This window comes from Choloepus didactylus, chromosome 1 (genome assembly GCF_015220235.1).
Source record: "Choloepus didactylus isolate mChoDid1 chromosome 1, mChoDid1.pri, whole genome shotgun sequence".
Classification (NCBI taxonomy): domain Eukaryota; kingdom Metazoa; phylum Chordata; class Mammalia; order Pilosa; family Megalonychidae; genus Choloepus; species Choloepus didactylus.
In genome coordinates this window covers 58,524,510-58,580,429 of record NC_051307.1, presented here as the reverse complement: position 1 = coordinate 58,580,429, position 55,920 = coordinate 58,524,510, and the positions used below count along the sequence as shown (strand labels likewise).

At 34.8% G+C, this 55,920-nt stretch overlaps 1 protein-coding gene and 2 pseudogenes across 1 annotated transcript; all 3 read right to left on the bottom strand.

The window, feature by feature from the left end:
- Positions 1-1,475: 1,475 nt before the first annotated feature.
- On the bottom strand, positions 1,476-2,287 carry LOC119510718 (annotated as a pseudogene).
- Positions 2,288-11,200: 8,913 nt separating this feature from the next.
- On the bottom strand, positions 11,201-41,388 carry LOC119510618 (annotated as a pseudogene).
- A 2,650-nt stretch (positions 41,389-44,038) lies between these two features.
- On the bottom strand, positions 44,039-44,962 carry LOC119531207 (olfactory receptor 5AC1-like). The gene has a single exon (XM_037832252.1). It carries the CDS (start codon positions 44,957-44,959, stop codon positions 44,039-44,041), a length of 921 nt encoding a protein of 306 aa, XP_037688180.1. The 5' UTR covers positions 44,960-44,962.
- Between the last annotated feature and the right edge of the window lie 10,958 nt (positions 44,963-55,920).

The following is a 55,920-nucleotide window of genomic DNA, read 5'->3' as shown; positions in this document are numbered from 1 at the left end:
CATATTCCATATCTTCATAGAAAAAGAAGGAAAACAAATACAAAAAATGTTAACAGTTATTACTTCTGAATGATGGAAATGTGGATATTTACTATTATTTGCCTTTTCTGTTATTTTTCAGGTTTTTACTCACTTCATCTGGTGCTCAACCATATACCCTGTTAAATACTGGCAGGAAATTCTGGTGGTACTGGACACATTGAGAAACCATTCAATATTGGACTTCATATGTGATTTTAAAGATGTTCAAAAATAAATGTAGACTATATGTGACTTTAGCCTTAACTGACAACTTTAGTATTAATCCTCTTTTAAGACTAGACTCACAGCATTCATTAACCTGATAACTTAAATGCAAACTACATTTATATATAAGGATTTGGGGGGGAGAGTACGAATCTTTTGGGCAAAATTAAGTTAATCAAAATCACTTTTCTCCAGTGCCATCTGGTGGAAAGAAACAGCAACCTCATCTATCCCTTTCACAATTTAACCACAGTTGGGTTTATCAAATAGCACTAGTCTTTTCAACTGTGCCCCCTCTTTTATTCTGAGGTTACTGTACAGTGTACTATTAACTGTTTACTTTCTTTAGTGCCTTCCTTAAACTGTAAATTCATCAGCTTATAGATTAGATAAGAGGCAAATGGATGTTTCACCTTTATTCTCTCAGCTAAACTTATTGTTATTTGCTTTCCTGGCTTCCACTGCCTTGTCGTCTGCAAAATAGACTAATTTAGTCTAACCACATTTAGAAGAGTTTCTCTTTTATCTTCTCCTGCTCAGAGACTCCTGCTTTAATTTTTTTAATCAAATAATGCCTTAACTTCTGTTCCACACCAGGCCTTCCTGAAATCATAAAATCCACTTATCCATATTCCAAACCCACTACAGAAAATTCCAACAGTTGATCCCTACTAAAAAAAAAAACAAAAAAACTTTAGTGTCATTTTACTTTACATAAACTTATGACAGTAAGAATTTTTCATTTAAAGGACAGAACTTGTTAAAATAACATTGTCACTGTAAATATGCAGTGGGAATTACAGGATAAACCATTTTTTCTCTCAAACATGCATGCAGTATCTTACCAAGAACCAATAAAATAGACTAGATTCTCAGACAGTAAAGAAAAATATCAACATAGGAAAAAAGAAAAGAAACACAGTAACAAGGTTATTAATTCTCCATCTTAAAACAGTGAGTTTCTTCATCCATTTACAATCCTGAGATGGAACTAAGCAAGGTGGAAAAATTACTCTGAAAAATGCCAACTGCGCTCAAAAAAATCATTTCTAAACAGTTTTCCGTTAGTGTTCTATGTGGCTATGTTTGCATTCAAACTTTATAACCTACTATAATAGAAAGCTTTTTAACTGTTTTCAAATCAGTACTAGCAGAGGACAGAAATGAAGGCCACAGGCACTCTCTCCCTCAGAGTCTCTAAACTGTTGGATTTTTATGTAGGTTTAAACTTAGTGGGTTTCAGTCACTCCATTTAGATGCTCCTTTAGGTTCATACAAACACACTGAATTGTTGATTTACCTTCTTTTCCCTCCTCCATGTTTATGATAAAGAGACTAATCCCCATGTTTGGACTGACTGATAAAATCTCAGATTTGCTCACAGTTGCTGGTAAGGAACACTTAAGGTCAGTCAGAAAATAATCAAATAGGCTTCCCATATAAGCTCTGTTACTCACAACTGAGACACTGGCTGCTAATCCTGGAATGTTGCCACTTGAATTAAATTCAGATCCAAGGTTTTTTGCTGAAGGAAATGTTTCTGCTAAAGAAGTTTCCAGAACATTGCCTGGTGCGTCTTGTGAGAGCTGTTCTTTTTGACCTGATTCTCTCAGGATCAGTTGACAAAGACATTCAAAAATGTCTTTTCCATGCATTTTCACCTGATCCAGTGTCTGTCCTCTGGGTTATGAGAAGATAGGGCTTTCCTCCCCAGCTACTATCACCAACGATTTTAGCTCACTCAAGCACCTTGTCTTCTGCAACCCTGTATTTCCTTTCTTATAGTCTGGAATCATACTTTACTGTCATATTATTGCAACATTTACTTTTCTCCAAAATTCCATGCATGGTCTGCTTGGTCCTTGTGTGATCACTGGAGAAAGCATGGGTAAACTTGACATTTTAAAGATATATAGCAATGGTGGCTGCTTGTTTAAATCCAGTTTCTGAAAGGCTCATCTATTCCTTGTCTTTGAAATATTTTCTCCTTATTAAGTCTTGTTTCCCCATGTTGGATAATGGCCAGAGCATAGCAGATCATCTTCATGGGGTCCGGAGGGAGGCAAAGCAAGGACTACAGCTCAACATCCCATACTGGTTCATAAGTTCCATGGATTTTTAAAAGATTTTTATTCTAGTAACATACATAACCTAAAATTTCCCCTTTTAACCACATTCAAATATGTAATTCAGTGCTGTTAATTACATTCACAGTGTTATGTGACCATAGCCACCATCCCTTACCAAAACTTTTCCATCATCTCAAGTAGAAACTCTGTCCATTTAAAGTATTAACTTAATTTCTCATATAATTTATCTTTTTTATCAGATTTTATAGGATGGCTAATGCATCATGGTTATTCATTTCATTAATTATGTGGTCTAGCATTCTATGTGCATGCCCATATATCAGGTCATATATTTAAAACTAGCTCAGCTCTGATCAAATCACTCCACTCAAAAACATTCTAAGTCCCTATAACCAACTGAACAAAGCCCAAAATCCTTAGCCACTCAAAATTTCTCCAAATTTTGTTTTCAACTTTCCTCTTCAGCTTCCTTTCCCAAATGTACATATGCTATAGCTTCAAAAGTTACTCAGGTTTCTCAGAATATCAGATAATCTCCAACACTCTGTCATAAATTCCAATACTGATAACAACCTATTCCATAGATGCCAAATATGCATTATCTATCATTTTATTGGAAACATATATACATACACCATTACATTACAAACAGGCAGTGTTTTCCCTTGGTATGTGCAATGTAAGTGTGTTCCATCATTCAAAACATGTTACTCATGGCCTGTACTTTTTCTAACCCATGCAGAGATTTCAATATGTGTTCTTGAAAAGCTAGTCTTATTAAAATCCCAAATTCCCTTAACTGAATATGTCATTCATGATGTTATAAACCCATATTCACATGGCCTGACCCTATGCATCATCGAGTACAGAATGAATGTACACGAAGGTGGCATCCAAAGAAAGAAGAATGGAGAAAAGGTAGGAGACCTATAAATTGAATTGCTTGGTTCAGGTGACCCCCTCATCCAGTTGTCTTTGTCCATATTTTTTTTTTAAATAAAAAATATGCATCTGAGTGCACAGAACTCAATGGCAGTGCATGTAGGAGGCACCTAGAATTGAACAGACTACTCTGCAGTACAAACACTAAGTCATATATAGAATTTTCTGAAAACAAAGCATTAAAATAAGCATTAAATAAGGGCTACATATTGTTGTCAGGAAAGAAACATCAGCAGAAACAAAAAACATTACTTATACATTCAGACAAAGATTTTGTTTCATTCATCCATAAAATATTTATAAGAATATCAGTATGGATATCAAAAGCCATCCAATGGTCACCATGCAGGAAGAAAAAAGTAAAAAGAGATAGGAAGATGGAAAGCAGTCTTAATTTACTCAGTCATTCTAAGATTATGCATCAGAATTAGAAGACTTATTAGAAACACTGAAAATTTCAGGTGGTTCGTAATTCCTAACATGATAATCTGAATTCATGGGATTTCTAATAATAATTTATCATTGAATTTATGTCAGAATAAAAATTGAAATTCATACTCTCAGAAAATCTTATGTCTGCTTACTGTATAAATTTAGCTAAACAATTGTCTGTGTACTTAGGACCTTAGATTGCAAGGGCTACTGTACCAACTATCAAAGACTGGTTGGCTTAAACAATAAGAATTCGTTGCCTCACAGTTTTGGAGGCTGCAACTACAAAACCAAGGAGTCAAGATCATGGTTTCTGTGAAGTTTGTAGCATTCTTCCTCCATTACATGGCCATGTCTCCTTCTGTCTCCTCCTACTACTGTGTCCAAACTTCCTCTGCTTATAAGTACTCAATCATATTAAGGCCCACATTGATCCAATTTTGCCTCATATTAATAGGAACTTCAAAGAAAGCTCATACCCCAATCCACAGGACCAGGGCTTAGGACTTGAACATGTCTTTGTGGGGAACATGATTCAATCCATAATACTCAGACAAATATTTTAATGTCAGTAGAGAAATTAGTTACTTAAAATTGCTTTTAAAAGTGACTGTTATTACCTTAAAATGCCCTAAGAGGATGGCATGATATGGAAGGGAAGTTATCCCTTCCATATCATGGAGGTTAGGGGCACAGTGCCTCTGTGATCTGGAAAATACCTGTAAAATTGTTTACTTACTTTAACTTTAAAAAAGAAATTGTGTATATTTATGACATTAAAAGATAAAATATGTTGATATTATACAATACAAATATATGATATTTTACATATATTTTTTGCATTTCTGAGTTTCTAAACTTTTTCTGTCATCTGTTCATCTTTATGTTGCATGTTGTCTGTGGCTTCTGCAAAATCTCCCCAAAATTCCCATTTAATTTCTTATGCTGACCCACAATATATCAAAACCACAATGGAGAAAGTCATGATGGAAGGGATAACTGTAGTCACTTGTTTTAACAACCCATGAGCTTAATATTGCTTAATAACAAATATTTTGTATACAAGAGTATTGCAAATTCACTTATTAAATAATAATTTTGTTGAAAAAGTTTGGTTTCACTGAAAACTAAAACACTTTATAAGCCTTTCTTTACTGGCACTTTAAACTTTCTCCAAAAATGACTGTCATTGGAATGAGATCTCTCCTGCATTTACTCATTCAATGGCTATCTACTGAGATGATCATGTAGTAGGAATGCAACTAATACACTGCTTCAGGCTTGACCATAGATTACAAAAACAAATCATATTCTGGCAAATTAGTTGTGTTTTTAAAGGGCTTACTAATGTTTAAAAATTATCTTCCATATTTTATAATACAGTCATGTATAGTTTGCCACAGTTTCTAGCTATTAATACAAAATTATTGAGTATTTTAATAGTTTCATGTGACAATCTGTCTAGGCTGTGTTGAAAAAGTTTGGTTTCACTGAAAACTAAAACACTTTATAAATCTTCCATATTTTATAATACAGTCATGTATAGTTTGCCACATTAGTTTCATGTGACAATTTGTCTAGGCTGTGTACCAATTTATTTAATCCTATACTAATCAAGGTGTTACTGTGAAGGTATTTTGTAGATGTGGTTAAAATTTACAATCAGATGACTTTAAGTAAAGGAGATACCTTCGATAATGTGGGTGGGCCTCATTTAATCACTTGAAGCCCTTAAGAGCAAAAATTGAGGTTTCTGAGAAAAGAAAAAATTCTTCCTCATGACTGCAACTGAGTTTCCAGCCTCAGACACTTTATGGATTTCAGACTTGGAAGCCCCCACAGTCATTTCCAGATACATATATATGTATTGGTTCTGTTTGTCTGGAGAACCCTGACTGATATATGTATCATCTACAACTATGTGCAATATATTCTATTAAGTGTTGTGATACGTGTAAATAGAATTTGAAACAAACTAAGGACAATTTATTTGAGAAACATTTATTTATTTATCATTTTATAATCACATTTTATTATCAGCTTCCTGGGCTGCATACAAAGAGATTTAGCTGGGAACTGCCCCAATGTAAAAACAAAAAAGGATACATTTCCTTCTGCTCTTCATCTGGGCCAGGTTCAGGACTAACACACATGGCAAGAAGAGTATTACAACAGACAAAGAGATTAGTGAGCACTGCCTGTGTAGAAGACATTGCTGCTTTCTTTTTATTAATTCTTTTTCAGCATGGCAAAAAGATATAGATGTAAAAGACAATGTTTATAAGAGTGAAAGTTTGAATAAAGACTGAAAAAACTAAAAGAACCAGAGCAATAGTGGATACATTAGTTTGGAAATTTTAGTTGGTAATAAGAATTCATATGGAACTGATGTTTTATGTTGGACCTACTGAAAAATATGATAAGTAGAAATTCCACATTAACAGTGAGAGACAGAAGGCCAAAAATAAGTAAAAACCTCAAAACTGAATTCAATTTATAAGGAAATTCATATCAAATTATTATTCTATATATTATATGATAACAAGAGAACTAAAACTGAAATGAAATGAATTGAATTCTAAATTTAAAAGCTGGAAACAGAACAAAATATTACAGAAAAAGATATCAGATGGAAAAAAATAATAAAAAAGAAATTAATGAGTTAGGTAATGGTAAACAAAGTTAGATCTAATGAAAAATTAAAAGCAGGTTCTTTTAAAACATCAACAAAATAGAAAAAGTACTAGCTAATATAAATTTTTAAAAGTGAGAAAACCAAAACAAAATAAAATAACAAGAGGGAAATAACTTTCCAAACCAAATACATTTAAAAAATAATATTTGAGTCAACTCCAAGCAAATAAATTTGAAGATCTATAGGAAATGGATAATTTTATAAAGCAAAAGAACTTACTAAAATTGATCATGGAATTAAAAACTCAAGACATATATATTTCCATAGAAAAATTAGAGATCTCTGTCAAAGTCCTCCTCCCAAAAATAAATCACCAACCCAGATAGTTTCACAAGGAAATACTATCAAATTTTTGAGGATAATATAATTCCAATGCTACTATTCCAAAGCATAGAAAAACTTCCAATTTATTTTGACAAAGTAATAACAAACCTGACAAAATACTGAACAAATTAAAAGCCTACAAATATATCATGTTTAAAAGTATCACAGCAGAAATCATAAATAAAATATTATCAAGTAGAAATCAAAATCACATTACAAAATTATAATGGCAGACTTGGTTGTCTCAGATCTCCCCCACCCCCACTCTTTAAAAAAGAGAAAAGCTGGACCAACTATAATGAAATGATCAGTCTGTAGGCATCAATGAGTCAGCAAGGCAGAGAGAAATTGTGGATCCAAGAGCCAGAAGAGAAGGAAGACCAAAAAGATAAGTTTACTTTTCCCCTGAAGGCAATTGTTGATAATAAAAGTGACAGCTAAGAAGCTAAGAAAGCAAGCACAGATTTTGACATACTGTGTGGGGTTGGGGTGGTGGATGAAAACTGGAATTCAGGCCCTATCAAGGAAGAAGGACAATGGGAAATACTACAGGATACGTTTAGGACTCTGAAAGTCTATACCCTAGAAGTAAGGTATACCAGAAAAAAAAAATGTGCCACAGGGATGGAAGTCCATTTTGAATCACCTCAACTCCTAACAGGATTGAGGTGAGTTGAGATTGCTATTCCCCTAGCCAAGACTACCAGAGCAAAGTAGATTCTCTGTGGAAGAAGATACCATCAACCAAAGCCTCAAATAATTGCTATTATTTTTATATAAAATATCTATCCATCAATCAAAATAACCTAGGATGCAAAAAAAAAAAAAAAAGATATGCACAAAAACTGAGGGAATAAAAATGGAAACATATAAAGAGCATACAACTAATATAATTATCAGAGAAAGGTAGAAATAATTATAGTGTATATTTTCAAGAAATTAAAAGATAACATGAAGATTTTAAGCAGATAATTGGAAGTTATAAAAATGAACTGAATGAACATTTTAAGAATTAAAAAAATAAAGGACACAAAATAATGGAAACCAGAACTCAATGGATGAGATCAACAGCAGATTGGATTCAACTGGAAAGAAGATCAGTAAATTGGGAGATGGATAATAAGAAAATATTCAGAGTGAAGCATGCAGTGACAAAAGAATAGAAACTAGAGGAGACAATGTAAGAGATACACAGGACATGGTAAAACATTTAAATAAGTAGTGTTCCACTTAAAGAGAAGGGAGAATGTACACAAGCAATCCTTGAAGAGTGGTTTAATTTTCTTAAACTGGGAAAAACATAAAGCTACAAAGTTAATAAGGACTCTGAACCTCTAGTAGGATAAATACAAAAAAGAATAAAAACCTTCAAAGGTTTGAAAGAAAATAACTGGCCATCTGGAATTTTATACTTTCTATACCCAGTTTAAATATCCTTCAAAAATGAAAGAGAAGTAGTGACATTTTCAGACCCAGAAAAAAAAACTAAGAAAATACATTACTAAGAGACCCAAGCTAAAGGAAATACTAAAAGATGTTTTCTTAAGATGAAAGGAAAATGAATGCAAATGGAAATACTCACAAATTAAAACCAAGAAAATACCACCACATGCAGTATAATTGTACTATGAGTACAAATTTTTACAAACAAATAAATATATAGCATTATTTCTAAAGTTGAGCTTATGCACATTTTATATATAAACTTCACTCCTACATACATGCCCAATAAAAATGTTTGCACATGCACACTAGGAGATGTTTACCAGAATGCACATAGAAGCATTATTTAAAATAGCCAAAAACTGGAATTAACCCACAGTATTTAATACTACATGATTCCCATAAAACTATGTTTAAAAACATGCAAAAACAAACTATGTATAAGAGGTTAAAAAAAAAAAGACATGAGCTAATGTAAAGGGATGTCCTTAGCCAAATATGGACCAATTCAAGCTTTGAAAATGTATTTACTGAATTGAATGAAATACATCAAAAGTATTAAAATTCTTGCATTTATAAGACTTTCCCTTCTAACATATCAAACAAATAATTCTAATTGATTACAAAGTTGCTAGGCCTCCAGTTCATTATTCCAAAAATAGACAAATCAAGGGAAAGAATGAAGTATTTATTCTACATCACCTAGATGGACCATTTTTCAGAGTAACCTAAATTTGATGAAAGAAAATTCTTCTTTATAGAAAATACAATTAATAAATGCAAAGAAATGCGACAATTAGGATAATTCACATTTTGCAACCTTTGATGATTGGAGAACTCAAAAATGGATTTCTCAGACTGACATCTGAACAGAGCCAGCAATGACAATCAGAATTTTATTCTCCTTGATATCACACAATAGGAAATCACTACCTAAAATAAGAATATCCTGAATTTAATCAACCCTCTAGCTCCAATTCTAGGAATACAGGAATATATCACCTTCATCACAATTATACAATCAGCCAAATCAAGCATTTGAAAAATTCTACAGGATAAAGGAACCAGTTTCTTCAACAAATAAATGACATGGAAAAAGGGGAAGAGGAAATTTTTATATATTAAAAAAAATTAAGAACTATTACTTAAATGCAATGTGTATACCTTGCTCAAATACTAATTAAAACAAAAAAAACACAAATGACATGTTTAGACAAATTGGAACTATTGGACACAGACATTAAATAGTATCAAACAACTACTATTAATTTTACTCTATATGATGATGATACTATGACTGGGTTACTTGTTAGCTTTGCATGCACTAAAAAATCAATAAAAATATACTATTCCATTGTAGCTTTAACAATGCAATCATAGATAAAGCTGCAGATGAAAAACATGTAGTAGCGTACTCTCAAACTAAAACAGGTTGAGAAGTACACATGGAAATAAATCTGTTTTTAGTCCAAAGGACAAGAATTTAAGAGCTTATAACAGAAAAATCAACAATAAATTATAGGAAAAGGGCTCTAAAGCAAAGTAAATGAAATAATGATGACAAAAATCAAACCTAACTTATAAAGCAATTTTTAAATTAGTCACCACCAAGACTGTAAAATTAATCAGAATTGTATTTCTAAAAAGAATACATTCAATTGTGCAAAATTTTAAAAATCCCTTTGTCAGTAGGGATCTATGGAAATAAAACTATAGCCCTATACAAATGAATTGATTTTTCATTTTATTCATAAGTCAAATAATTGGTAAATTTACACCATATAGTATACATCTACATTTTTAGAAAGTATTTTGGTATATCCATGGGAATTACAACAAAAAAATAACTAAAAATAACTTTTTAAATATTCTGATGATTACATTTTCACTGCTGTTTCAACTTGATTTAATTTTCATTTCCTATGAATCATTTTTTCATAAACACAATGAACAAATAGATTGCTCAAGGACCATAACTTAGTCTTAGCAAAAGGGAAGTTGTGTCAGTGCTCTTATGCTAAAATAAATTGCTATATATATTAAGATGAATGTAGTCCTGTAACTGAATTGCAAGTAAATTGGTGGCTGAGACCAGAAAAACATGGTCTCAGTTCTTAAAGAATCCACTATCTCAATTTTTCACCCACATCCATCTACTTAACCAGTTTTCTTCCCTTTCCTTTTTGTCTGGTTAGCTCTTGTGTTACAGCAGTACAATCCCTATGTAAATGCTTGACCATGGTTACTATTGCAAACAAAGTGCTCATGCAAATAGACTATAAGAGATCTGTAATATTTGAGAAGGCTGTATTATGAAATATTTCTAAACCTTCAAATTCTTGATTATCACTGCATCATATACTGTCCTTTCTGAAAGCTAGTCGGTGGACTTCTAGCTATGAGAAGTTTTCAATTTTAATGCTACATTATTTAATTTAGGCCAATCTATTTAAAAAAAATATTGTTGTCATTAAGGTGCACCAATTTTTTAGACTTCTTTATTATTTTGTCTCCTTACCTTTATCGTGGGAACATTTTTCACCAAGAATCACTTTATCAGAATTGCTATGTATGGCAGAGCATCACAGAACCTTACTCACATGCAGTTCTGGCACAGTGAACTAGGATCAGTCATGAACTAAATGATTCACACTTGTATTCCATCCACAATTATTGTCAAATATTAAAGGCAACTGGGGGTATCCCCTTGCATATAGCAAGTTTTCGAAGATTAAGCCTTCAGATAAAAAGGAAATAAAATGTTTCAAAATAAGTTAACTGTGGATGATGTGAAGACACTTCAACTGGAGCCACATACAAATAAACACTACACAAATCTGGTTTCATTCACACAGTATTCAGTAACCATGTTAACCACTGCTCCCTGATGAAAAGACAGCATCAAGGACAAATTTGTAAGACTTGCAGGCTTGGTTATGCAAATTGGGAAAAATGAAACTATTGGAAATTTCTCTTGGAAACTATTTACTTCTTTGTAACTCTTTTCAAGGCATAATCTCTTTATTTCTCAAACCTCAATAAAAATGTTTAGCAGAGGAATTATAATCATGAAAAAGGAGGAATATATCTTGTCCTCCTCTTTGACTAGGCCAGATACAAGACACATACAAGAAGATAGGTAAGTGTTCTATGATTCAATGAGACAGAGAGCAGATGGCCACTGAATGTGGAGAAGGCTTTGCTTCTGCTCTTTTCAAATTTTTTTCCAGGATTTCAAAGAGCACACAAATATAAAAGATTATAATGGAGCTCAAAGTGGATATTTGTATAAAGGCTGCAAAAATAAATAATATTACTGCATTAATAGGTGGGTCATTGCATGAAATTTTGAACATTTGTAATACTTTACAGTAGAAAAATGTATTAGATTAGACCTGAGAAACCTAATCCTAACTTTTAAGAAACCTGCATGTATCAGTGATGCAGAAAATCAATAGATTATGAAATATCTGTCAACTGAGAGCAGAATCTATTGAACATCACGAAAGGATTAGATGTAGCTCCATATCTGTCATATGCCATCACTACCAGGAGGAAACATTTTTTAGTTGCACTGGAAGAAAAAAATCTAAAATAGATGCACTCAACCAGGGATATCATTGTAGTCTTTTCTAAGAAATTGGCCAACAAGGAATAAATACGTGAACATGTGGAGATTGAGATCTTTCCAAATAAGAGCCTTCATTCCAGTATTGCCCACCCTGGTGATGAGGTAGATAATCAAGAGCAGGAGTCAGGGGAGGAGCTGCTGCCATGGTCAGTCTGTTAGTCCTGTAAGAACAAACTCAGTCACCAGCATCTTAATTTCTTCTGCCATATCCACCTTTGATGATCACTGTAATGAGACAAGCAAGTGAAGGAGACAGAATCTAAAGATAATATAAAGCAGTGGCATTTCTCTTTTGCAAATTAAATTATACCTTAGTGGTGATTCCTTTTTACTTGGTAGTTTTTAAAGTTTATCTTTCATCCTTGAGTGAGATCTGTTTACAAATTCTGTGTTAAGGTATGTCACCCTAATATTGGAACAAGATGAAATAAATTCAAAAGTTGAGGCAACATTGAGACCAAGATTTTATTATATATGGAAAAGAGACTAATAAGTTAATATAGGAATATCTACATTTTTTTATTGTATGGCAGAAGAGTCCACAAACAAAGCAAAAGGAGAAAACTTGGTGGGAAAATATTTGCAGTATATTTTGCATATGTAGGGTTAATATTTATAAAGCACACAACCTCTTACAGAGTGAAACAAGTTAGACAATCCAATGAAAAAAATTGTAAAAGATTTGGACATGAATTTTTAAAGACAAGGCAAATCAAAGTGACCAATAAATGCTTCAAACCATACTCAAACTCTTTAATATCAAGGAATATTTTAAAAATTGATACATCATTTTCACTTACCAGATAAGCTAAAAAATAAGATGAGAAATAATAGCTGCTCATGACCAAAAGGTGAGAAAAGAGATACTCTCTAATATAACTGGTGAAACTGTAAACTGTGGCAGCCTTTTTGAATCTGACATCAAAATTAGGATGACATATAACCTGTGATCTAAAAATCTCACTTCTGCATATATATTTGAGGAATGATATCATCCAAACACAAGAATAGAAATAGAAGACTTAAGCAAACCAGTTATAAGTAAAGAGATCGAATCAGTAATCAAAAAACTCCCAAGAAAGAAAACCCCAAGATCAGACAACTGACAGGTGAATTCTACCAATCATTCTGAGAAGAATTAATACCTACCCTGTTCAAACTCTTCCAAACAATTGAAGAGGAGAGAATTAATTCTATGAGGCCAACAGCATCCTAATACAAAAGCCAGATAAAGATACAAGAAAAGAAAATTACAGACCAATTTCTCTTATGAATATACATGTAAAAATTCTCAACAAAATACTTGAAAATCAAATCCAACAGCATATTAAAAGAATTATACACCATGATGAAAGGTTGATATTTATAAAGTACACAACCTTTTACAAACAGAGTGAAACAAGTTAGACAATTCAATGAAAAAAATTGGGAAAAGATTTGGACATGAATTTTTAAAGACAAAGCAAGTCAAAGTGACCAATAAATATTTCAAACAATGTTCAACCCTTTAATATTAAGGAATAATTTAAAAATTGATGAATTATTTTCACTTACCAGATAAGCTAAAAAGTAAGGTATGCAAGGATGCTTCACTATAAGAAAATCAATGTAATGCACCACATTAACAAAACAAAGGGAGAAAAACACATGATCATCTCAATTAACACAGAAAAGGCATTTGACAAAATCTAGCATCCTTTCTTGATAAAAACATTTTGAAAGATAGGATTAGAAGGATACTTTCTCAACATGATAAAGGGCATGCATAAAAAACCCACTGCTAACATCCTACTCAATGGTGAAAAACTGAAGCTTTCCCACTAAGATCTGGAACAAGAAAAGGATGCCCACTGTCATCACTGTTGTTTAAAATTATACTGGAAATTCTAGCCAAAGTAGTTATGCAAGAAAAAGAAATAAAAGGCATCCAAATTGGAAGTAAAAGTTTCACTATTTGCAGATGACACGATCCTATATAGAGAAAGTCCTGGAAAATCTACAGCAAATCTACAGAGCTAATAAACAGATTCAGCAAAGTAGCTCAGTACAACATCAGCACCCCAAAACCAGTAGTTTCTATACTCTAGTAATGAGCAATCTGAGGAATAAATCAAGAAAGAAGTTCCATTTACAATAGCAAATCAAAGAATCAAGTATCTGGGAATAAATTAACCAAGATAGAAGGGACATGTACACAGAAAACTAGAAAACATTGCTAAAAGATATCAAAGAAGACTCAAGTAAGTGGAAGGACATTCCATATTTATGCATTGGAAAACTAAATATAATTAAGATGTCAATTCCTACCCAAAATGATATACAGATTCAATGCAATGCCAATCAAAATTCCAACAGCCTACTTTGCAGGAATGAAAAACCAATCATCAAATTTATTTGGAAGGGTAGGGGGCCACAAATAGCCAAAAACATCTTGAAAAAGAAGAACAAAGTTGGAAGACTCACACTTCCTGACTTTAAAGCATATTACTAAGCTACAATTGTCCACACAGCATGTTACTGGCACAAGGATAGATATATTGACCAATGGAATGGAACTGAGAGCTCAGAAACAGACTTTCACATTTACGGTCAATTGATTTTTGACAAGGCTTCCAAGCCAACTCAATTAGGAAAGGATTGTCTCTTCAATAAATGATGCTGGGAGAATTGGATATCCATATGCAAAAGAATGAAAGAGGACCCCTATCTCACACCATACACAAAATTTAATTCAAAATGGATCAAAGACCTAAACATAGGAACCAAGACCCTAAAACTGCTAGAAGAAAACGTATGGAATCATCTTCAGGATCTTGTGTTAGGCAATGATTTATTAGGCTTTATACCCAAAGAATAAGCAACAACAACAAAAATAGATAGATGGGACCTCCTAAAACTAAAAACTTTTGGGCATAAAAACTTTGTCACAAAAGTGAAATGACAACCTACTCAAAGGGAGAAAATATTGAAACCCACATATCTGATAAGGGTTTAAGATCCAGAATATATTTTAAAATCCTACAACTCAACAATGAAAAGACAAACAACCCAATTTAAAAATGGACAAAAGACTTGAATAGACATTCTCCTAAGAAGATATACAAATGGCTACACAGCACATGAAAAGAGGCCCAACATCACTAGCTATTAGGGAAATGCAAATCAAAATCATGGGATATAATTTCACACCCACTGGAGTGGCTACTATTTAAAAAACAGAGGGCTACAAGTGTTGGAGAGAACGTAGAGAAATAGGAATACCCATTCATTGCTGGTGGCAATGTAAAATGGTGCAGCCACTATGGATGAAAGGTTGACAGTTCCTCAGGATAATAAGTACAGAATTGCCATAAGACCTGGCAATCCCACTACTAGGTGTATACCCTGAAGAATTGAAGCAGGGAGTTGAACAGATACTTGCACACTGATGTTCATAGCAGCATTATTCAGTATTGTCAAAGGTGGAAGCAACCCAAGTGTCCATCAACAGAAGAATGAATATAAACAAATTGTGGTATATCTGTACAATGAAATATTATTCAGCCATAAAAAGGAATGAAGTTCTGATACATGCAACAACATGGATAACTCTTGAGGACATTATGCTGAGTGAAATAAGCCAGATACAAAAGGGAAAATATTGTATGATCTCACTAATTTGAACTAATTAGCCAAGGATAGATTGGGGTTGGAGAATGGGGAGTTGATGTTTAATTTGTACAGAATTTCTATTTAGGTTCATAGTAAATGTTTGGAAATGGTGGTGATAGCACATTAATGTGAATGTAATTAACAGCACTGAATTCTATAGGTGAATGTGGCTAAAAAGGGGAAACTTTAGATTCTATATGTTATTAGAATTAAAATTAAAAGATGCAGCATAGAACTATGTAACACAGTGAAGCCTACTGTAGACAATAGATACAGTTTATAGTACAAGTTTAAAAATGTTCTTTCATTAATCATAACAAATGTACAATGCTAGTACAAGGTGTTAATAATAGGGTAGTACATAGGGAGAAAAGACACCCAAGGTAAACTATGAATGACAGTTAGTAGTACTATTTTAATAATTTTTCATCAACTGTAACAAAGGTAACTACTTTAAAAAAATTAATACAATCACAAAAAGGTGCTATCATCAATTGTAACAAATGTTCCACATCAATGCAAGCTGTTGGTGGTAGGCTCGTGTATGGGAATCCTGTATTTTATGCATGATGTAAATACACAACTTCTTGAATAAAAAATAATAAATTTAATAAATATGTTTAAATGAATCAAGTTGATTCATTTAAATAAAAATCTCAGGCAAATTAAGCACACATAATACAAATACTTCAAGTGGGTTTATGAACAACCAAATATTTAGAAAATCCACTCCAAATGATTTGGCAATGATCAATACTATGCAATCTCCAAGTCTTCTCCCCCATGAAGAATCACCTGTGACTGAAGAAAATCATTTTGTTCATTTCCAACTTTCTTTTGGATGGGAAAACTGAGGCCTAGAAAGAGGGAGGAATGTAACATAATTTCCTGGAGTTTGGATCCAACCTCAGGAATCCAGCTAGATTGTGTATTACCAGCTCAATGTTCCAGGTGAGGAGGAGAAGTCAGCAATGCACAGATTCCTGAAATTGTATCTTTTCTTCTTCCCTGCCTTTCCTAGGACCAGCTTCTAAGCCACATTGTTTAGATGGAATCTCTTGCTGGGTCCTAACTAATAACGGGTCAGTGTAAGTTCTTTCTTACTGTCATTTAGCCATTTTGAGTTCTGGATCTTGATATCTTATTTTGTTGGCTAAAATACATTTTCATGTAATTTTTCAATAAAGGTACATGAGAATGTTTTTTCAAATCCTCAAATGTATAAGAATGTCTTCTGTTGCCTTCGTACATTAAAAACAGTTTGGTTGGGTAGAAAAAAGGAATATAGATTGGATAATGAAAGGATGAAGACAGCAAAATGTATACATTACATTAGGAAACCACTAGGAAAATAATAAAAATTTCATCATACAATAAAGTAGACCGACACCTCTGGCGATAGGACAGTGGTTGTAGGATGCTTTATGAAAGAAATTAGGTATTCACTCATCTAAGCAGAAGTAAGCACAGTTTGGAATAAATATTTTGCTTTTTTCTTTTAGCTCTACTTAGAAGAAGATATTGTATGAATTGAAAATAGAGAGCAGGCAATAAGTGTCAAGATAAAATAAAGCAATAGCACAAAGGATTTTTGTTAATGTACAATCATCTCTACAATTATGTTATTTTTTTCTCTGACTTCTATTGTTGAAAGTTTCAGAGATCAAGCTAAACATGTTACTAAAGTTTCTTTCAAAACATGACAGATCAAATCACAGTTACATCCATTTTTTTGCTTTCTTGCTTTCTGAAAGTATCTTTTGAAAAGTTCCATTTTTGAAAAATTTCTTTTCTGAAACTTGAAGAAAGTCACAGTGATGACTCCAAAGACTGAGAAGTTTCTAAAGTCAATAATAAAGATATGACAGTGTATGTATTTTACAAATTGAGAACTGGACTGGCCATTTTAAAATATATTTGGGGAGCCAATGGCCATATCACAATTGCATTGTAAAGAGCCAGGAAGCCTTATGCTGATTGAACTCAGGAAGGAAGAAGCAAAAGAGAATCCCCAGTGGACAAGAACCTAATTTGAATCAGGATTAATAAGAATTGAAAGACTTCTCTGTGTGAATTAATCTATACACTAAATAGTATGAATATTGACTTAGAGTCTCTCATTATCACAGAACTCATTCAGAGGAGATGATGGTTTGGGGGACTGATGGAAATGCCTAGTCACTAATAATGCCCATTGCCCCTCAAATGAGAGTGAGAAAGTTACTTAGAGAAATTTTAGTCTAATTTCTCATCACCAAGTTTTTGCAAATTTCCCTTGAGTAGGTGCTCACAATTGCAAATGATTGCTATTCTCATAGAACGTTAAGTTTTTTTTTCCCCCATAGAAGCAAAGATGATCACTCTCAAAGCTGGTAAAACAGAGGGCTTGAACACAGGCTGCATTCAGTACTCACAGTCAGGCTCATCCTCGGTCCCTAAAAGTCCTAAATTTGAGTTTACCCTGAAAGGAGAGTTCCCTTGTGTCAACATCTCCAGGCAAGAAACAAGAGGATTTTCCCTGAGCCCGACTCTTTCACTAATTTAGCCACATTGGGACCCAAAGCTGTCTCTTTGGAAGGCAGCTGACTGTCCCAGAAGGCTCACTCCAATATTCTCAGAGCCATTTAAAAACATGCTTAAAAATCTAGCCGTATAGGTCACCAGTCTAAGATATAGAAGGCTATTTATCTTACCTTGTCTTCAATTACTTTGATGCCCTTCTTGAGTACATAAAAATTTATAGTCTTCAGTGCTCCAGAATTAATTAATAAAAATAAAACTGCATACAATATTGACAACTAAACAGATAATTGTGAAATATTATAGTAACTAATTTTCCCTGCAAAGGTATTTACATTTGCAAAATTTCAAGTGTTTCATCTATTCTCCTCCAATTATTTAGCTCCCTCTTCATCTTGCCCTTTATATGAACAGTGGCTCTCCATTCTTTTATGGTGATGGGTATTCTGTGGTTGCCATGTGGTGACCAGCATAAACATTATGGTGGGATGATTATATTCTTATGTGCTATTCAAGGTGAATAAACATTTACCAAACTTATAAATGACATTGATTAATGCAGTTGCCGAATACAAGCATTATATTGATTGAAGATTCACATTTTTTGGAAATAGAGAAGATTAGCTAACTTGATGACTTTGGCCTTAGCTTTGTCTTTGATATCATAATGACATCAAACTCTGTTTATCTACAACAGCTCATGATAATAAGAGAATGATTATCTTATTGATTTAGTTCTCCACTTCTTTATTAGCAGTGTTTGGTGAATTTAAGATAATAATGCCTGTATAGAATTTCTGTGGTATATAAAGCTAGACTCAAAACCAGTTGAGCTACAGAATTTTATTTAAGACAGCAACATTTTTTACATCTTCTTAATCCGGCTTCCATTGATGAAGACAAAATTCCCTCAGAGGTAAAGTAAATGCCTTGGTAACAATAGTCTGGTCATGGCCTTCATAGTTTCTGTAGATGTGAGAAATGTAAAAACCTAGGAATTGACACCGTTTCAAGCAAGTAAAGAGGTCCTTATGATGCTGTAAAGACTCTATTAAAATATAGTGGTCTATAAAGGTCAAAAATGTCTCTACCATCATTATCTTTCAGAATATTGTAGCAGTTTCTATCCTGAGGAATTTACATGGATCTGACCCACTTCCACAATATGCAACTTCATGCAGAGAGTATTTTAAAGGTATAAGAAAGACCCACATATTTATTTATTTGTACCGTGTCATCCAAAATTAAGTAATGGTGGCTCATTAAAAGAATTAATTCAATCTTTTTTTCTATATAGTTTCCATAGAATAGTGGAAACTGACAAAATCCAAATCTCTCCACACATATTCAAACTAAAATAAAAAAGCTTACTGATGATCAAGAAGAACAAAAACATCCATAATACACACCTTCAGCATAGCTAGGTAACAGAATATACTATGGACTTTAATTTACAAATAAGCAACAAATTATACCAAAACACCCACTCTGTAGACTGGAAAAAGAAGATAGAGACTCTACAGAAAAAGAGTAGAGAATCACTGAATCCTCAGGGTAGAAAAAAACACAGATAAAATGACTCTCAGAAATAGAAAGTTGTAACCTGAGTGGGGAAATACCAAGGGCCAGTGTGAAACTTGATATATAACAGCAAAAGCTAAGGGACATTGAAAGGAAGGGGGGCTGGAAGTGCATAGGAATAGAAAAAGCATCACCACCTTCCAGAATGTGGGAATATATAGGGAAGCAACCTGAGTAAATTTGGTGGTAAAGGGAAAAAAGGAGCTAAGGTGGAAATTAAGGTTCCTGAAGAAACAAAAAAGAATCACAAAATCAGTAGCCTCTTCAAATTCTCTTGCAAAGAACATTGCAGAAATTTGAAAATTTCATTTCATGCATAGACCAACAGAAGAACAGAATGGAGAGCTAAAAAATCTAGTAAACTATCCAAACCTCTGTCTATAACTATAATTGATAGTCCTGGAAATGTTGACATTTCAAATGACCAGGCAGCAGTTGATAACAGCCATAGCAAGATATTAAAAGATGAAAACAAAATGGAAACCAATTCATTTCTTTCTGCTTAGGAAAATTTTTCCCTTAAAAAAATCCAGGGGGCAGAACATAATTGTAACATGCATACTAACCTGAAGTAAACATCCTTAAGCAAGCATATTTTTTAAAACTCCTCATATAAAAATTTCAAAAATTAAGAATACATACAAACAAAAACTAAGATGTGGAACAAGAGTTGACCAAATTCAAGATACAATTAAAGAAAACAAAATATTCTTAGAGTTGAAGTCTTAAACAAAGGTGCCAAGGAAAAATAAATTTCACTGAAAATATATCAAAGGAAACTGAATGCAGTAGCCAGTTTTTAAAGATGATCCCCATCAAACCATAGCTCTAGCTATTTATTTTCTTGTATAGTCCCCACAAACATTGACTTTGACCTGGCTCAATCTAATGCATGAATAAATAAAATAAATTTTGAGAAAAGTCACGAAAATAGCCAATGGAGTAAAACAAAGTGAAACAAGTTAAAAATAATCAGAGAGAAAATGATTGGTATTGATGAAAGGCAAAGAAAAGCCAAAATATATATAATCAAAGTCTGAGAAAAAGAAAAATAATCAATGAAGCAGAATTAATACTAAAATTTTAATATGAGAAAACTTCCTGGAAATTAAAAAAAAATTTGAATCTACATATAAATAAGTAAATTATGTACCTGAAAAATTAAAGGAAATACTCAACTTGAGACACAGCATACTGAAACTATTATATTTTAGAGTAAAGAGATAGTGGTGAAAGTTATTCAATATTGTCAATGTACTTTATGTCAATGAATTGTCTAAAAATGGTTAAAATTATTTTATCACTATTAAAAATAAATTATTTAAATATATGTAAACACACACACACACACACACACACACACACACACACCCTGGACTTCCAAGGCAAAATTAATAGGTCACATTAAATGAAAAGAAAAACAGGCTGGCATCAGTTTTTTATCGACAACATAAAAATCTAGACAAATTCAGTGGAGAAGTATTTTCAAAAAATTTGAGGAAAGAAGTTTTCAATTATCGCTATTGTTCTCTGTCTCCAGTCACCCTGTTTGCAAAATTATTGTTCATGCCATCAACAGAACAGTTCAAAAATGTAAGTTTTTATCTTGCTTATTTTTTTCATTCAATATTTTTTATTTTTTATTTTTTATTTTTTTGTCCTTACTATTTTTTTAATCTTCATTTTATTGAGATATAGTCACATACCACGCAGTCATACAAAACAAATCGTACATTCGATTGTTCACAGTACCATTACACAGTTGTACATTCATCACCTAAATCAATCCCTGACACCTTCATTAGCACACACACAAAAATAACAAGAATAATAATTAGAGTGAAAAAGAGCAATTGAAGTAAAAAAGAACACTGGGTACCTTTGTCTGTTTGTTTCCTTCCCCTACTTTTCTACTCATCCATCCATAAACTAGACAAAGTGGAGTGTGGTCCTTATGGCTTTCCCAATCCCATTGTCACCCCTCATAAACTACATTTTTATACAATTGTCTTCGAGATTCATGGGTTCTGGTTGTAGTTTGATAGTTTCAGGTATCCACCACCAGCTACCCCAGTTCTTTAGAACCTAAAAAGAGTTGTCTAAATTGTGTGTAAGAGTGCCCACCAGAGTGACCTCTCGGCTCTTTTGGAATCTCTCTGCCACTGAAGCTTATTTCATTTCCTTTCACATCCCCCTTTTGGTCAAGAAGATGTTCTACGTCCCATGATGCCAGGTCTACATTCCTCCCTGGGAGTCATATTCCACGTTGCCAGGGAGATTCACTCCCCTGGGTGTCTGACCCCACGTAAGGGGGAGGGCAGTGATTTCACCTTTCAAGTTGGCTTAGCTAGAGAGAGAGGACCACATCTGAGCAACAAAGAGGCATCCGGGAGGAGGCTCTTAGGCACAATTATAGGGAGGCCTAGCCTCTCCTTTGCAGCAACCGTCTTCCCAAGGGTAAAACCTATGGTAGAGGGCTCAACCCATCAAACCACCAGTCCCCTATGTCTGTGGTCATGTTAGCAACCATCGAGGTGGGGTAGGCCAATACCTCTGCATTCTCCACAGGCTCCTCAAGGGGGCACTACATATTTTTTCCTTGTTTGTTTTTTTCTTTAACTTTTTTCTTTTTTAAATCAACTGTATGAAAAAAAAATTAAAAAAAAAAAACAACATACAGTAAAACAACATTTCAAAGAGACCATAACAAGGGAGTAAGAAAAAGACAACTAACCTAAGATAACTGCTTTACTTCCAACCTGTTCCTACTTTACCCCAAGAAAGTTACCTAATATAGCAACATTTCTGTGAACTTGTTCCTACTATATCCATCAGAAATTAACAGATGATAGTCATTCCTGGGCATCCCCAGAACGTTAAATAGCTTATCTGTTCCTCTTGGATTATTGTTCCCCCTTCCTTAATTGCTCTCTATTGCTAGTTCCCCTACATTCTACATTATAAACCATTTGTTTTACATTTTTCAAAGTTCACATTTGTGGTAGCATATACTGTTTCTCTTTCTGTGCCTGGCTTTTTTCACTCAGCATTACCTATTCAAGGTTCATCCATGTTGTCATATGTTTCACGAGATCGTTCCTTCTTACTGCCGTGTAGTATTCCATCATGTGTATATACCACATTTTATTTATCCACTCATCTGTTGAAGGACATTTGGGTTGTTTCCATCTCTTGGCAATTGTGAATAATGCTGCTATGAACATTGGCGTGCAGATATCTGTTCGTGTCACTGCTTTCCGATCTTTCAGGTATATACCGAGAAGTGCAGTCATTGGATCGAATGGTAACTCTGTATCTAGTTTTCTAAGGAACTGCCAGACTGACTTCCAGAGTGGCTGAACTTATTATACAGTCCCACCAACAATGAATAAGAGTTCCAATTTCTCCACATCCCCTCCAGCATTTGTAGTTTCCTGTTTGTTTAATGGCAGCCACTCTAATCGGTGTTAGATGGTATCTCATTGTGGTCTTAATTTGCATCTCTCTAATAACTAGTGAAGCTGAACATTTTTTCATGTGTTTCTTGGCCATTTGTATTTCCTCTTCAGAGAACTGTCTTTTCATATCTTTTGCCCATTTTATAATTGGGCTGTCTGTACTATTGCCATTGAGTTGTAGGATTTCTTTATATATGCAAGATATCAGTCTTTTGTCAGATACATGGTTTCCAAAAATTTTTTCCCATTGAGTTGGCTGCCTCTTTACCTTTTTGAGAAATTCCTTTGAGGTACAGAAACTTCTAAGCCTGAGGAGTTCCCATTTATCTATTTTTTCTTTTGTTGCTTGTGCTTTGGGTGTAAAGTCAAGGAAGTGGCCACCTAATACAAGGTCTTGAAGATGTTTCCCTACATTATCTTCTAGGAGTTTTATGGTACTTCCTTTTATATTCAGATCTTTCATCCATTTTGAGTTAATTTTTGTGTAGGGTGTGACAAAGGGGTCCTCCTTCATTCTTTTGGATACGAATATCCAACTCTCCCAGCCCCATTTGTTGAAAAGACCATTATGACTCAGTTCAGTGACTTTGGGGGCCTTATCAAAGATCACTCGGCCATACATCTAGGGGTCTATCTCTGAATTCTCAATTCGATTCCATTGATCTGTATGTCTATCTTTGTGCCAGTACCATGCTGTTTTGACAACTGTGGCCTTATAATAAGCTTCAAACTCAGGGAGTATAAGTCCTCCCACTACATTTTTCTTTTTTAGAGTGTCTTTAGCAATTCGAGGCATCTTCCCTTTCCAAATAAATTTGATAACTAGCTTTTCCAAGTCTGCAAAGTAGGTTGTTGGAATTTTGATTGGGATTGCATTGAATCTGTAGATGAGTTTGGGTAGAATTGACATCTTGATGACATTTAGCCTTCCTATCCATGAACATGGAATATTTTTCCATCTTTTAAGGTCCCCTGCTATTTCTTTTAGTAGAGTTATGTAGTTTTCTTTCTATAGGTCTTTTACATCTTTGGTTAAGTTTACTCCTAGGTACTTGATTTTTTTAGTTGCTATTGTACATGGTATCTTTTTCTTGAGTGTCTCTTCAGTTTGTTCATTTCTAGCATATAGAAACATTACTGACTTATGTTCATTAATCTTGTATCCCGCTACTTTGCTAAATTTGTTTATTAGCTCTAGTAGCTGTATTGTCGATTTCTCAGGGTTTTCCAGATATAAGATCATATCGTCTGCAAACAATGAGTTTTACTTCCTCTTTTCCAATTTGGATGCCTTTTATTTCTTTGTCTTGCCGGATTGCCCTGGCAAGCACTTCCAGCACAATGTTGAATAACAGTGGTGACAGCGGGCATCCTTCTCTTGTTCCTGATCTTAGAGGGAAAGCTTTCAGTCTCTCACCATTGAGTACTATGCTGGCTGTAAGTTTTTCATATATGCTCTTTATCATATTGAGGAAGTTTCCTTCAATTCCTACCTTTTGAAGTGTTTTTATCAAAAACGGATGTTGGATATTGTCAAATGCTTTTTCAGCATCTATTGAGATGATGATTTGATTTTTCCCTTTCAAATTTTTAATGTGCTGTAATACATTGATTAATTTTCTTATGTTGAACCATCCTTGCATGCCTGGAATGAACCCCACTTGGTCATGGTGTATGATTTTTTTAATGTGTCTTTGGATTTGATTTGCAAGTATTTTGTTGAGGATTTTTGCATCTATATTCATTAGGGAGATTGGCCGGTAGTTTTCCTTTTTTGTAGCATCTTTGCCTGGTTTTGGTATTAGACTGATGTTAGCTTCATAAAATGAGTTAGGTAGTGTTCCATTTTCTTCAATGTTTTGAAAGAGTTTGAGTAAGATTGGTGTCAGTTCTTTCTGGAAAGTTTGGTAGAATTCCCCTGTGAAGCCATCTGGCCCTGGGCATTTATTTGTGGGAAGATTTTTGATGACTGATTGGATCTCTTTGCTTGTGATGGGTTGATTGAGGTCTTCTATTTCTTCTCTGGTCAGTCTAGGTTGTTCATATGTTTCCAGGAAATTGTCCATTTCCTCTACATTATCCAGTTTGTTGCCATACAGTTGTTCATAGTATCCTCTTATAATTTTTTTAATTTCTTCAGGATCTGCAGTTATGTCACCTTTTTCATTCATTATTTTGTTTATATGGGTCTTCTCTCTTTTTGATTTTGTCAGTCTAGCTAGGGGCTTGTCAATCTTGTTGATCTTCTCAAAACAAACTTTTGGTGATATTTATCCTCTCTATTGTATTTTTGTTCTCTATGTCATTTATTTCTGCTTTAATCCTTGTTATTTCTTTTCTTCTACTTGGTTTAGGATTGGTTTGCTTTTTATTTTCTAGCTTCTTCAGTTGATCCATTAGTTCTTTGATTTTGGCTCTTTCTTCCTTTTTAATATATGCATTCAGTGCTATAAATTTCCCCCTCAGCACTGCTTTTGCTGCATCCCATAAGTTTTGGTATGTTGTGTTCTCATTTTCATTCATCTCTATATATTTATCAATTTCTCTTGCTATTTCTTCTTTAACCCACTGATTGTTTAGGAGTGTGTTGTTTAACCTCCAGGTATTTGTGAATTCTCTAAGTCTCTGATGGTTATTTACTTCTAATTGTATTCCACTGTGGTCAGAAAATGTGCTTTGAACAATTTCAATCTTTTTAAATTTATTGAGGCTTGTTTTATGTCCCAGCATATGATCTATTCTGGAGAAAGTTCCATGAGCACTAGAAAAGTATGTGTATCCTGGTGATTGGGGATGTAATGTGCTGTATATGTCTGTTAAATCTAATTCATTTATCAGATTGTTTAGGTTTTCAATTTCCTTATTGGTCTTCTGTCTGGTTGATCTATCTATAGGAGAGAGTGATGTGTTGAAGTCTCCCACAATTATTGTAGAAACATCAGTTGCTTCCTTTAGTTTTGCCAGTGTTTCTCTCATGTATTTTGTGGCACCTTGATTGGGTGCATAGACATTTATGATTGTTATTTCTTTTTGTTGAATTGCCCCTTTTATTAGTATGTAGTGGCCTTCTTTGTCTCTCAAAACATCCCTGCATTTAAAGTCTATTTTATTTGAGATTAATATTGCTACACCTGCTTTCTTTTGGCTGTAGCTTGCATGAAATATTTTTTCCATCCTTTTACTTTCAATTTCTTTGTGTCCCTGTGTCTAAGATGAGTCTCTTGTATGCAACATATTGATGGTTCATTTTTTTGATCCATTCTGCGAATCTATGTCTTTTAATTGGGGAATTTAATCCATTTACATCCAACGTTATAACCGTGAAGGCATTTCTTGAATCAGCCATCTTATCCTTTGGTTTATGTTTGTCATATATATTTTCCCCTCTCTCTATTAATATCCTTTATTGTACCCATACCAAATCTCTTTAGTACTGAACCTTTCTCCAAGTTTCTCTGTCCTTTCTTTGTTTCTCTGTCTGTAGGGCTCCCTTTAGTATCTCCAGTAGGGCAGGTCTCTTGTTAGCAAATTCTCTCAGCATTTGTTTGTGAAAAATTTAAGCTCTCCCTCAAATTTGAAGGAGAGCTTTGCTGGATAAAGTATTCTTGGTTGGGAATTTTTCTCACTCATAATTTTAAATATATCATGCCACTTCCTTCTCACCTCCATGGTGGCTGCTAAGTAGTCACTACTTAGTCTAATGCTGTTTCCTTTGTATGTGGTGAGTTGCTTTTCTCTTGCTGCTTTCAGAACTTGCTCCTTCTCTTCCGTGTTTGACAGTGTGATCAGAATATTTCTCGGAGTGGGTTTATTTGGATTTATTCTATTTGGAGTTCACTGAGCATTTATGATTTGTGTATTTATGTTGTTTAGAAGATTTGGGAAGTTTTCCCCCAAAATTTCTTTGAATACTCTTCCTAGACCTTTACCCTTTTCTTCCCCCTCTGGAACACCAATGAGTCTTATATTTGGACATTTTATATTATCTATCATATCCCTGAGGTCCATTTTGATTTTTTCAATTTTTTTCCCCATTCTTTCTTTTATGCTTTCATTTTTCATTCTGTCATCTTCCAGGTCACTGATTCATTGTTCAACTTCCTCTAGTCTTGTACTATGAGTGTCCAGAATCTTTTTAATTTGGTAAACAGTTTCTTTAATTTCCATAAGGTCATCTATTTTTTTATTTAGTCTTGCAATGTCTTCTTTATGCTCTTCTAGGGTCTTCTTGATATCCTTTGTATCCCATACTATGGTCTCATTGTTCATCTTTAGTTCTTTGATTAGTTGCTCTAGGTACTGTGTCTCTTCTGATCTTTTGATTTGGGTGCTTGGGCTTGGGTTATCCATATCGTCTGGTTTTTTCATATGCTTTATAATTTTCTGTTGTTATTGGCCTCTTGGCATTTGTTGAACTTGATAGGGTTCTTTTAGGATTTGTAGACCTATTGAAGTCCTTATCTCTAATTTATCAGATCTACAGCTTCGTGGAGTACACTTTCTCTAACTAACCAGCAGGTGGCGTCCATGAACCACCTGTTTTCCACAAGCCAGTTCTCCCCTGCTTTGCCTTTGTGGTGAGTGGGGGAGTGAGTCTTGTGGGGTCCAATTGTTGTACCAAGCTTGCGTGTGTAGTTGGTGTTGCCCGCCCTGTATATGGGGCATGTTTCTGGGTAGTCAGGGAGGGAGGTGGCTCTAACAATCAAATCTCCCTGGTGATCCTGGAGTTTTAAAGCTGCTGCAATAGTCTAATCCTTCAGTTCAGTCTTGCCACAGTTTGTCTCTGCCACTGACCCACAAGTCCTTGGTATTGGCATATGGCTCCTGAGACTTGCAAGTGGGTCCCTCTTCCAGGCCATGCAGCCCCTGCTCCTCTGCTGAGGGATGACTGTGCTATGTCACAGGTGAGTGCCATCCCACCAGGGTGGTTCTGGGCTGCTGGTCTGTGTAGGGAGGCTCCCAGTCTGCTGAAATGATGGCTGAATAGGGCTTTGTTAATTCACACTTCTCCACCTTCCCAACTCTGGGACAATCAGCTGACATTGCAGGGAAGGCTAATGTCCATGCCCACTTTTGTGGTGTTTGCCTGTTATTTGAAACACTTCCATCACACTGGGTTGTCTGGGGCAGCTCTGGGCTATGGGGCTGGCGATGGGCAGGAGTGTTTCCTGTCCACCAGGATGATGGCTGTGAGCAGACACCCCCTTTTTCTTGGGAATTTGTGGTGTTTAGTGAATTTTCACAGCCACTGGATTATTGCCTGTTGTCTCAGAGCTCTCTTAGTTCTGCTCTTGTCTTGACCTGCCCAAATTGCAAGTCTTTGAAGCTTTCTGTATTGGGCTTCTTAGAGTAATTGTTTTAGAAAAAGAAAAAAGGTTTAAAAAAAAGGGGGGCCCTCGTGACAGATCTAATGAGTTATTGAAATACTAAGAGACAAAGCAATTAGGGCCATTAAGGAAAGGACCACAGGGCAGAGAGATCAGCTTTTCTTCGGGATCTGCATATGAGCCTCAGGGCCTGAGCTCTGCCCTTCCCCTTTCTATGTTCACCAGAACTCCAAAAATCCTCCACTTTTATTTTGGAGTTTTTTGTGCTGTTTTTTTCCATGCCTGTTTCCTCTCTGCTGGGCTGGCTGCTCTCAGATTCTCTGGTGTCTGGTCTCAGTCTATCTATGGTTGGAGTTTGGATCAGTAGAATGAGTTTCTGATAAGGGCTGCCACTGCAGTTCTCCCTTCTCCTTCCCGGAGCTGACAGCCCCTCCTCCCATGGGACTGAGCCTGGCAGGGAGGGGTGCGGGTCCCCTGGCCACAAAATCTGACAGATTTCGCTGATCTCAGCAGTTCGACGTGTTCATGAGTGTTGTATGAAGTATGCCCAAAGTCAGATTGCTCTGTGGTGTCCAGTCCACGCAGTTCCTGGCTTTCTACCTACTTTCCTGGAGGAGTAACTAAAACATACAGCTCACCAGTCTGCCATCTTGCCCTGCCTCTTGCTTATCATTTTTAATTGTTAATACATTTACCTATAATAAAGTCCAGTTCATTGGAATGGCATAAATTGCTTTCCATTGTCTGATCCATGCTTACAACTCAGTTCAATCTCCAATATCCCTAACCCCCAATCACTCCATGTTCTATCTGTATTGAAAGAATTGCAGATTCAAACTTGAGCAATTTTTATATATTGTGCTCCCTTTTCTGGAATGATGGCTTAGTAAACTCCTGTTAACTCTCTCTTATCCTTCCAGTCCTGCATCAGGATCACCTCCTATAGGAAGTTACTTTTGATTCTCCCCCGTCACTGACCTATAAGAGAGTAGATCAATATTTCCATTGTGCCATCTCTATACCTTGTACTTACCTCATTTATGGCACTTTCAGTCTCTATTGCAGTCACCATTTTTACAAATTTATTTCTTCCTGTAGACTGTGAATTACTAGAAAAGAATAACAAAGATTAATTGTTATTCTTAGAGGTTTAATATGTTTCCTTAAGTAAGTTTGTGTGAATTATTGAATTAATGAATAATTTGGTATAAGCAATACACCGGTTTGTATACATTATGTACCCCAGAAAAGCCATATTCTTTAATGAAATCTTGTGGGGGCAGACTGATTAGTCTGTTGATTATGGCAGAACCTCTGATTAAATTATTTCCAAGGAAGTGTGGACCCCACCCATTCAGGGTGGATCTTAATTGTTTCACTGGACTACTTACAGCTCTGGAGCCAGAGCTGATGGAGATGCTTAGAGATGCTTGGAGTTGCAGACAGAAGGATGTTTGGAGATGCTAAGCTGAGAGATGAAGCCCAGAGTTTGCCCTGGAGAAGCTACGAGAGGACCCCCAGATGCTCAGACAGAAATGCCCTGGGAGAAAGAAACAAGGATGCACAGGAGCTGAGTTAGAGAATCTAAGAGAGAAACAGAGAGAAATTTTGGAGGAAGCCATTTTGAAACAAAACCCAGGAGCAAAGAATGAGCAGAGGTCAATTGCATGATATACCAGCTGACAGATGTGTTCTGGGCATCATCAGCCATTCTTCAGTGAAGGTATCCTCTTGTTGATGCCTTAGTTTAGACATTTTATGGCATTAGGACTGTAAATTTGTAACCAAATAAACCCATTTTATAAAAAGCCAATCTATTTCTCGTATTTTGCATAATAGAAGCATTAGCAAACCAGAACAAGTAATAAAAATTAAAGTACACAGGCAGCTACTGATCAATTTTGTATTAGTCAAGCTTCTTAGAAGAGATAGAATTCATGCCAATTTCCAATTGATAGGACTTATAAAAGTATAAAATGAGGAAGGAGCTCTTTGGGAAAAGAGAGTAATAGGTGCAAAATCATAGAAAGACATTTATTTAATGCAGGAACACAGAATATTTATTTGGTTACTTTATACATCTTCACACTCAGCTAAGGAATCTCAAATCTATCTTGTAAGCAACAGAGTATTAGGAGAATTTATTTAGAGTTAACAAATAACAAAAGTTAGTGTCTTAAACTTCCATTCCCATCTATGAAAAAGCAGTTGCTATAGGTCTTGCCTCGTCCTTGTAAACAAACAGAAAACCGGCAAAAAAAAGTATATGTAACAACTGTTTTTGCAGACAGTGGACAAGAGACAGTGCAGAACTATGATCCCTGAAAAAAGGTAAACATATGAGGTGAGCACAGAATTCTGTCAAGAGTCAATTTCCAGACTGCATCATAAGGAAAGGGAACCTAAACAGAGTAGGCAAAATTGCTGATGTGCAAAGACTAATATTTCAGTTCAGAGAAGTTGTGGTACCTAGAATTTGGGGGGAAGAGTACTGAAATGGAGAAAGATAAGCAAAGAAATCACTCCAGAAATATGCATGGGTACATGTAATGTTTTGGCTGAATAACTATTTTACACAAGTGTAAAAGTTCACTGGGCAAGTATGAGACAAATACGGGGAGCAACAACAATAATCTGGTACTAAAAGTTAATTCAAAGATTACACAAGCCTGTGAATTCTTCAGATTCCCAACAGTCAGAGTTTAGAGACTTTATTGAAAAAAAAACTGAGTTATTCAGTTCAGACTCCAGAAGGATCAATTCCAAGTGGTGGGACTAAATTAGCCTGAAAGTAAAGACTATTCAAGACCTATCTAATAAATGTAAAAACAAGCTTGAAAGGATCAAGTTTATATGCAAAATTTAACTGTCTGCCAGAAAAAATGCCAAATATACAATGTCCAAAATCCAGTGAAAATTGCTAGACACCCAAGAAACAGGAAAATATGATACATAACCAAGAGAAAAAGCAGTCAATAGAAACAGAGCCATAATTGGCAGACATGATGGAATTGGGAGGACAATTAACTAATTAATTTAAAAACTTGTAAGTATGCTAAGAATATAAAGGAAAACAACATAATGAGAAGAGAAATAGAAAATATATAGAACAATGAAATTTTAATATATGAAAATTATTGTACCTAAAATTAAAATTCCACTGTAGAGTATTAATAGCAGATTATATTCTACAGGAAAAAAAATGTATTAAGACTTGAAAACACAGCAATAAAACAATCCAAAATGAAGTATAAAGGATAAAAGATTGAAAAATAGAACAGGATGTCAGTGTAGCTTAAGCCAAGTAGTATAGCATACATGTAAGTGAAATCTCAGAAGAGGAGTGATGGCTGAAAGAAATAGTTGAAGAAATAATTGCCAAAAGGTTCTGAATATCATGACAACTATAAATCAGCAAGTCCAAGAAGTCAATGTACCCCAAGCAGAATAAACACAGAGAAAACAACAGCAAGGCATAGTATAATCAATTTTTGAAAACTATTGATAAAAAATAAATATGAAAAACACCCAGAAAAAGTAAATTTTATACAGATGAACTAAGAAAAGAATGGGAGTAGATTTCTCATTAGAAATGTTCAAAGACAGAAAAAATAGAACGTCTTTAAAGTACTTAAAGAAAATAATGGTGTAAACCTAGAAGACTATACTCAATGAAAAATCTTTCAAAAATGGAAGAGAAAAAAATGACACCACATGGAAATTTGAATTTACACAAAGAAATGAAGAACAAAAAATAGCAAGCACATGAGTAAATACAAAAGGCATTATTTCCTTAGTTTTAATTTATTTAAAGCTAATTGACTATTTGAAGCACAAATAATTACACAGAGCTCTCATGTTTATAACATCTATAGAAGTTAAATGCAATACAAAAATTGCACAGAGGCAAAAGGGTAAGAAGAATGCTGTTGAAAAGTTCTTCCAATACAAAGTGAAATAATTACTTGAAATATATTAAGTTATATTTTCAACACAAGAGCAACTACTAAAAAAGAAAGATATAAGTAATAAGCTAGTCATGGAAATAAAATTGAATGCTAAAAAATCATTAATCCAAAAGAGAACAGAAAAGAGATAAAGATTATAAAGAGCAGTGGGACAAATAAAAAATAACATATAAATAATTGCATGAAATATGTGACTTAATTTTCCTTTTGATTTCTTCTTTCAGAAAACATCAGCAAAGAAGACCAGACAATGGACATACTGGACAAAGATTTTTTTAAATGATAATATACTCAAATAGATGAAGTAAAATACAGAGAAACAACTAAAGGCTATCAGGAAAACAATGAATGAACAATGTAGGAATCTCACTGAAGAGACAGAAATTTTTAAAAGAACCAAACAGAACTACTGAAGTTGAAGACCACAATAACTGAAATGAAAAAATTCCCAGGAGATTCCAACAACAGATTGGAACTGGCAAAAGAAAGAATCAGCAAACTTGAATACAAGAAACTTTGAATGAGTTAGGCTGAGGAGCAGAAAGAAAAAGAATTCTAAAAAGTGAAAATAGCCTAAGATCACTCTGGAACACCATCAAGGATACCAAAATACATTATGGGAGTCCTAGAAGGAGAAGAAAAAGAGAAAGGTTCAGAGGGACTAGTCAAAGAAGTAATGATAGAAAATTTCCCAAACTTAGCAAAAGAGGTAAAAATTCACATCCAAGAAATGAAGAGAACACCAAACAGGATAACCTTGAAGAAAAATATGTCCTGTCACATACTAATCAAACTGCTTAATGCAGAGGACAAGGAGAGAGTTCTGAAAACTGAACAGAAAAGCAATGTGCCATATACAAAGGATTCTCAATTAGATTGAGTGCTGATTTCTCATCAGAAACTATGGAAGCAAGAAGGCAGTGACTTGAAATACTTAAAGTGCTGAAGGAAAGCAACTGCCAGCCAACAATTTTATATTTGGCAAGACACTCTTCCAGAAATGAGGGCGAGAGTAAGACATTCTCAGATAAACAAAAGCTGAGGGACTTCATCATCACTAGACTAGCCCTACAAGCAATGTTAAAGGGAGTTCTTCAGATTGAAAAGAAAGGATAATAGACAGTGTTCAAAGCAGCCTGAAGAAATAAAGACCTGCGGTATAGGTAACCATGTGGGTAATTAGAAATGCCAGTACTATTATATTATATTGTATTGTTTTGTATATAATTCCACTGCTTACTTCCTACAGGTGCTAATATGCAAATGCATAAAAAATAATGGTAAATCCAAGTTTTTGCAATTTAATATACAAAGATATAAATGGTAACAAGCACAAAAAATGGTGGCAGGACAGAGGGTATAAGAAATGTATATATGCATGCTACTGAAGTTAATTTGGTATCAAACCAGATATTATTGTTATATATTTAGGATGTTAAATTTCAACCCCATGGTAACCACAAAGAAAATAGATGAAAAATATATCCATATGCAAGTGGGAAGGCACTCAATATGGTACAACACAAAAAATGCAAATAAATATAAAAGTAGGCTTTGATGGAAGTGAGGGACAAAAAAGTATAAGACTTCCAAAGGATAAACAGCAAAATAGCAGAGGAAAGACCTTCATTATCACTAGTGACTTTAAATGTAAATGGATTAAACTCTCCAGTCAAAAGTCAGAGATTTGCAGAAAGCATGACCCAACTATATGCTGTCTGCAAGAGACTCACCTTAAAGTCAAAGATACAGTAGGTTGAGAATGAAAGGATGGAAAAATATATATACCATACAAGTAGTAACCAAAAGGAGCTGGGATGTCTCTACTAATATCAGATAAAATAGACTTTAAGTTAAAAACAGTTTTGAGGGACATAGATGGTCACTATATACTGATTAAGGGGACAATTCAACAGGAAGATGTAACAATTATAAATATATGTTCACCTAACAACAAAGACCCAAAATATATGCAGCAAATATTGACAGATTTGAAGGGAGAAATTGACAGTTCTACATTAATAGTAAGACACTAATACATCGTTCTCAATAATGGATAGAACATCTTGTCAAAAGATCAGTAAGGAAGTACAGGGCTTGAATGACACTAAATTAACTAGAACTTATAGAAATATAAAGAATACTGCACCCAATGAAAACAGAATATACATCCTTCTTGAGTGCATATGAATCATTCTCTAGGATAGACTATATGTGGGTCACAAAACAAGTTTCAATAAATTCAAAAATATTGAAATCATACAATGTATATTATCCAATCATAATTGAATGAAGATAGAAATAAAAAAACAGAGTGAGAAAAGGAAAGTTCACAAATATGTGGAAATTAATCAACATACTCTTAAAACAACCAATGCGTTAAAGAGGAAATCACAAGCAAAATTACAAAATATCTTTAGTCTAATAAAAATGAGCATACAACATACCAAATCTCATGGGATTCAGCAAAGTGCTGAGAGGGAAATTTTTAGTTCTAAAGATGTACACATTAAAAAAGAAGATACACTGCAAATCAGAGACCTAACCTAAATACTGGAAGAACTAGAAAAAGAAGAGCAAATTAAACCCAAAGTTAGCAAAAGGTAGGAAATAACAAGACCACAGCATTGATAAATGAAATAGAAAACAATAGAGAGAATCAACAAAACCGAAAGTTGTTTCTTATAAAAGGCAATAGAATTTACAAACTTTTAGCTATACTGATGAAGAAAAAAGAGAGATGATTCAAATAACTAAACCTTCTTTGCAGAAATGGAAAATCAAATTATTGAATTTATATGGAAACGTAAGGAGCCTTAAATAGCAAAGCCATGTTGAAGAAGAACAAAGTTAGAGGACTCACATTCCCCAATCTCAAAACTATTACAAAGCCACAGTAATCAAAACAGCATAATACTGGCACAAGAACCTACTTATAGCCCAATGGAAACAAATTGAGAGTTCAGAAACCAACCCTCACATTCATGACCAAGTGATTTTTGATAAGAACACAAAGAAACTTTTGGGGTTATAGAAATGCTTTTTTATTTTGATAGTGGTAGTATTTATATGGGTATACACATTTCTTAAAATTCATCTCATACCTTTGATATGTGTGATGAATTATAAATAGATTTACCTCAATACAGCTGATTAAAATAAATGTATTAGGAAGTTAAATATGGCAACATTTAGGACAGTTGAGAATAGAAAGTTTCAGGAAGACAGGTTAAAGTCTACTTTAGTATTTGAGGCAACAAGGATCTGATTTCAATGGGAAGAGAAGGGATGGGAAAACGGACAGAGGCAAACTGTCGACTAAACGTAATAAATATTGAGAAAAGCAGGCATATTATAAATGTACTGCTCGATGAATGTATCCATGTCAGTGGGACCCAGATCAAAAAAATATTATATTAACCAGCCCACTAGAAGCATTTTCCATGCATCTTCCCCACTTAAACACTATCTTGGCTTAAAACTATAGTTTTGTTTCTTTTGAACTTTATGTGAACTGAATCATATCATGGGTGGCCACTTTCACTCAATATCATGTCTGTTAGGTTTTTCATTGCATGTAGGAATAGATCATTGATTCTTTATTACTATATTGTATTTCATTAACTTGAACACATATTAATCCATTCAACCACTGGTAAGATACTTGGGTTGTAATCAGATTAAGGCTGTTACAAATAATACTTATATTCTTTCTTATATAATAAATGACAATGATAACAAAACAAATTATACATGTCTTTCAGTTATGTACTTACACATTTCTCTATAACTTATATTGATAGATCATAGATTGTACTTATTTCAGCTTTAGTATGTACTACTGGTGAACAGTTTTCCACATATTTGTCAATAATTTGTATTGTTTGTTTTGTTCTTTTTGGCCATTACTGTGGGTGTAGTTTTAATTTTCATTGCCTCTATGACTAATGAAGTTGAGCAACTGTCCATTCATTTATTAACCATTTGGATATTTTACTTTGTGAAGGGCCTGCACAGTCTTTAGTCCAATTTACCAATATGTTTCCTGTATGATTAGTGCTTTGGAGGAACTTTGTCTACCTACAATGCCTACACTGCTCTACTAACAGGAGGGGTCTTGGGTTTGGATTGACAAACTTACAAGACATAGTAGCTTCAGCCAGTTCCATGTTTACTTAGTTTTAAGAAAGAATACAAGATATGATATAAAACAACACAAGAGGTAAGTTGCCATGGTAGGAGGGGCTTCATGACTCTTGAGCACAACTTCAAATCCTCAGTCATTCCACATGTAAGACATGCCTGTGAAGAGAGATGAGTCTGAATATATGAGGACAATCTCAGTTTAGGAAAGTCATAAGTTATGGGGTCCTTTGTCTTTGGTTAATCATGTAGATCCTGCAGTTGTATGTGATTAACCTGGATTCTATGTGGCACATATATCTCATTAATACAGTTCCTTACTAAGTAATAACAACCTCAACAATAGCATATAGTTTTCTAGATTCTCATTTATCTTGGATCCAGTATAGGTAAATTCAACAATTCATCGAATTAATGTCCAAGAAGAATTTATCAAAGGTGTAGTAGTACTCATGTACCCCAACAAAAGACATGTCTTAATCTTAAACTGCATTCCTATAGGTGTGAACCTATTTATAAATATGACTCTTTGAAGATGTATTATTGGTTAACACGTGGACTCACTTGTGAACTAGGTCTTCTTCTATCCTGTTTAGGAATGGCTAAACTGAATTACAGTGAGCCTTACTCTATATTACTGGAGGCCTTAACAGAAGCTAGAAGTCAGAGACAGCCACAGGAAGAGACCAAGGACATTGCCATGTGACTGGAGGCCGAGATGCAAGACACATAATCCTAAGGATTGCAGTAAGCCAGCACCAGAACACTACAGACTTTGGGGAATAAGCCTGGCCTCAATGCCTTGATTTTGGACTTGTGGTATTTCAAACTGTGAGACAATAAATTCCCACTGTTCTAAGCCAACCCATTGTGTTGCATTTGTCTTAGCAGTTCTGGCAAACTAAGACAAAGGGGAAATGCCTTAGACACTCCAGATCCAGAATCAGCTGTTTACCCTATCCTTCCAGTTCAACCCATTAATACCTCCTTCCAACTTAGTTATTAGGCATTTTCTTATACTAATTAGTACAACACTTCTACAATATTTGATGAACAAAAATGGACATATTGAAACTGCAAAACATGCAAGGACCTTTATCATCCATCTCCCCTTTTATCCACTATTACTTGAAATACCACACAATGGGTCGATGGCTTAAACAATAGGAATTTATTAGATAACAGTTTTGAGGCTAGGAGAAGTCCAAAATCAAGGCATCAGGAAGGTGATGCTTTCTCCCAGAAGACTGTGGTGTTGTGGGGCCAACTGCCAGTGATACTTGGGTCCATGTCTGTTCTGTCACATGGCAATGCACATGGCAACACCCTCTCCATTCTTTTCCAAGTTCTGTTGAGTTTCAGTTTCTGCTCCTCTGCATGGCTTTCTCTTCATAAAACCTCCAGTATCTGGATTAAAGCCTACCTCATTTCGTTGGGCCACACCTTAACAAAAATAACATCTTTCAAAGGTCCTTCCACAGGACAAGTTTGTCTTTCAAAAGGGCCCTTCCTGCTGTCACATCAAGTAATGCATGAGTCAGAGTTCCCAATGGATGCCATTGTGTGGTAGTGTTGATGTTTGCCAGGGTCTCCATGCAACTGCATAGCAAACACCTCTGAAACCTTTTGGACCTTGGAATGATGTGGTCCAAAATGGACTCTTTGGACAACAGCATGTAAGTCTCTAAAAGTTTGGTTTTATTCCCAATTCCATGAAAATTCAAATTTCTTTCTAAAATGCTCAATTGTAGTACGTACACTAAACCAACATTCAAATAGCCTTCTTTCTTATCCATGTAATCTGCAAAGACAGTACTTTATCCCATATGCACTGTGGAGTGTCTCTTGTGGCCTCTGTACAATTTATTCCCCCCAAAATTTTTAGGATTGGTGAGGTCCTGTGTTTTAGCTGGACTGATTAGCATTCTTGGTTTGTCATACACGTCACTATAGTTCATAATTCTTATGTGACTTATTCCTCTAAGAGATAAATTCTTACAATATCAACATAGTGAACTAGCTTATACTCTTTATAGGGATTAAATCTTGGTCTTATTTATTCAAGGTTTGTCTCTACACCAGAGGATTTACCTATCTCAAACATGTATTGGAGGCTTTCCCAAGGGACTGAAAATTGTAAATGACTTTCTTCTGAAATTGGAATAAAATATAAATACTTGATCAAATTTAAGTAGCATACCAGTCACCTTTACCTCACAGCACTTCTCGAGCAGTTTTCACCATACCCAGCACAGAAAAATCTATTTGGTCCACAGTAGTTCATATTTGATCTCCAGGAACCATCTTTTTTTCTTAGAGGCTAGATATGGCTTTTAGTTAATTAGTCCATGGGGTAAATATCCCTATTTCTACCATCTCTTTAATCAAAGCATAAATTTATGTTGTCTTCCTAGGATGTTGTGTCATTTAATATTCACTCAGAGAAGAGTCTGTACAATTGTAAAAGTTCCCATTTGCACGTCAAATTAGAAATAAGTTGAGGCAGACTTGACTAATATCTGTGTTCTGGTTTGCTAATGCTGCCATTATGCAAAATATCAGAAATGGGCTGGCTTTTTTTTAAAGGGGGGTTTATTAGGCTACAAAGTTACAGTTCTAAGGCCACAAAACTGTGCAAACTAAGGCTGATATCAATAAAAAGATACCTTCACTGAAGAATGGTATCTGGAACATCTCTGTCAGCTGAGAAGGCATGTGGCTGGCATCCCCCTTGCTCCTGGGTTGTGTTTCAAAATGGCTTTCTTCAAAATGTCTCTGGGCTTCATCTCTTAGCTTAGAATCTCCAAACATCTTTATGTCCACATCTCCAAATATCTTTCCACCTCAGCATCAGGATCTGCTCTTAGCTTCTCCAAGCACTTCACTGAGCTTCTCTAAGTACTTCAGTGAACTAATCAAGACCCACCCTGAATGGACAAGGTCCACACCTCCATGGAAATAATCTAATCAAAAGTATCTCCTACCATTGTGTGAGTCACATCTCCATGGAAACAACCTAATCCAAATATCCCACAAGAATGGATTAAAACATGGCTTTTGGAGGGACATAATATATCCAAACTGACACAATCTGATTTTAAATAAGCAGTCTGTGGCAAAACCCTCCATTCTCACAATGTATCAAATCCAACAATGCTTTCATGTAGGGGTAACACTTCAAAAGGGTATCTCTTCCTTTTACATTTTCCAATTTGTAATTTCATATAACTCTGGATATCTGCTACCACAGCATCACATTTCCCTCAAGGTTTTATCTTTGTTCCTCTACTATTGTCTTCTGTCCCTTGCTGGTATCATCAGGTATTGTGTTCCAGTTTCTGGTAATCCCAGAAAACTCTACTACCTCAAGCTATTCATCTTAGACCAAGCTTATAGCTTCATATTTCCCTGCTGAATTGAGCAAGTAGACCTCAACCCTCTTGTATTCTATTATCTTAAAAGATGAAGTATACTCTGCATCTTGCTCTTGCACTTTATTTTTCCAATCCTTTTTAACAAGAGTAAATGGAACAAATTTTCAGGATCTTCTCAGTGATGCAAGTGCAGTTGCCTGAGCTACCAGAAGTTTTCTACCTCCCAGCCAGCAAAAATGCACCACAAAATTTTATATAGTATCTCCACTAATTTTTTTCTTTTCATCTTATTTTTATTAGCAATAAAATAACTCCATGTGTCTAAGCCACCTTTGACTATTCCTTTAATAGCACAAATATTTCTTCTGTTATTGAAGCTCAGGAGTAGCTGCTTTCTAGAAAGATTGTCATGGCTATTCTGTTCTCCAAAAAGGAAAATTATGTAAGGGTACTAAGCCTGATGAACTAACCTTATCACTGTAATTATCAACTATCTTTGTAGGGATCTTTTATTTACTATTAGGTGAAAGAATTGGGCAGGCATCCTCTTTAGGATGCTGCCTGTTCCAGTTTGCTAAAGCTGCCAGAATGCAAAATACCAGAAATGGATTGCACTTTATAAATTGGGTTTATTAGGTTACAAATTTACAGTTCTAAAGCCACAAAAGTTTCCAAACTAAGGCATCAAGAGGATACCTTCACTGAGAAAAGGCTGATGGCATCCAGAACCCCTCTATCAGCTGGAAAGGCACGTGGCTGGCATTAGCTGGTTCTTTGCTTCTGGGATCTGGATTCAAAATGACTTTCTCCAAAAAGTCTCTGGGCTTCTGTCTCTCTTAGTTTCTCTCAGTTCTATGCTTGGTTCTACTGGGGCATTTCTCTCTAAGCATCAGGGGGTCCTTTCTTACTTCTCTGGGGCAAATTCTGGGCTTCATCTCTTAGCTTGGCATCTCCAAATATCCTTCTGTCTGCATCTCCCAGCATCTTCAAGCATATGGTCTGTGCCAGCTCTTAGCTTCTCCTGGGGGCAAACTCTGGATTACATATTATAGCTTTTCTCCAAATGTATCTCTCACCTTCTATGAGTTCCTTCTCTCCGTGAGCTCTCTTAAAAGACTCCAGTGATCTAATTAAGATGCCCTGAATCAGCAGGATAACACCTCCATGGAAATAATCTAATCAAAAAGTCTCACATATAGTTGGATGGGTCACATCTCCATGGAAACATTCAAGCAAAAGTTCCCACCCTACAAGATTGCATTAAAAGATCATGGCTCTTCTGGGGTCCATAACACCTTCAGACCAGCACACTGCCTTAACCATTGCAAAAGGGGTGCATCATTATTTAGAATGAGAAATACATACTAAAGTTCATAGTAACAGATCAAACAATTCCCTCCATTCAGTTACATTAAAATATTACTGCCTTGACTATTCACTCTGAGTTTACGTGCTAACAAAAACTCACCAGATTTCTGGTATTATTTTTTGCAACGGTGTCCCAATTATTTGATTATTTAACTCTCACCTGGTCTTGTCCTCCACCTCTTTGACAGTGATCATGCTGACTTCTGGTTGCCCAGGTAAATACATGTGCCTCAGTTCCCAGCAAAACATCTTATATTTCATCCTCTATTTTATGTATTTGTTTTTCCTGAATAAGTCTATTTAGTATCTTTATGTTCCCCTTATAAAGTTTCAGTTTTGTTAATGCTATTAATAGCAATCAAGCAATATTTCTAGGTTTTTATTTTCCTTTTTTGCTCTTATTAATCCATTTTGCTAAATCTTGGAGGCTCAAAGCAGTATTATCTAGATTCCATTGATAAGATTTGTTCTTTGTAATTTACCTCAAAAAGTTTCCACTGTCTTAAAACAAGGATGAGTTACTAGCAACACCTGCACCAAAGTCTCAAAAAATTCTCCCTAAACATCCTTCTTTGTATCCTACAAAGTTTCTTTGCCATATTGGGCTGTGGATCTGAAAGGCAATCACTAAAAGCCACTTAATTATAAGACCACAGTAGTAGGCTTCAAGTGTGTAACTTCAATCAAACTCACAAGATGCAATAGGCTTAACCATTGCCAAGTTTATTTAGCTTTAAGAAAGAATACCAAACAGGTAAAGTAGCGGCAGCATTACAGAGTTCTTGGATACAGGCGGCACTTCCAAAGTCCAAATCAATGAATACAAACTGGTGTAAGTGCAGATCACACCAGTCCAGGGAAGGTGCAGGGTCTAGAGTCGCTCAGTTTAAACACCTTTCTTGTCATCTAGCATCTGAAGGGATGTTTGACTCATTTTTAGTACAGCCCTATTACACAAAATGCAGGGTATACAATAAACAATCTTGATAACTTGTACAACTTACTTAGGAACATACTGGATCAGAAATTAGTCTATACAAACCCAAGAAAGAATCTAATTCACTGCAGATTGATGCATTTCTTGAGTTGGAACAGCAAGATTGTTATAGTGTCAACTGCTCAGGGATCCCTTAAAACAGAGGAAAAGTTTACAGTTCAACTGTTAATTCTTTCTTTCCAAGGTAAAACAACATGATAGCTGGGATTTTATTTTAAATATCCCAAAAAAATCATGTATTACTTGTACAATTATAATGATAGCAAAAGAAATGTAAAAATAATAACAAATTATTGTTTTACTGGTACTCCAAATAAAATGTTGTCCATGTATTTGAAGAAATAAATTTATTTGCATTTGCAAAACTAAGAACAAATATTTAAAGATTATTTATAAAAGACTGATAGTAAATTATAGGAAAAAGATTATACTCAAAAAGAAAATTAAAATATTCAGGAAAACTAAGATTTAGTTTACAGTGTTTGCAACAGTAAACAAAAATACTGTGAAATTATTGAAAATCACCTGCAAGTACAGATTGCTTTTAAAAAGAATAAATTTAATCATGTGGGATATTTTTAAAAGAAATTGTGATAGTAGGGACCCATACAAACCAACTGAGTTTTCCAACACTATATGATAGATAATGATAAAAGATATATATCATAGAGCTAAACCATCAGATACTTTTAGTAGATTTGTTAGAACTATTTACAGTGGCTTAAAAATACTAGAACAATAGGCATATTTTCACTCTTCAACATCTTAAACTTATTTCTCACTTTGTATAGTTATTTTTCCTGGGTGGGTATGCTGTAAAAAACAAATTGCTGAAGGAATATAATTAATTTTTGCTTAAACAGGAGTTGAATCAGCTATGTCTGTATAATAATTCTAGAATAAGTTGGAATATCTCTCTCTATATGTATGTACATACATATAGGTATGGTAATCATATCTCTGAATTGGAAGCAAATTAGTGTTTGAGGATTCATTGCCATAAATTCTTTCCTGTCTTTTAATATCAAACCACTTTCTTGTCTGATGTAGTCTTCTTTGCCTTCTACCTGGTTAGTTTATACTAAAACTGATGGCAACAGTAATGAAATCACAAAGCCATCTCTGAAAATTCTATTACAGGCAAATATATCCTCAGATATACCTAAATGTATACATTATTGAATACCATGCAATATGCAGTATTTCTGATAAAAATAACATGTAGCATTTGTAAATATGTATTGTGATTAATTTTGATGCTCCACTGTTTAATTCATGCCAGCTTCCATTCTCCTTCCTGAGAGTCATAGACATTTTTTTAGAACTTTTTCCTTACTTTTATCACTAAAAAGTACATTTGTTTAGCGATAATCTTCCAAGAAGCAGAGTTTTATTTTTATGAATTTATTAGAGTTACTGTGTAAGGCAGAGAGAACCACAAGCCTCATTAATGTGAAGGTGCAGAGTGGTGGGTGAGTCTCATTTATGAGCTAAGTGACTCACTCTGGCCTCAATTAGAACTATTTCTTGGTAAAATTGTCAATTAGTACCTGTAATTTTGGAAGTTTCTGGCAAACAGCTAACGTGCAAAAGCTACATGCTCAGATAAAAAAGGAGCAAAATGTTTCAAAATAAGTTAGATATGAGTGATGTTATGAAACTTTTACTGGACCTACATCCAAGTAAACATTGTGAAAAAACTTGGTACCTTCACACATAGCTCAGGGACTGCCTTGACCATCAGCCCTCTGGTGAAAAGGTAGAGCCATTGCTAATCTACAGGACTTAAAACTTCTTCAGTGAAGGGAAAGAAGAAACAATCTGAAAATTGCCCAACATGCCCAGCAACTATTTCTTTATTATTCTTCTCAAGGCATCTATAACCTCTTTGTTCCGCAGGCTATAAATAAAAGGATTTAGCAGGGGAATTATTATTGTGTAAAATAAAGAATACATTTTGTCATGAGCTTCAGCTGGGCCAGACCCAAGATGCACATACATGAAGAAGAGAGTGCCATAGAACAAAGAGACAGAGAGAAGATGGGCACTGCATGTAGAGAAGGCTTTGCTTCTGCCCTTTTCAGACTTCTTTTTCAGGATGGCAAAGAGGACTTGGATATAAGAGATTATGATGATCATAAAAGTGAAGACTTGTATAAAGGCTGAAAAAATCAAAACCAGGAGCATATTAACTGTAGGATCAGTGCAAGAAATTTTAAATAGTTGTAAAATTTCACAGTAGAAATAATGTACTATATTGGACCTGCAAAATGTTAATCTCAATAACAAACTCACATGAATTACTGAATGCAAAAACCCAATAACATATGAAATACCTATAAACTGAGTACAGAGGCTGCTGGACATAACCACTGGATAAAGCAAGGGGTTGCATATGGCTACATAGCGGTCATAGGCCATCACTACCAGGAGGAAACATTCAGTAGTTGCACTGGAACCAAAAAAATAAAATTGAGCTATGCATCCAAAGAGGGATATCACATGGTTGTGAGATAAAAAATTAATAATCATCTTGGGAGTCACTGAGGTTGAAGTACAAGCATCTGCTAAGGCTAAGCTGCCTAGGAATAAGTACATGGGGGTGTGAAGATGAGGCTCCTTCCAGATGAGAGCAATCAGTCCAAGGTTCCCCACCATGGTGATGAGGTAGATCACCAAGAACACCAGGAACAGGGGGACTTGCAGCGCTGGACAATCTGTAAGTCCTGTGAGAAGAAACAAAGTCACCAGAGTCTTGTTTGTCTCCATTATATCTATGCAGGCTGATCACTGCCATGAAAGAATAGGTAATGAAAGAAAGGAATCAAGTTGCACAACAAATGGTATTGGATTGGATTGTCATATTCTTCTGTTTCAGATGTCTCTTTCTCAACAGATATAAAGATGGAGTATGCCTCTTCTGAAAAACACAACTAAAAATATTGAGTATTTGTACATTATTTTGAGAAATAGCTTTTTAAAAAAACATAATTATTTGAAGGGTATGGAGGAGGTAGTAGATACCAATTGATTTGGTCTGATAATTTGTTACGACTTCCTTAAAATTGAATGTATTAACAGGGAAAGAATAAGTGAGGAACAGTCATAAACGAATCATTAAAAAGTGATATTTTGTGACCAACATACTCCTAAGAGGCTCATATCATTAAATCAATAGTTTTTCATTTTGAACTTCATTTGCTTAATTTTATGTACACTCAAAATTCTTGACAAGTTTTCAAATGCTAGTTCACATGAAGTGACATGTAAATTTAAAACAAATCCTTTTTAATCTAACAAACATGGTTTTTTATAACTACATACAGTCTTTTAAAATCCACATGAAAGAAAAAAAAATGTTGGAGAAGACCAAGAAAATTACAAATAGTAAGCATAGTCAAGAGTACTTTAATTAACATTGAACTACAGTATAAAGCCATAGTAAACAAAACATTAAGATACTGGCATAAGACTAGACTAGGGGATCAGTGCAAGAGAATAAAGAACTAAGAAATAAAGTATACTATATATGGGAATGTAGCATAAGACAAATATATTTCTATTGTAAAAAAGGGTGATTGATTTAATGAATTGTGCTGATACTGTTGGCTGCCTGTCTGGAAGTAAAGTTGGTCCCCTTCCTCAAATCATAGATATTTTCTAAGATGTTTAGGAGACAATAAGATAACATGGGAATTAGAGAAACCCTTATGCAAGAGAAGAAAACCAGTATAAAAAAAGTTACTATATAATTTTAATACATACCAAAAGAGTACCTAAATGAAGTCAAAGAACATATACTAGGTTGAAAAATATATTTACCTTATGTTCTAGTTTGCTAATGCTGCAGAATGCAAAACACCAGAGATGGATAGGCTTTTATAAAACAGGGGTTTATTTCACTACACAGTTACAGTCTTAAGGCCACAAAGCGACCAAGGTAACACCTCAGCAATTGGGTACCTTCACCGGAGGATGGCCAATGGCGTCCGGAAAACCATTGTTAGCTGGGAAGGCAGCTGGCGTCTGCTCCAAAGCTCCGGCCTCAAAACGGCTTTCTCCCAGGACGTTCCTCTCTAGCAAGCTTGCTTCTCTTCAAAACATCACTCCCAGCTGCACTCTCTCCCCCCCCCCCCAGTCAGCTCATTTATGTAGCTCCACCAATCAAGGCCCACCCCGAATGGGTGGGGCCACGCCTCCATGAGAACATCTCATCAGAATCATTGCCCACAGCTGGGTGGGGCACATTCCAAGCAAATCCAACCAACACCAAAACTTCTGCCCCACACAAGACTATAAAGATAATGGCATTTGGGGGACACAATACACTCAAACTGGCACACCTTATATATGAATGATATATAGGTTAATACCTATTATGTTAAATAGTTAAGAAAATGGTGAACAATTTAAAAGAAAAATGAGTAAAGGATATGAATAGGCACATTTTCAGAAAGATAAGTCAAAATGTCCAATAAATATATGAAAAGATGCTCAACTTTCTGTGTTACAAACACACACCTCCCTTCTCATATATCAGAGTAGCAGAAGTTAAAGTGAATAAAATACCCAGTGCTGGCTGAGGTGAGTAAAGTGATACTCTGCTATCTTATTCATAGAAATATGAAATGCAACAGCCTTTTTGAAAAGCATTAGTGTACTATCCCTTAATTTAAAAAAATACATATACCCTTTGATCTACCATTCTCACTTTTATATACAGTCTACAAATAATAGCACCACTACACAAAGATAAATATGCAAAAATATCCAACGCATCATAGCTCAAGGTGGCAAGACCAAGAAACATCAAAAGAGAATGGCTGATTAAATCATAATACATTCATAATATGGAATATAATTCAGCCATGAAAATAAGAGCTATACCAATTGAACTGGAAATGTTCACAATGTATACTTACCTGAGAGGAGTAAAATACAGAGAAGTGCAAATAATATGATCTCATTACTATAAAACAAGTGATGCATTTTTAAATCTCTCTTTTATATGAAGAAAAACGTGGCTAATATCCACCAACATTGTTTTTTTCTGGAATGGTAGGAATGGGAGATATGGGAGAAGAGAGGAAGATGGATAAATCAAAATAAGAGTTCCGTGAGAAGTGTTATACATATGTATTATAATCTCTATAACATTAAATTATGTAATTTATTTATGCATGTATATGTAACTATATATACATATAGGGAGATATGTAAAAGGATAGTCTCCAATATGTTAATAATGGAGAAAAGAAACAAGAATAATTAAATCCCATTGTTGCTTTTTTAAATAAGTGTTTTGGCACTAAAATTTCTTGTGTAAATTTAATCATTTGAATTTTTCTACATAAATGTCAGTTAAATGCAGAAATATTCTTCAGGGAATTTAGCATATTCTTTTGAATATTATCAATGGGAGAAGACCTTTCACCATTGAGAATAGACGTGAATGATTCCTTTTTTAATACTCAAAAGTTATCTATTATTATATAAGGTAGGGATTCAAGTAAAGTAATATTTTTTTAGAGTTTTTTTCATTTCTGTAATTTTCTTATTAAATTTATTCATACATACTTTATAGTTCTGGTAACTGTTTTGAGAATAACATTTCATGTTTGCATGAAGTAATGAGATCAATTTTGTGCCATGATTTATAAGTAGCCTCTGAAAGAAGCCCCCGAAAGGACTTTTCTGGTGAATATAGAGCCTCCTAGACTACCTTGAAAAGGAAACAAATATATTTATGTATATAGATTGTTATTATGCTGAAAAAATATTTCCATAATTTTATAGTCACACTTCTCAATACTCATGGAGTATAAAACATTTTGCTGTGAAAATACATTAGAGAAACTGGGCTTGCCTAATTTAAAAACATTAATAAAAGTCTCTTTTTCGTACAATGGATGATCAGCCTAAGGGAAGTCTGTGAGATGCTACTCTATCATCACTAAAAATAAGAATTAATGAGCTTTAGAATTTTTAGTTTGAAATATGTACCCACGGGGAGCCCTAGCATTTACAAAACACACAAAATATTAACTGATAGTAAGAATCTTCAGAAATTCTGCCCTGAATAAACTTGCCCAAGTTTCTTTATAACCTCAATAACCAAATATTTTATATTTCTAATTTTAGTTCCTGCAATATATAATTTAGCCAAGAATTAATAAGCTTTGTGAATTTTTTCTTCAGTTTTCTTGTAGATAACACAAGGAGGTTATAGAAGTTACCTTTAATGACTTTAGACCATAGTCTCATGAATCTGTGAAATTAAAAAAGCTTTTAATATAATCTACCACAAACCTTAAACAAGAATTATTCCCACTCTGAAAAATTACAAATAAGTTAAATTCTAAATGCATAAAGTCTCAATTAAGAAAAAGTTTTACACCTCTGAAAATGTTGAATTATTCTTCTCATTATTACTTAATTTCTCCATTCTTCTATTAATCAAAGTTTATTATTATAAAACTTCCCAATTAGTGTTCTACCTAAACAGTAAAATTTGGACTGAAATGCATATGTTTAGACAGGCATTTACTTCTGTGTGTCCAGATTTTGGTTGCTAAATGTTTTTAAAAGCCTGCATAGGATATTAATTTCTTAACTAGAATTTTGTTATCTCAAAGACAAACTGCAAAGCTCTAATAATGGAAATTATGAAAATAGCTGCATTCTCACCCAGTTCCTGTAAAACACTGAGAAACTGGAAATATGCTCATTTTCTTGAAGAAACATAAAAAGTGCAGAAATGAAGCAGTTTACTTGTGCACTGATTTTCCTTGCAAATTCCAAAATGAGAGATGATAGCATTTCTTTCTTCTGTTTTCAAACCCATGCTATAAAAAATTTTGAAATTCCCTTTATGTTTCCAAAGGATTCCCAGTTGGGTGAAGTCAAAGCTGTTCTACTGGGTATTGTGAGCTAATTATCAAATCATCCAGACACAACTAGTTGTAACAATTAAAGCTATACTTTCATCCTCAGGGTTCACTGAGGGACCTCATTTATAAAACACCATTGAAAAGGATTTAAAATAAATTTGTTTTCCTTTCTCTTATTTTTCCTAATGGTGTCACTACTCAACTACCTACTTGACTTGTGCATTTGGAAACTTCAGATACCTTAGAATTAGCATGTCCAAATCTGACATTAAGATCTTCCTCTCTCTCACCTTCAAACTTGGTTTTCTTCCAGTGTTCCCTGTCTCAGAGAATAGGGTTACTAAGCAGTCCATTATAGAAGCCATAAAGACAGATATCCTTAACACCAATCTCTCCCTTGGCACCATTGTTTCCATCATTGACTAGTCCTCTAGGTTTCATCTGCTAAATATGTCTTAAATCCAACTATTTCTCTGTATCTCCAAATTACCCCTCAAATCCAAATACATTCATCTCTTGTCTGGACTAATTAAATAACCTCCAAACTACACTATCTGTATCTGCTAACACACTCATCTAATCCATTCTCCACATTGACCACCCTGACACCAGACTAATCTTTATAAAAGGTATACCATTTGGCCACCTCCTATACACATACACCCATTTCCACTTAAAACTTATAAATTGCTTCTCATTGCACATAGAATAACAACTAAAATTAAGTCTAAATATCCATACTGAGAAACAGGCACAATATACAAATGTACAGTTGAGTATATTTTTTGGCATTGTATGTGCATATTATTTACAGTAACCCTAGCTGCATTAACAGGTAATCACCAATATGTCAGTGTACTAACACAATAGAAGTTTAGTTCTCCTTAATAAAAAGTAGAAAACCTGTTTTCTTGATGGGAAGTCTGTTCTACTCCAACTGGTGTCTCAGACTCCTTCCATCTTGTCACTCAAGCATTTTCCACATATGACTTCCTCCAGTGTTTGCTGTTCTCATCTGGATCAAGCTGTAATGAGAAAGTTCACAGAGGACCCTGAGTATGAAATTCTTATGAACTGGAACTGTAAGTGATAAGTATCATTCTTGCTCCTAAATTCACTCCTATGGCCACAGTTAATTGAAAAGGGAAGCTTTGTGTCCAGGAAGAAAAGAAAATGGATTTGGTGAGCAGCTAAAAGTTTCTTCTGCTGTACTACTCTGATTATCATTTACCTATTTTGCCCTCCTTCTCACACTTAGAACACTCTCAGACTCTCCCGAAGGAAGTAAAACCCAATTTTCCTCTAGTCACTGTCTCAACAAAAACCTAGGCTCTCCAAATGCTGCCCCATTCTCTCCATCAAATGCAGCTATGGTTGCTCTGTATCAAACTATCAAGAATTTTCAAATATATTATTTCGTCACATTCTATATTACGTACTCCCAATATAAATTTTTGTGGGATATTCCTGCCATCCTTTGAAGCACATGAACTTTACAAAAGTACCCAGAGTACTCATTGGGTCTAATTAACATGATACCATCAATTTGTGGGAACAATCTGCTGCTCTTATAATTTCCAAGGCATCAAGATTCCTTCAGACACAAAACAGAAGAGTCAGCATAGACTTCAAGCAAGACCACAGTTCCAGTTTGCTAATGCTTTTGTTATGCAAAATACCAGAAATGGATTGCCTTTTTATAAAGGGGGTTTATTTGGTTACACAGTTACAGTCTTAAGGCCATAAAGTGTCCAAGGTAAGGTATCAATAGGGTACCTTCAGTGAAGGATGGCCATTGGCATCTGGAAACCTCTGTTAGCTTGGAAGGCACGTGGCTGTCATCCGCTTGCTCCCAGATTGCATTTCAAAATGGCATTCTCCAAAATGTTGCTCTTGGGGTGTTTTGTCCTCTCTTAGCTGCAGCTCCTCTTCAAAATGTCACTCTCAGTTGCTCTCCAAAATGTCACTCACTGCTGCACTGAGTTCCTTCTGTTTGTTAGCTCTTTTATATGGCTCCAGTGATTTAATTGAGATCCACCCTGAATGGGTGGGGTAATACCATCATGGAAATTCTCCAATCAAAAGTGTTGCCCACAGTTGATTGAGTCACATCTGCATGGAAACAATCATACAATTCCAATCTAATCAACACTAATATATCTTCCCCCACAAGATTGCCTCAAAGAACATGGCATTTTGGGGGACATAATACATCCAAACTGTCACAACCATCATTGTACACTGTTGCCCATCTCAGGTAAATGTGAAATGCTTCTGATTCTCATTCATGTTGGTTATTAAAAAGAATGTATTCACTACATCCGTAGCCGTATCTACCACCAGAGATTGTGCTGTGTTCTAACAAGCATACCACATCTCACAAAGCAACTGTAATAGGAGCTAAAACATAGTTAAGTTTATGGTAGTCTACCATTATCAACTAGGGTATATATATGTTTTTTTCCAGAGATGATGACTGTAAAATAAATAGGATATAGTGGAGATTACCAACATTGCATACTGTGAGTTTCTGGGAGTGATGCTAATTTCTGACAGTTCATCAAAAATTGCCTATCTATTTCTGAGATATAAATCTTTCCTGTGAGTGAAGCTAGCAGGCCCCATAGATCTCATGAATAAGTCACTGAAGGGCTAGTTGGGCAGAGCTATTTGTTCTAAAGAAAGCCATATGAGCTTGCAAGTCCTAGAAACATCAGGGGGAAGCATGATCTAGTGCTGCTTTATCTGTGGCACTTTGAATACCTGCAAGAATTGGACTACTTAAAAAATGTTAAATTCATGAATCTCTGAAAAAAAAATGAGTGTTTTTAAACATATGTCTTGAGGTGAAAAGTTGTATCCAAGAAACACTTAAGGTAAGAAAATTATGCATATGTTTACCTCAGTAAAAGGGAAAATTTTGTTTTCTGTGAACACTCATGATTTATCCTTGGCTTCCAAGCAAAAGTTAATCATGCTTCTTAGCATAAAAGCAACTTGAATATCATCTCCAAAAATATTGTGTGCTGAGAGGATTGTGAGAAGAGTAGGAAGCTCCAGGATTCAGTTCTACCACCAGAACAATCACTATTCAGGCAGTAACTGTCTGAAACAACTATTTTGAAACTCTGGGGGCCAGTAGAACACTGTACAGCTTCCAGGGAAGAGTAGGAGGAAGAGGCTGGTAAATTAGAGTTAAAGACTAGTAAACTGCTCCATCCTTGTGGTGACTCCCAGTACCTGCTCCTACTCTTGCAACAGGCCTCTGCAGGGTAGAGATACTGTCTAGCTTGCTAGTGAAAGAAAGGGGCATAAAAATCCTCTACCCCAAGACCAAGAGTGAGCATGGTCAATCACTGATTACAGCTTTTCATTACCAATTTTGGGTAACTGGGGAACTGGCTCTGAGGGTGGCCATTGTTCCAACAAGCCCTGGACAAATGTGGCAGCGAGGGAGACTTAAAGCTACTATAATTCCTCAAGGCTGTGGAGGGCAGTTAGTTGAAGAAATGACATTTGCTGAGCAGGCCAAGAAAGATGAGCTTTGAGAAAGCATGGAAGAAGCTCCTGGCATCCATCCTGATCCCCCCATTAGGATACTTTGGAGCTAGTCTGTGTCAATTTTGTGGGACCTGAGCCTTGTTTCAGTCAGGAAATCCTGACAAGAAAGTCCTATCTGGCATGCCCCTCCTTCCAGAATTTTCCATCCAGGAAAAAGTGGCTTGTGAAGATGAAAGGAGTATAAGAGACTAGAGAGGCAGGGAGTCTGGGGCAAAGGATTGCTGGCTTAAAACATACTCAAGAGGGCAATCTGTCTCCTAGAAAATGGAGGGGACAACAAACTCCTGTAAACTGGGAACTGTGAAACAACAAACAAAGGCCAGGATAAGACATAGGCCCAGAAAGACAGGAAGGACCATGAACACTGCATTCACCATGGGCAGGCCTTCCTTACTGAAGGGCTAAAGCTCAAGAAAATCTCTGTCTTATCACTAGGTAGTTACAAAATCCGGAAACATGTTTGAGGGAACAAATCCAAGAGTTAAAATTTTCAAGTATTAAAATGAAAGAGCATAAGACAAGCAGAGAAACCTGATATGACGGCCCATAAAAAGAGGATAAAAATCCAGAAAACCCCAGTGGAGAACACCAGAATGTGGAAATACCAAAGACTTTAAGAAACAGATCTTAGAAATGCTCAAGGAAATGAAGAAAAATACAAAGAAAAAACTAAAGGATATCAGGAAAACAATGAATGAGCAACACGTGAATCTTAGTAAAGAGATAGAAATTTTACAAAGGAACCAAATAGAACTACTGGAGATGAAAACCACAGTAACTGAAATGAAAAATGCCCAGGAGGGTTTCAACAGCGTATTAGAACTGATAGAAGAAAGAATCAGCAAACTCGAAGACAAGACCATTGAAATGTGTCAAACTGAGGAGCACAGAAAAAATAACTATAAAAGGTGAATACCATAAGATACCTCTTGGACACCATCAAGCATACCAATATATGCATTATGAGTCCCAGAAGGAGAAGAAAGAAAGGGGCCAGAAGAATATTCAAAGAAATAATAACACAGAACTTCTCAAACTTATCAAAAGACATGAATGTATACACCCAAAATGCCCAGAGAATATCCAACAGGATAAACATGATATATTGATCACAATATTGAATAAAATGGACAAGGAGAGACTTCTGAACACTGCAAGGGAAAAGGAATGTGTTAGGTACAAGAGAGTCCCATTTAGATTAAATGTCAATTTCTCATCAGAAACCATAGAATCCAGAAGGCAGGGATTGAACTACTTAAAGTACTGAAAGTAAACATCTGCCAAACAAAAATTTTGTATCCAATAAGTTGTTCTTTAAGAAATGAGAGCGAGATTAAGATATTCCAAGATAAAAAAAAAGCTGAGGGAGATCATCACTAGACCTGCCATACAAGAAATGCTAAAGTAAGTTCTTCAGACTGAAAGGAAAGGAAATTAGACAGTGGTTCAAACTGACATAAAGAATAAAGACCTGCAGTAAAGATAAACATCTGGGTAATTATATATTCCAATATTATTGTAATGTATTGTTTGGTATGTAACTCCATTTATAACTTTCTACAGGTGCTAAAATGAAAATTCATAAAAAGTAATTATAAATCTATAGTTTGGGATATACAGTATACAAAGATGTAAATGGTAACATGTACAAAAACAGTGGGAGGATAGAGAGGTACAGGAAAAGTATATGTGCATGCCATTAAAATTAAGTAAGTTGGTATAAAACCAAATATGATTGATATATATTTTGGATGTAAAATTTTAACCCTACTGTAGCCACAAGGAAAATAGATAAAAACTATATCCAGATACAAGTGGGAAGGTACTCAGTATGGTACAACACAAAAAAGCAAATAAAAATGAAAGTAGATATTAATGGAAGAGAGGCACAAAAATAAGTATAACTTAAATAGGTTAAATAGCAAAATGGCAGAACAAAGTCCCATATTATCAATTGTAACTTTTAATGTAAAATAGATTAAACTCTCCAGTCAAAAGGCAGAGATTAGCAGAATGGGCAAAAAAAGCATGACCTAACTACAGACTTTCTACAAGAGACAAACAGGTTAATGGTGAAAGGATGGGAAAAAACACACTATGCAAGTAGTAAACAAAAGAGAGCTGGGATGGCTATACTACTATTGGATAAAATAGACTAAGCAAATACAGTTATGAGGGACAAAAATGGTCATTATATAATGATAAAGGGGAAAATTCAACAGGAAGATGCAATAATTATAAATATATGTGCACCTAAAAGCAGAGATCCAAAATATATGCAGTAAATATTGACAGATTTGAAGGGATAAATTGCTGGTTATACAGTATAGTAGAATACTTTAACACATCATTCTCAATAATGGACAGAATGTCTAATCTGATGATCAATAAGTAAGTACAGGACTTGAAAGATACATTAAACCAACTAGACCTAACAGGCATATGTAGAACACTGCAGCCAATGAAAACAGAATACATATTTTTCTCAAGTGCATATGGAATCATACGCTGGGACAGACCATATCTTAGGTCACAAAACAAGTCTCAATAAATTCAAAAATATTTACATCATGCATGTATATTTTCTGAACACAATGGAATGAAGTTATAAATCAATAACAGAGGGAGAAATTAAAAATTTACCAATATGTGGAAATTAAACAACATACTCTTAAACAATCCAGGGTGAAAGAGGAAATCACAAGCAAAATTAGGAAATATCTTGAGGTGAATGAAAATGAAAATACAACAACAACATGCCAAAATTTGTTATGCAGGGAAGGCAGTGCTGACATGGAAATTTATAGCTCTAAATGCTTACATTAAAAATGAAGAAAGGCTTTAAATCAGAGACATAACTTCAAAACTGGAAGAACTAGAAACAGAAGAGCAAACAAAACCCAAAGTGTGCAGAAGGATGGAAATAACAAAGAGTAGAGCACAGATAGATGAAATAGAAAGAAAAAAAATAGAGAATCAACAAAATCAAAATTAGTTCTTTGAAAAGATCAATAAAGTTGACAAATCTTTAGCTAGACTGTCAAAGAAAACAAGAGAAAGGATACAAATAATGAAATCCTAAATTAAAAGGGGTGCGTTACACCAAACCCACTGAAATAAAAAGGCCTATAAAAGAATACTATTAAAAACCATATACCAATAAATTAGATAATCTAGATTAAATGGACAAATTGTTATAAATACTCAAACTACTTACACTGACTCAAGAAGAAATACAAGTTCTCAACAAATCAATTACCAGTAATCAGATTGAATCAA

Coding starts and splice junctions, on each gene's coding strand:
- LOC119531207 (XM_037832252.1), bottom strand. CDS start 44,959: ATGGAGACAAACAAGACTCTGGTGACTTTGTTTCTTCTCACAGGACTT.